The sequence below is a fragment of the Xiphophorus hellerii genome, chromosome 16 (genome assembly GCF_003331165.1).
Source record: "Xiphophorus hellerii strain 12219 chromosome 16, Xiphophorus_hellerii-4.1, whole genome shotgun sequence".
NCBI classification, from domain to species: Eukaryota; Metazoa; Chordata; class Actinopteri; order Cyprinodontiformes; family Poeciliidae; genus Xiphophorus; species Xiphophorus hellerii.
Window position 1 is genome coordinate 23,367,034 of NC_045687.1, and position 57,390 is coordinate 23,424,423.

The 57,390-nt window shown below is 37.8% G+C and overlaps 1 protein-coding gene across 2 annotated transcripts; it reads right to left on the reverse strand.

Annotated features, from left to right (window-relative positions):
• Positions 1-24,678: 24,678 nt before the first annotated feature.
• cpt1a2b (carnitine palmitoyltransferase 1A2b) lies at positions 24,679-54,797 on the reverse strand. Of its 2 annotated transcripts, none has more exons than XM_032587165.1 (19): positions 54,693-54,797; positions 49,416-49,558; positions 47,014-47,153; positions 44,112-44,289; positions 43,861-43,962; positions 43,272-43,409; positions 42,856-42,933; positions 42,195-42,302; positions 41,101-41,188; positions 40,811-41,006; positions 39,729-39,917; positions 38,143-38,248; positions 37,743-37,859; positions 36,364-36,528; positions 34,384-34,512; positions 33,891-34,046; positions 33,389-33,502; positions 31,603-31,695; positions 24,679-29,251 (listed from the first exon to the last, which is right to left on the reverse strand). In XM_032587165.1, exons 2-19 carry the CDS (start codon positions 49,554-49,556, stop codon positions 29,123-29,125), a joined length of 2,367 nt encoding a protein of 788 aa, XP_032443056.1. In that variant the 5' UTR covers positions 49,557-49,558; positions 54,693-54,797; the 3' UTR covers positions 24,679-29,122. The 2 variants fall into 2 exon arrangements, with proteins under 2 accessions (XP_032443056.1, XP_032443057.1); XM_032587166.1 differs by lacking the exon at positions 54,693-54,797 and adding an exon at positions 54,247-54,356 and having other exon boundaries at positions 29,123-29,251.
• Positions 54,798-57,390: the final 2,593 nt, after the last annotated feature.

The window sequence follows — 57,390 nt, forward strand, 5'->3', positions numbered from 1 at the left end:
GAAGACACAAAGACGAAGAAAACTCCAGTGCAAGGCGCTACCTAAGGCTTCCTGAGTCCTGCCAGAATCCTCAACATCTAAAATGCTACATCTAGCAGCGGGATAAAGAAAAGCCCCGGTGCAAGGCGCTACCTAAGGCTTCCACAGGCTTGCTAGAAACCCATTGGCTTTAATAAAACAAACAAAAGAAACCCAGAGAAATGATGATATGTCCTAATGTGACTTCCCACATAGGTCCTCAGTTTTTACGGATCCCAATCTAATCAGAGTCACTTGAAACGTAGCGAGGTCTAAACCACATGTGTCTGGAACTCACTCTTGCTGTAGTTCCACCAGATGTTGAAGGTGTCGGTTCCTCTTCTATGTCCTTTTCAGTCTCCATCCGGAAACGGAAGTCAGGGGATGACAAAGTTGGATTTTCACGGTGTGTTGATGGTGAAGGACTGAAAACGCGGGGTGACAAAACAGGATCTTCACAGTGCGTCGATGGTGAAGGGACTGACGTCAGGGGATGAGAGAAAAGGATCCTCTTGCATCGTCCCTCGTAAGGGACTGAGGACAGGAGATGACAAAACAGGACGTTTACGTGGCATTCTATACGAGGGACTGAGGACAGGGGCTGAGAGACCAGGATCCTCACACGACGTCCTTGCTGAGGGACTGAGGACAGGAGATGACAAAACAGGACGCTTAGGTGGCATTCTATACGAGGGACTGAGGACGGGGGATGACAGACCAGGATCCTCACACGACGTCCTTGCTGAGGGACTGAGGATAGGGGATAACAGAATAGGATCTTCATGGTCTGTCTTTCGGTATGGAATGAACAGAGGGGTTGACGGAATGGGCTCGTCCTCCCATTCTTTACCATATCTCCATGCCATCCTTCTGCCGATACTTTGAAGGACCTCGTCCCAAATGGGATCTTCATTATACCACTGTGCCATCTTGGCTGGAAGCTCCTTTTCAGCAAGTGTCCTTACTCCTCTTGGCTGGGGGCTCATCTTCAGCATCACTGTCCCTGGTCCGCTTTCCGTTTATACCAGTCACAGATGTCGCATGAGTCACGTCCTCTTTCGAACCTACCTGATCACTAGGCTTTGATGGTGTATCATCCTCCTTCGCATCATCCACCTTCTTTGGAATTCTAATGGCGCGGCAAAAAGTCACTAAATTTGTCCAACCTGCCAGAGGTTGTGGTGAGGCACTGATAGGAATGGAGTCCTCTGGACGCAAAATGGGCTCGTCCGGTTTGTCAGGTCCAAATGTGAATGTAAAGCTGGAAGGAAGCACTGTACCAAAACTAAGCTTTAATGGTGGGTTGTCCTCCTTCGCAGCATCCACCTTCTTTGGAATTCTAATAGCGCGGCAAAAAGTCACTAAATTTGTCCAACCTGCCAGAGGTTGTGGTGAGGCACTGATAGGAATGGAGTCCTCTGGACGCAAAATGGGCTCTTCCGGATTGTCATGTCCAAATGTGAATGTAAAGCTGGAAGGAAGCACTGTACCAAAACTAAGTTTTAATGGTGTGTCATCCTTCTTCGCATCATCCACCTTCTTTGGAATTCTAATGGCGCGGCAAAAAGTCACTAAATTTGTCCAACCTGCCAGAGGTTGTGGTGAGGCACTGATAGGAATGGAGTCCTCTGGACGCAAAATGGGCTCTTCCGGATTGTCATGTCCAAATGTGAATTTAAAGCTGGAAGGAAGCACTGTACCAAAACTAAGTTTTAATGGTGGGTTGTCCTCCTTCGCAGCATCCACCTTCTGTGTAATGCTCCTGGCGCGGCCAGAAGTCAAAGAAGCCCCGTCCTCTTCCAAACCTACCTGATGGTGTTGCGAGGTACCAATAGGTCTGGAGTTCTCTGGACGCAAAATGGGCTCTTCCTGTTTGTCAAGTCCAGACGTGAATTCAAGTGAAGTACAAGGAGCCGTGTCTTCTTCAGGCTTCTCATCTACCCCAATGTCTTTTATGTATTTGAAATTTGGGGGAAGAATCTCAAGAATCTCAGAGTGCCAGTGCAGCGACGCAGCACTGCCACGGTCCACAGCGGAGCTCAGCTGATCAAACCTCAACCCCTCTCCGTAGTCTTCAGAAACCATGTCGGTTTCATTTGACCACACCTTACCGTGTTCCTTACCATTGTCTGGAAGTCCCTCCAACTTTGGGGATCCATCTGCTGGAAGCGCCATGGTCTGAGCTGCAAAGGAAAAAACAAAGCAAAAAAAGCTATAATTCAGGATCTAGACCTTCACAAAAGTCCAAAGCAATGTTTTGAGGGAACTGAAATACCAACAATACAATAACCCAGGTTTGTGAATGTGTTTGTTTTTCTTGAATATATTTAATTAACAATATTATTGCTATGCCATTGTATTTGATTATACAATAAAGACGGGAATTAAGAGATAAAACAAATATAGCTTATCTTTAGTCACAAAAAAACAGCAAAAAATACAATTTTACATAAAAACCAGAACACACTCTAAAACTCAATGATCAAACATGTATGGAGCATCGCCACTCAGACAAACGAACTTGCAGCTTCATCTTGGTACCAATCAATCATTAAAGACAACAAATCAAATTTAGAGTTATTGGCAATTCATCCCTAACCATAAACTATTAAACATTTGGAAACATAAATTAAAGAGCTATACACTGTGTTTAAAATGTCTTAATAGCTAATGAAACACCTGTAATCTTAGACTGTGCCATAAGCGTGAATAAAATAAGACTGCAACAAGTTACTCAGTTTGCCTTTATATAACAACCCATCCTCACAAATCTTTGACGCTCAGGTACATTTGATCATTCTTAACAATAGCCAGGGATAAGATATGTGATCCATTCATAATTATTACACTTAAATCACTGCTTACACAACTTTGATACTTTAAAAGTATCAAAATTTAGAAATATATGTTTCCAATAGCATTTGTAAATTACCAAAATGTTAATTCTAGTTAATCAAACTAAATTCCTTTGAGCTCCACAATTTTTCACAATCACAAAGACAGCAAGTCTGACACCTCATCAGTACTACCTTCATACTCCCACATATAGCCAACAGCAGAAATGTAAACCTGTAAAATTAATTAAGTTTAAAGACTGGGGATCTAAATAAACAGGCCGACATAAGTGGCCTTTCCTCCGTTTCCAGGGGCTCCCTCCTACAAAAATAAAACTGTTTATTTGGTTTAGAAATCCATATCCAGTGTTAAAATGGCCATTATATTTTGTCTGGAGATAAGCCAGACAAAACAATTAAAATAATAATCTGCATCCCTTATGTGTGCATGATGCCTCAAAGTCTTATTATCACATGTTAATATTACTCCAAATGGCTCAGTTATGGTTGAAGGTAGTGTTATGAAATTCATTACATCAGTCTGAAGATCATGGCTGCACACAACCCAGCAAGAAACTCAGATGAATGTTCACACAATTATTTTTCTCCAAATGCTTCTTTCAATATTACCATCTCCATGGAGACAAAATACATCAACAATGGATTCTCTAAAAGTAATTCTCTCAAACTAAAATAAAATGTTTTCCAATCACCACACCACTATTAATATTGCCGACTCTTTCTGAAAACGTAATCAGCGTGAAAATATATTACAGCTGCCAAATATGCAAAGGACCAACACAGCATTTCGTAAACCACTAATTATTCAAAACTCCTCTTTCTTAGAAAAATTAAATGAAACAATAATAAGTTTAAATCTAAACTACTTAGAAATAATCCAGGAGAAATACATATCTAAAAACTTTTCTAATATTCAAGTATTAAGATTTTATTTCAAGCAACGTATCCAAGGAGACCAAATGTGTTTTTGAGGCATTTTCTGAAACCTGGACCAGACACTGACTCTCATTCCAAAGATCTGAATAAATCAAAACCAATCTTCTAAAATCAGAAGTAACTTTTTAAACCAGATAAGCAGTGTTAAACCCCCACATTCTCACCAAAAAATGTTAACTAACGAATTAATCACAACCAGAGTAACTGAAACCGAGATCAATGTTTTTCTAATGAATTTTAACATTCAAGTAACTTCTGAAAATGATACGTCACATAAATGCAATGGAGCAAAACACTGTTTTTCTGGTCTTGAGTAATTACAATAAACTAAATAATTGAGTTACTTTGTGAAATCAACAGGTACACATTGATTGTTCTTTAAAGATTTTTTCTAAGAATAAAGTTGTGTGTGTCTATCATTAGATAGGAGGAGGCACATGTTTGAAAAGTGTTTCTTAATTTTTTTATTGAAGTCATTTTAAATAATATCACCAATGTATCCATGGAAACTAAATATGTTTTTCTGGGCTTTTTTTTTAATTTTTTTAAATGAACAAAGAACCATCCAGTTTACCAAATATTGGACACCAAAGTCATCAAAGCTGATTTTTTTTTTTTTTTTACAAAGAAATCATTATTTTCTTTGTTAAAATCAGCTTTAATTGATGATAACTACTGTATGTCTATACACGATTCATTGCCTACTAATGTTCTATCATTAACAAACACAAAAACACACTTATAATGCTTATTACTGGGGCAACAGTGGTAGGAGTTTGCCCTGCAATGGTCCGCCTCTGTCGTTGTGTCCTTGAGCAAGACACTTCTCCCACCTTTAGCTGGAGTTTATTGCTGGCACGATATAACATCTGTGGCTACAATCCATTAGCTTAATATCATCAGTGTGTGAACGTGTGCATGAATGGAAATTTTATGTAAAGCGTCTTCGAGTGTCCTAATAAACCGCTAGTCTGATGTGATTACCATGGAAACCAAGTATGTTTGTCAGGGCATTTTTCAAAAAAACAAAAAACAAAAGTAAAGGCCAAGAATTGGACAGAAATCTTATTGTTTGTTTTTTTTCAAACCAGCATAACAATTTTTCTCAAACACTAGTGTTCATATCCCAGACATTTATCCACAAATGTCAATAAGCTAACACATAAGTCACAAAACAATTTAAATTAACACAAATGCAAGAGACCTATTAAAGCTATATGCTTTAAAGAAGTCATCAAAATTTCAAAGAATTGGACACCAAAGTCATCAAACCTGATGCTCTTAGATTAAATATCATCATTTTTGTTTTTTCAAATCAATTCATGTTTCCTGGCTATGCTAAAAATAATAACAATAATAAAAAACAGATCAACATGTCCGTTTCTTGAAAAAATAATGAAATTAAATAATTAAAGTATAGACTATTATAAAGGTAAATACTATTTTTTTGAATGTGTTTTAAAAATAATGTTAAATATTTAAAGTATTTCACTTAGCGTATCCATGGAAACTGAGTGTTTACAAGGCATTTTTCAAAAAATAACGGTCAAAACTTAATGTTAAATATTTAAAGTATTTCACTCAGCGTATCCATGGAAACTGAGTGTTTATCATGGCATTTTTCAAAAAATAACGGTCAAAACCCATGCTAATTTTCCAGAAATTTGACGTTAATTTAACTAATTTGACTATAATTAAGGAAATACATATATTTCTTAAATCACTACACCACAGTTTAACATTCCTGACATTTCCAGCGAAATTCAGTTCAGAAAAAGCCTCATTAGTTAAGAACGATCTATGCTAGCAAAGAATGCTACTTGTCTTTTTTTTTCTACAGCAGTCAGTATTTCTTTAAAACACACACACACACAAAATAAACTAAACAAGTCACTAATGTCTTAGTAATAACTTGCTTTCGTTTATTAAAAAATAAAAGAACGATTTTAACCTTCCAGCTGGTCGCCCTGTTGGTGCTTCTCCTGGCCAGGAACCGTCTTTCGCAGGTTTCTTATCCACGGGCTTCTTCAGCAAGTGCGTATTTCAGCAAGTGCTTCTTTAACAAGTTTTGCACAGCAGACTTTTCAACAAGCTCAAACCTTCCGAGGCTGTAAAGGCTCCTTCAGGCGTCTCTCTCAAAAGTCCCGTCGCAAAGGGGAAAGAACTCAGAAGGTCAGCGTCATTTATAGGCTTGAGGACGCTAACGTCGTTTCCATGACTTTCATTGACGAACGCACGCACTGGTGCGTCAGAGAAATCGGACTACAAATAATGCAGGTAATGCAAGTATCGCGTTGTCATGTTTATCACTCCTTATGCTGCCACCTACTGGCCAACCAGTCTAAGTTCACAATGACATTTTTAAAACTTACACGACTGATGTGACATTATATTTCTGCTTTCATTATTAACTAACAATCAATCAATCAATCAAATTTTATTTGTATAGCACATTTCAGCAGCAAGACATTTCAAAGTGCTTTACATCATTACAAACACAGAAACACAATGCAACATAGAATCAATAATCAAAACACAGCATTAAGTCAAGTTACATCAATTAATTTGTAATTGATTACATTTCAAATACAATTCCAAACAGGTGGGTTTTCAGTTGAGATTTAAAAGAAGTCAGTGTTTCAGCTGTTTTACAGTTTTCTGGAAGTTTGTTCCAAATTTGTGGTGCATAGATGCTGAAAGCTGCTTCTCCTCGTTTGGTTCTGGTTCTGGGGATGCAGAGCAGAACCAGAACCGGAAGACCTGAGAGATCTGGAAGGTTGATACAATAAAAGCAGATCTTTAATGTATTGTGGTGCTAAGCCGTTCAGCGATTTATAAACTAACAACAGTATTTTAAAGTCTATTCTTTGAGCTACAGGGAGCCAGTGGAGGGACTTTAAAACTGGTGTTATGTGCTCTATCTTCCTGGTTTTAGTCAGAACGCGAGCAGCAGCATTCTGGATCAGCTGCAGCTGTTTGATTGATTTGTTGAACAGACCTGTGAAGACGCTGTTGCAATAATCAATACGACTGAAGATGAACGCATGGATGAGTTAATGTCATACAATCTTAATGTCAATTAATCTCTTAATGTCATACAAATGTGGGAGAGAAACATGGGAGACATTTTTCATAGAGCTCTCTGTCAATCTACGGACCAGAAGTCTTATTGTACAGAAACTACAAACTAGAAACCACTTCCAGTTCTTTTTTCAAATGCACATAGGTCAAATTCAAACCATGCTAGGAATCCATATTCATAGGTGCACTTATTAACCCCGGATATCTTTTGGTTGATTCTAGTACAGTTTGTTTAATGTGTAAATAATCCCCCATTAAGCTCCTTATTTGTTGTATCACCTTTTCAAAGCTTTTGCCTTTACTTTGTTTTATTTGTATAATATATGGTTAACTTCTGATGTTTGATCGCCGTACTCTAAAAAACTGAGAAAGCTCTGTTTTCTAAACAAGATTTAAACCATTCAAATACTGGGCCTCTCAGGCCAACACAATGTTTTCATCTATATAAGAGAATCTGTAATAAAACTGCAACATTGCCTGAATCAACTGCTAAAAGAAGATCGCTGTACACTCGAAGCAAAGCTGTTTCAGTGCTATGAGCAGCTTTAAACCCAGACTGAAATCTCAGTTATATTATTGTTTTTTCAAAACATTTCAAACTGAATAGAAACTGATTTTTCAAAGACCATAGATAAAAAAAAATTTGCTCGTACACTCGAGTCTAGATTGGGTTTTTTAAGAAGGGGTTTAACCACAGCATGTTCAAGAATTGATGGGACGGAACCTGACTGCAGTGAGGCATTTATCACCATGAAGATAAATAGGCCAAAAGTGAGAAAAATGTCTTTTATCAGACGAGTAGGAAGACAATCCAAAGGATAATTTGATGGCCGCAGATGCTTAATAACTGAGGTCAGTTCATTTAAAGAAACTGGCTGAAAATGCTCCAGAACAGCTGTGCATTGTGGCATTTCTTGGGAATCTAAATCTACCAGGGTATTCGAGTCTCTCAGAGCTACATTTTTCTTCTGTGAAGAACTTAAGAGAAAGCCTCACAAAGTCCAAAGAGGCTGAAGGGCCAGGTGTCACCGAGGGATTAACAATCCTTCCAGAGGCCTGTGCCTATTTTACTAATTTGACATTATTCTGATAATTAAATAAACTGTCTTTCAATATTTCAAACGAAACCCTCAGTTTATCTTTTTCCACCTCCTCTCAGCTCGCCTACATTCCCGTCTGAGTGCACCAGTGGTTTCATTAAGCCACGGCTCTAAAAGTTTCTTTTTTGTAGTTTTTATAGTTTTCAAGGGAGCTACCGTGTTTAGAGCATTTGAGCATGCGTTGTTCAAATTTAGAACAAGAGCTTCAATATCAAGGTTGCTATCAGTAGGGAACGTAGTATTAGCAAGGACTGCATTTAGTTGAAGAGCAGTATCAGAGTTTATAGTAGGAGAAAGTTTAGTGTTGTTTGTATCCACAGAAGATGAAATATTAATAGAAAATAAGATGAGCAAATGATCAGAAACATGTCTGAAGGCTTTCAATGATATCTAAACAAAGCCCATGTGATAACAGCAGATCCAGAGTTTGTCCCTTTAAATGCGTTGGCCCAACCACAGATTGTGTGAAATGGAATGAATCAATCAAGTCCAAAAAGTCCTTCACCAGAGGTTTATCTGGGCAGCATATATGTATATTAAAATCACCTGTAATTAAAATATAATTATACTCTAAAGTGATTCATGCCACAAGTTCTGAGAATTCATGAATAAAGTCCTTGTTGAACTTTGGCAGACGGTAGACCACCACACACAGAACTGGTTCAGTTCATTTCATTTCAAAACCTTGGAGCTCCAAACTGGAAAATTAATTTATAGATGATTGTTGACAGTGGAAACTGGATTTAAAAATTGTAGCCAGACCTCCACCTTTGCCAGTCAACCAGGGAGAATTTATAAAAGCACAGTTCAGAGGTGGAAGTTCAGAGAACGGGAACAAATGACCTTCTGGTAGCCATGTTTCTGTGATGAATAAAAAAATTCAAAATCCCGAGAAGTAAACAGATCGTGTAGCACAAAGGTCTTGTTAGCTAAAGACCTAGCAGTAAGCAAGGCCAAGCAGATGGTCGATGGTGCAGCAGCACAAGTAGAAGACGAAACATAGACTTAGACTTGTACTTTATTAGACTTAGACTTGTACTTTATTAGACTTAGACTTGTACTTTATTAGACTTAGACTTGTACTTTATTGATCCTTTGGGAAGACTCCCTCAGGAAATTGAACAATTGAATAGTTAAACCACTTGAGGTTTTCATAATCCACATTCCTCTGTTGATCCTGAAACCGCCGATGATAGAAAAACTCCACCGCGTCCATCAGAGAGCAGAACATCCCCGGAACAACGGGTTGAATCCAGGAAACGACGACACCATCCGAGTCCAGGAGAGCCGCCTCGACGGCGAAGAAATGAAAATAGGGTTTAATCCTCACCGCCAGGCCTCCACGTTTACCACGTCTTTGACGGAAACGCCTTTAAGGAATCGGATGTGGAAAACTCAGCAGCTCAGTAGGGATGTCAGAGAGGAACTGGAAGCCTCGGTGTCTCGGACCCAGACCACATCCAAATTGTAGATCTACAGAAGTTTTAATGCCCAGAAGTGCTCGACGGTCGTAAACAATTAAGGCAGTAGAGCTGCATCAGCATAAATGTACAAATAGAGCAAAAATGACAAAGTAGAGAGAGCGAGTCGGACGGCGTGCCGAATACACTGGCGCCATCTTCTCACTTAAAATGTCAAAGATAGCAAACATTCACATTGAGATTTTTTAACTTTAAGTTAATTAGAAGAGTTTGAAACTGGAGGGACGGGCTGAGGGATGACCGACAGCTCTGTGTTTGGGAGCCGAGAACAGATAGAAAAAACTGAAAATTATTTCTTTATTTCTCACTGTCTTCAACATAGAGCCTCTAAAAGCACAAAATAACATCTGAATATTTTTCTATATAAACCCTGATGCTTTAAATGTTAGTTATGATACTCAGCAGATATTCATTTCTATCTACTTGTTTGTTCTCCGTCATCCAGGACATGGCAAAACTAAACAAGGTTTTAAAATAAAGCAACTGATCAAGTTATAATTTAAACAGCCCATAACTTGCATTGGAAGCCATTTCAATAAATCAATATTAATGAGGAATATTTATTAAGAGCAGTTACTCATTAAAGCTTTTTTATTTAGAACCTTCATTTTTTGTAAAGGTGTAGCAGAGATTAGATCAGTCAGACTGAACAACATTTGAATTTTAGTTTTACTTCTCAACAGTTTGCTTACTGAGAAAAACACGTTTAATGTGCATTACTAGTCATTTTTGGTCCTGCAGCTTGAATGTGGTTTAAAAACTTTTTAAATTATATCTTACGTTACATTTCACTGTAATTTCACCGAACCCATCCAAAATTGCTCTTAAGAAATGTTCCTGTTTATGGTCCCCCCCCAATAATGAGATGGGATTATTGGCCCTTGGTAAGGTGACCAGATTTCTAAGACTAAATCTGGGGACATTTCTCCCTCGGCGATAAAGAAGAAGCAAATTTATCAAACTAGAACGAAGAAACTGGGACAGATAAGTTTACATATTTATTAACATTTATGCATTAAAAATCAAATATAAAAGCAGGAACGTGTCTCTCCACACAGTGGTAATATTACTATTAATAATAATCAAAGTAATAGCAGCAATAGAAAATTAAAACTGGAAATATGGGGGAAATTGTGTACATAGTTTGTAAGTGACCATGAATATACATGAATAACACAGTTGGTTCCTCTGTTAATGAACAAAAAGCCACAATGGTAACAAAAGTAACTAGAAACTGACAAAAGTAGTAAAAAAAATTGTTTACTGACAAACTGATGAAAGTCAGACACTGTTTTTAAATTGTGGCTCAATTAAAATGATCATATCTAAAATCAAACCAAATATTCCTACTGCCATGAAACCAGATTGTTCCTCATCAATAATATTATTTAGCTCTGCTTTCAATCTTTTAGCAAAGATGAGTATAAAAATCTTAACATCATTGTTTAATAGACTAACGGGTCTATATTTTCTATATTAAGTATATCTATTATTGGTTTTGGAATTAATTTAATCAAGCCTTGGCGAATAGTAAGGAGAAGCTCTTCCTTTATTATTGTTTCCTCAAACATTACTTTCATGAATGGGAAAATGAATCAGTGAAATACTTATTGAATTCGGTTGTTAACACTAGGATAGCTCAGTTTTCACAAAATATCATAAAGGAATGGTCAATAACATGGGATCCTCATTTTGGCCCCTAAGGAATAAATTCAAGCTTGCATCATTTTCTGCTGAAAACTCCTTATTCATTTGGGAGGACAGAGTTTGAATCGTTCTTGGTTGACCCCACCCCTGAAGCCATCTTTGACATTAGAGACCATTAGGTCTCTAATTTTTGCCATTAGAGATCATAAGTTCTCTAATGGCAAAAATTCAAATACAATAAAAATAATAATAGACAGCCATCAGGTTCACTGGAGTACTCAAACCCCTCCACCACGTTAAGGTGACGATTCCCCGGAGGGGTCCTCGGCGAACCCCATCAAATTGATCATGAAACCAATTTGATGACATCCCCCATCCTGAGCAAGCATATAGCGACAGTGGAGAGGAAATCTCAGTTTGAGCTGAGAGAAACCTCCAGCAGAACCAGACTCAGGACGGGCAGCCGTCTGCCTCGACTGGCCGAAGAAAAAGATGATAGAAAAGAGACACAAACACAAAGACAGGGACCTGCAGAAACACAAAACACAAAGTTAGCAAGAATATTGATACATGATGCGTGTGTAAGTCACAAGATACAAAATTAAAGAGAAAACTCAACTGTGCATGACAAGGATGGGAAGAAATCCAGCAGCAGAGCAGCACACAGTGGAGGGGTGAAGAGAGAGATGGCACAGAAAAAACAGCCAGCTCCAGATCCAAAGCATCATAACCTGTAAATAGTTAATGCAACACACACAAACACAGGACAACAAACATAACCCAGGCAACATCCTCCAGGACCCAGAACTATTAACAACCTGAGTAGACAAACAACCATGAGAAAAAACCAGGCCAAATACCCCAACTAAGACGACCAGCCACGAGAGCCCACACAACCATAGACAGTGCCCAATGGTTGCCAAGAGCATAACCCCCCCCCCACCCCCCCGGTCGCCCCCACCCCCAACCCCCCGACCCAACCCAATTATATAAAAAATATTAACATTCTGTGGAGAATGTTCAATTTAGTTGTATCCATCCATCCATCCATCCATTTTCTTTTGCTTATCTGGGTTTGCTTGCAGATAATGTCCTCTTTACTGTAGACACTGCACCAATCTGCCTATTGATCGCCTGCTCCACTTTTCCCTCAGTTATGAGCAAAATCCCACAATATTTAAACTTCTCTGACACCGGTCATACAGTGACCTAACGAGACACTGATCCTGATCCTAGCTGCTTCACACTCGGCTGTGAACTGCTCCAGCGAAGGCTGTAGGTCACGCCCTGATGAAGACAATAGGACAACATCGTCTGCAACTAGCAGAGACACAATCCTAAGGCCACCAAAACGGATACCTCAACTCCACAGAAGGACCAAGAGATTCTGTCCATAAAAGTTAGAAACAGAATATGGGCAACCTTTGCGGAGGCCAACTTTCACCAGAAGCAAGCCCGACTTACTGCCGGCAATGAAGACCAAGCTCAGACACCGGTCATACAGTGATCTAACAGGTCACCGATCCTCATCCTGGCTGCTTCACACTCGGCTGCGAACTGCTCCAGAGAAGGCTGTAGGTCACGCCCTGATGAAGACAATAGGACCACATCGTCTGCAACTAGCAGAGACACAATCCTAAGGCCACCAAAACGGATACCTCAACTCCACAGAAGGACCTAGGGATTCTGTCCAGAATCCAGGATCTGGGCAACCTTTGCGGAGGCCAACTCTCACCAGAAACAAGCCCGACTTACTGCCGGCAATGCAGACCAAGCTCTGACACCCACTGGGAGAGCCTAGCAAACCTCCCACAGGGTTCCCAGAGGAACACAGTCGAACGCCTTTTCCAAGTCCGCAAAGCAGATGTAGACTGGCTAAGCGAACTTCCATGCACCCTCTAAGAGCCTGCTGTGGGTGTAGAGCTGGTCCAGTATTCCACGACCAGGATGAAGACCTGAATCCAAAGTTTAACTATCCAACGGACCCTCCTCTCCAGAACCACTGAATAGACCTTACCAGGGAGGCATAAGAGTGTGATCCGACTGTATTTGGAATACACTCTGCAGTCCCCCTTTTTGAACAGGGGAACCACCACCCCGGACTGCCAATCCAGGGGAAATGTCCCTGATGTCCATGCAACGTTGCAGTCATGTCTACCAACACAACCCCACAATATCCAGAGCAATGGATATTGTGTTTCTGTCCCGGCGACCACATGAGGTGCATGCCTACATATCTATAATTTAGTTGTAGTTATAATACAATGCAGGCACATGTAGTCCAGATATGCAAAATATGTATGAATGAAATGGATGTCTACACCGTTGAAATTTTAAACCCCTGTTTTGTACCCTAATTCTTTCTTCTGCTTCTAATTTTTACCCATTAACAAATGATTGTTTTCTACTCACAAAGGTTTTTGTGGGTAGAAAAACTTGTCTGTCAATTAATTTAATTAATTGGCAGGCATTTTAAAAAATAAAAATTTTCCAAAAGAAATGTAATAATTTAAACCTCAAAACTTACCTCTGTCCATACTTACCCTCTATCCATCCTCTTTCTCCACCTCTTCATTATGCGATCTCTCCGTGGACTCTGACGTTGTAGAGGCAGGTGTACGTTGTGTGGCCCCAGTTACTGTTTATCTGTAGCTTTATGGAGCTAAAGGCCATTTTTTCATGGCTCTGTAATGATAAAATGATGTATTGTTTTAATATAGTACAGTAGAGCTAAGAGGGAGTTTATTAGAGGCAAAATAGTTTGAGATTTCAAAGCATTGCTAGAGCACCACCAACATTGCTTCAATGTTTTCCCATTTTGTCATACGTCCACAAATGTTCATGTATTTAATTGGTATTTTATGTAATAGTCCAACACAAAGAAGCATATAATTGTGAAGTGGAAGGTGATGAGGGTGATCTTCATCAGCTGATGGAAATAGCTATAAATACAGATCAGTCCTGGAAGAAAACCTGCAGAAGACTTAAAGTGAAACTCATCCCCAAATCAACTTTTTTTTTGCTGACAAACTGTCTAAATATGTTATTTGGCATTTTATCTAAATAGATAGAATGTTCTGTGCAAAAGGACATTTTTTGTGCAAATCTTTCAGCTGGGCATTAATTTGCCTAAAATCATCTCATTACTGGTCTCATCGTCATCGGTCAATCGGCTCTTAGGGAATTAAATTTTTCTGTTGGTTGCAGCAGTAGGGCTTGGTACAATTTTGTCATTAAGGTAACCAAAGCACAGCGCCCCTAAAACCGGTGGCACTCAGGAGTTGTTGCCAGCGTTGCCATGGCGATTGGTAAGCGTTGACCGATAGCATTATTCAGTTTTACAAATGTGTGATTTGTTTGCAATGTGGACACAGAATGGGATGGGTCTCCTCTGCTCTGAGTGTTGGTGAGGGTTTGGTGTTGAGGATGACTGTATGAGACCAGCTGAGGAAGCCGGAGAAGCTTCTGGCAGCTAATGGCCGCTCTCGTTGCTCGCTCAGGGCAGACAAGCTTTCTGCAGCCGAGCAACACAGAGTTATCGCCATTAAAGTCTCCAACAACAGAGAAAAAGACTCTCTAGATTTACCAGATTTAGAATATGATGACATTTATATTTTTAACATGAAAACACTGAAAAGTTCAATGGGTATAAATATGTTGCCAGTGATTAAGCAAAGTAGCTAAAAAAAAAGCAACTGGGATAAACATACCGGTAGCTCAAAGGTCTGAAGCGAATCTCCATCCTCCTCATAGATAAAAGTTCCCAGGTGAGTCCACTCCTGTTCAGGTTCCCTCATTCCCTGCAAAACAAAATTAGACAAATATTCTTATAAATATGTCTGAAAGTTAGACTGAGTGTTGCTGTTTAATATTCAGATACTTGTGGCTTACATAGACAGAAAACTCCTTGGGAGCACTCCAGGTGTTACCAGTCGGGGACAACATTTTAGGCAGGTGACCCAAGGTGACGTGACTGATAAGGACTCTGTGGGACAGGGCGATGGCTAAATGTCCCTGGGAACCTTCAAAAGCCCAGCACTCTCCTGGATTTAGGCGAGTCCTCCCCTGAAGAGAAAACCAGTTCAAAGTTTCAGTGGGATGTTAAAATGGTAAACAAAAAACCTTCTAACTATTACATCACATACAAACACCATTCTGCTTCGTATTCATGTTGCATTATGATTGCAGTTCAGTTCATACCTGGATGACAATGTCTGGGTGGATAAATGGCTCTTCTAGTGCAAACCCAAACCAACCGCATCTTTGTAGTTGGCCAGGATGTGCGGCTAATGGCATCCACTGTAAAACCTTTGCTCCTGTTTTCAAACACACACAGAAAGTGAATTAAAACCATCTAAGCTTAAAACATTCAGTCAGATTTATGATAGCAATGACTTACCTTGTGATTTCAGAGCAAAGTTGGGCAACAAATCTGCTGATGGAAGAAGGTAGTCCATCTTATTCTGCAGGACTATCAGAACATCCTTCACTTCCTGTATTTGTCTTCCCTCATCTTCACATCCTGGGACCGAAACCTAAACACAATTGAAGTTAGATGTTGGGTCATATCACTAAAGAGGACATTCATATATGGGTTTTGATTAACAGAAAGCTTACTGTGTTTATGGTGGGGGGTGAAGAAACCAGAGGGTCCATGGAAAGAGGAGCAATAATGCAGGCAAATCCTGACAAATGAGGAGAAATGAGAAGAAGGTGGCAGGATTAGTGACACTGTTTTCAGACTAAAAACTCTCTACAAAACTTAGAAATATCGGTGCTTGGCTGTTTGTAGAAGAAAATCATTTACCATAAAACAAGGCAAGAAATATGACGCTGACAAAACAACGTTTCAGCGTGAACTTCAATAGGTCCTCATTGCTGCTGCTGCTGCTGCAGCTGCTGCTGCTGCAGCTGATGTTTCCTGAAGACGTCTCTTTTGTTGCTGCGTGGTTATACCGACGGTATGTCCACTTCCTGTTCAGCCAAGGTAGAACAAATACAAATATGTAAACAGATTCATAGATCCTAAGATTATTGAGTAAAATATGCAAAGTCGTTTTTGCAAAAGTATTCACTTCCCTTGAACTTTTTCACATCTTGTTTTTAATTACCCTTTACTTAACCAGGAAGTCACCATTGAGAATAAGAATCTATTATTCAAGGGAGACTTGGGTTATAATTCAACGTTATCACATTACAAACACAAACTTTGTACATTTTTTATCAGTCATACTTAGTTCTACATCTCTTTTGATCTGAGTTTGCTATTTTAATTTATGTACAGTATTATTTTCCTATGCTGTAAATTAGACCTTCCTGCACAGCCTCTTATTTTTATTTTTCCCATCATATATTTTTAAGTTAGTTTGAATTTGCATTCAAACTAAGGTACTTCAGGTCCTTTTACCTGTAATTTACTGCTGTAAAGTGCATATAAAAAATACTCACTCCCCCTGTATGTTTTATCATTTTAAAGCTTTTTCACCTAAATTGGGCATTTTTGACCTAAAAAATAGACTAAAGACCTTATAATGTCAAAGTGAAAACTAACCTATATAAAAATAATAGCAACAAACAAAAATATTTTACCTAAAAAAAAGTGGCTGCATAAATATTCACGCTTTTTAAAAGTGACTGACCTAATTCAACAAAGGTCCAGCCAACATTAAAGTTTTTTTTTTTTTTTTTTTGTCACAATCCAAATTTTGTTGCACATTATTTATTTCAAAAGTAATAACACAGTAAAACATTCAAGGGGATAAATACTTTTTACAGTCACTGAACACTGAATTTCTCCACTGTGTCTATTCCTAACTGAATCCTAATTAGTGACATCAGAAGGCAGTTGTGATGTATGTATGGAACATACATCACAATCATAATTTAGAGGCATCACAATTGGAAGGCTGAAAAATAAACTGCTACAGAAATTTGTCAAAAAATTAACAATTTCTTTCTTATTTGCTAAATTGCTAAATAGTACACATGTGTTTGTGGTTTTTACATGAAAAGAAGTAAAAAGTTCAAAGGGGAAGAAATATTTTTGCCATGTCTTGAATTTAATACTTCTGTTGATTCTGTTTACCTGATGCTGGTCTCATGATAAGAGATCGTTGGTTTTCCATCAGCTCCATAGTAACCATTTAGCACCAGTCGAACACTTCTTCTCAAAATGTCTAAACCAAAACAGAGGCATGGAAAGTTGGTCAGTGACTTTAACACAAAGCAGATCAAACATATGACAAGATCACATGACTTTTGATCAGTTTCAGCGTCCTAAAACCATTCATGAAATTTAAAACTATCATTTATTTGAACTTTATTCCCCTGCAAATCAAAGCATTATTTCTGGAAATTATCACAGTCATTGATCTGCAAATGAAATAACTTTAAACAGCTTTTAAATTTTTCCAGATTTGATTCTTGTCACCATTATCAAACGTGCAAAAAAAAAAATTTTTTTACTTTTTTTAATTTTTTTTTCTTCTATCTTTGCATACGACTGAAAACAAACTGTTCCGTCTTAAATTTAAATTTAACTTTAAACAGCTTTTAAATCTACAGTTGGAGAAAATTTGTCAAGATTTGGACCTTCTGTTTTGGTCATTTCAAACAAATTGTCAAATATACAAGACTAAAAACAATCTTTTTTATATTTTTGCGTAAAATAGAAAACAAACTATTCAATTTTAAATTATAAAAACTTATTTCTCATTTATTGAATGTTTAGAGCCAAACCAGTCACGGTGTTATTTCTGACAATTATCACAGTCAGTGATCTTCACATTTTCACATGAAATCACTTTGAACAAAAAAGCTTTAAGTCAACTGTTGGGGCCAATTTTTCCAGATTTCTTCCATCTCACCTTCATCAAACATGCAAAAAAACTAAAAAACAACAGTCCTGATATCTTGAATCTTTACATAAAACAAGAAGCAAAACTATTCCATCTTAAACTGAAAAAACTTTTTTCTAACCAACAATCTTCATTAACAAATCACTAATAATTCTGTCAAACCAAAAATAATATCTTTCCAAAATTGTGATCAAGTAATCCTTGATAAATATTCAAAGAAAATACTTACGTTTCATTCTTGTATTTTTACAGTATTTCAGTTGAAATGTAGTAAAAGTCTCTTGAACTCTTGAACGTGTCTCTTCTCTGAAATCTGCAAGCAAAATGAGAAAATTCAGTTAAAAATTTCTCCTTTGATGAAAAAATTCCAAGACGCTTGTGATGTATGTTTCATACATTCATACAAGTTCCATAGGTGTGATGTCAGCATCAGCAAACACAATGGAATTTCTGTGTTGATTTAACATAATGCAGCTTTAAATACATAAAATGACTAAAATCCTGCTTATTTAATAAGTTTATTAATGTGTATGTACAAACATATGAGACAACTAGTCAATATTGAAATTACAGTAGTACTTTATATTTAGTGAAGTTCAGAATTCTTCTGAACTTCTAATTATTGAAACTTAGGTCCAAAGATACAGTAGCAGTTCATTTGTACTTCAACAATGAACCTCTAAATAAAAACTACTGAACGTGACAAGTCTAACACAATAAAGTTATTAAAATGTAATTCATAGTGAACAAACATACTGCATAAGTTTCAGAAAACTGTTGCAGCAAACAGTTGCCACACTAAATGATGTCATCAAACACCAACCAATCAGGCTCACTTCTATCTAATGACGTAAGCTAGAATGAGCTACTGTATTTTCCGGACTATAGAGCGCACCATACTATAAGCTGTACCTACAATTTTTTTATTTTTATTTTTTAAACTGGAAACGTACATATATAAACCTCACCCGGTTATAAGCCGCCGATATCTCCGGCGCTCTCAAGGACACAGCGGAGGGCAGCGTAATAAATCTGCTATTAAGGACGCAGCCCTGCCTTTAGTATAATTTAATAAACTCAATTTTCATTTAATCAGAAAATCCTTGTGTGGTCTCCTTTAATGTTACCCCACCAAACGAGCCTGGTGGACGTAACATAATCAATAGTTAATTTTGTTGTCAGTTAATTGAACGGACGGATGTAACGTCCTACATTGCAAATCTTGTGCCACAATACAAAAAATGTTTCCTAAAGAGAAAAGGATTCAGGATTTCAAGAGTAAATAAAAACTTTCTGCTCAGTCCAGTGAAGGAGAAAAAACGAAGTGCAGGAAAAACATTGTCATCCCTTATATGGCTGGAGAATATTTTCCTTGTGCAATATTTCAGTCCTTTTAAACCCAACACTCAAACTAAAACTGGTTCATACAAAGAATAAAACACCCAATCAAAGGCTCAGTGGTGATGAATTTCTCCTCTGTCAGCACAGTACCAACAAACACCACAAGAGCTGGAGTTGGAGCACAAACTAGCTTCTTCCCTCTGAGCTGAGGTTTAAAGAGGCAACGATACTAACAGAAACAGATGGAAGAACTCTTTGTAGCAATCAGGATCCTAAATTTACAAGCTTTCAAACACACTTCATTGCTAATGTAGTGTGTTTGTAATTATGAATTGGTGGTTGACGTGCTCTTATGTTGTGGTGCATGTTTGAAATGCTCAGCTGTAAGACAGATTTCCCCCTCAGTGGACAATAAAGGAAGTGAACTGAACTGATCTGCTGTTCACGCTTAACCTTAGCAACCCAAAAGACTTGAAATCCACCTTAAAGGTGGTTCATGGGGACTGGGTTAGAGATCCACTAACGGGGTCCACTCTCTAAAGAACAAGCTGCTCGTTTAGAGCGATGGCATTTATTCATTTTGCCCTGTGGAGAAAAATAAAAATAAATGTAAAGACCTTCCCACGTTTTTCTTTTCTTGTTTTGAAGTTCTGTCAGGTTTTGGTTGCTCTCTCCGGAGGAAATGCCTCTTGCATGCACTAATCTGTGTTCTGTGAGGAAACATGCACACAGCGGGGATTTCAGCCTTTTGAAACGTTTTCATTTTCTGGGTGAGATTTGAGGAAGTTTCTTAGAGAGAATCGGTTTTCTAAGTGAGCATTGCTACATTAAACTGCTGCAATTCTGAGAAGGTGGTTAGAATGGATTCGGTGGATCAAGTCACTTTGAGAGGGTTTTTTTTTTTTCACAGACGTGAATGATGATGTTGGGAACATTTTGTTTCATGTCTCAGAGGAAAGATTCTGATTTTTTTGTGTGTATCACACCATTCAATAAGAGGAGGAGCCATGTATAACCTTCCTGTGGGTTATACATTGTTCTTGTGTTCAGACTCTTGTTGTTCTGTTTGGAGGAATTTAAATTGAAAGTTTAGAGCAAACTCATTTTCCTTTTGGACCATATCGAGACCATGAATGCTCTTAAAGGGCCGGTTGAGCCAGAGTAAACTGATAAAACCCACAAACTGCTAAAATTAAATAGCGCTGTCTCTGCATTTGAGAAATATGTCTTACAATTAAATAATACTGATCAGTCCCTCCAGGATTTGGCCATTTATTTTTATAAATTTTTTAAAAAAAATTTCACAAAAACAAAGATTTAGTGGTGCTAATTTAAAAATCCTTGCAAGGAATTTTGTAATATTTGAGCTTTTGTTGAATGATGTAACTGTGGCTTTTTGTTACTCGCCGTATCGATCACAGGCTACGACCTGACATCTCCACCCGCAGAGGACTTGGACCAAACGGAGCGGAAAATTTGCAATAAACTCACAATTATGTGTTAACACAAAAATAAATAAATAAATAAAAATACGGGGCTCTAGTTAAATTTTCATGATTCAGAAATCATAAAACAAAACTGGAGGGTGACGTCATTAAGCAGCAATCTGGTAAAAACGACTTTGATGTTATTAATATTTAAAGACAAAAGTCCGTATGTGACTAGTAGGTTATCCTGCAAGTGCGTCAAAGTCGGTGAGTCGTTATGTGCATGTGTTTTTTTTCTTTCTTTTTAATAAATTTTTGAAAATTGAAAATAAAATGTACTTCTTTCATCTTGGGATAATGGTGTAAAAGTTTGAGGTCAAAGATTTATTGCATTAAGTTTAGAGAAAGAATATCTCAGTCTTACAAAGCGAAGCCTTGTGTATATTTTAGAATGTGCATCATCATCATGCACTAGTTTTAATAAAGTGGCATTCCGCATAATTAGACACGTTTTGGTCCATTGTGTACTAGAATCTAACCGTCTGTCTTGGAAATGCAAGTTAAGAACAACAAAATCAGTGTTTTCATAATATATTTAGAAGTTAACCCTAATTTTTTCAAATATGTTTTCATAACCGACATGAGTACAAAGAAGGAAAAAAGGTTGTTTGTTTTTTTTTTACTCCCCTGATTTCACGATCAGTTTTCCTTCTCTTGTTCAAAATCTCAAGTTCTACATCTCGCAAATGATCTTATGTCATCAAAAGCTCAGTGTTTGTTGACAGTCATCTCAGAAAGTTAAACTCATGTCACAGAGAATCACCACAAAGAGGGAAATGTTCTTGTTTCTTGTAATTGTGCACATTTTTCAGAAGCTATTTGTGGAAAAAAAACAAAAACAAACAACAACGTTAGTTTTTGTGCAATATTCTGTTTTTCTGAGACATGTATTTCTTTTGTCACCTGTAAGTCATAACAATTAAAAAAATTATTGTTTCACTTTCTGGGCTGACTGGCAAGAAATATTACACTTTCACACAACATTCAGATTTTTTACTAGCATATTTCCTTTAAACTTGCTTGTTTGTCTTTTTTTTTTTTCATCAGTTGTCATGGTTACTTTTGATTCCAATTTATTTGAAGCACATCGAGTTTACAATTGTTTTATACAGTAGAAGGTTCTCAATAAATCAAAGTGTCTTGACATGTAAGTACATTAGCACCACCTGCTGGCTTAGTGAGAAAGTCAGCTTGAATTTGGTTTCTAGACAAAAAGTATTTGTGTTCCTAAAATCCATGTGCACACTGTGCACAAAAAAAAAAATTCCCAGGCCTTTTTCAGTGAAAACCGCGAGAAGTTTAAAGGTGTATTAACGTAAGATTAACAGAAAACTGCAATTATTATTTCAATCTTTTAATATTTCATTTTCTCTGAGTAATGAATACTATTGTATCTATTTAATGTCTAAAAGGTCAAAGGTCATTCTTACTATTTCCTCCACATCTCCTTTGCATTCTCCATCACATGACTTAGGCAGCGATGGAGCAATGGCAGCTTGAAGTCCTCTGTGTTTGCTGAGTTCAGTGGTTTATGTTTATTGTGTCAAGTTTTTCTTGGCAAATGGCCTCAATCAGAACAATGGGAGCATCACATGATGCTCCTCGATCTGGAGACTCACACAGAGAAAAGTAGCAGTTAGAAGATTTATTGGTTCAAAGTTCTTTGGCGCTCGGACCCGGCAGAAGACCTGTGTGCTGAGGATCACCGCGAGCAGGAGTTCGGCTCGGGCGCTCAGGGTAGTCTTCCCCCCAAAAGAGGGGGCCGGGTCGAGGCCTGGCTGGGCCTGCAGTCTGACGAGACTTGTTAGGCGCGGCTGCATGGACGGGCCTGCGGTGGATGAAACGACCGCTGGCCAAGCCGAAGCGGCGAGCTGAGGGGCCTGCTGGGCCCGGCCGGATCTCCTAGGCATGAAATAGATGTTAAAGATTGCGAGGCGCTCCACCACCAGTCATTTGATGCGGATGACCAGCAGGGAAAGCAGTAGGAGGGAAGCTGTAGGAGGGAAGCTGTAGGAGGGAAGCTGTAGGAGGGAAGCTGTAGGGACGCCCTGAATGGCTGCTGACGTGACCTGTTCTAAAAGAATGGCCCGAAAAGTGAGGAGGGGGTTGATGAAAGGGAGTTATGACTGAACCTTGAGGGGCGGTTCTGGCTGCCTGGGATCTGGAAATGACCAAAGGCAAAGCCCACACATCTAGGATTTCTGAGAGCCAAGAATTTAAGGACCGGGCAGAGCTGAGGGGACTTCAGGAGAGAGGAACGTAGGTGATGTGCTCACTTTATTTAATGCTAGTTCTTAAATGGAACAGCCATCACTAGCATCTGGTAAAGAATGAGGAGAGATTTCAGGTCCTGGTTTCTCTAATAGAGCTGAGAGCGGTCTACAAAAATAAGGAAGGCAGAATAAATGAAAGCTATTATTCTCGCTCGCTATAAACAGTTATTTCTAATTTGACCATTTGCAGAAGGCAGCAATAGGCCGCAAATAAACCACAAACCACATTATCGAAATCTTAAGACTTTAATCTGCCATAAATATGTTTAAGTTGCACAGATATACGAATCCTGCTTACTTAATTTAATGAATTAATGCAACTACAGATAAATGCATGGTTGTGATTCTCAAAATCCTGGAGTGTTTTTATTTTGCACTGAGTTCAATGAGACAAAGTTTGGATTGCTAAGAGATGAGCATGACTTCATGGAATGCGGCTCACCTAGATAATAGGGGCCTTCACTTGTCCTGTAAACACCCCAAAAAGATCATTTAGAGGCATAGACAAGGGGAATGTGACAAAAGGGGAAAATCCATGAAGAAACAAGGAGACAGAACAAAAACCAAAACTACACAAGAAAGAAATCAGCAAGGAAAAACAATAGGGAGGATCGAGGAGTAGATGAAAGGTTCAGGCAGGGAGGGAGTGAGAATGAGGCTTAAATATCGGGGCTATAAAAGACCTAAAGTCATGAGCTAAATGACTGCAGGTGTGAGTGGAGGGAGTAAGAGGCAGGCTGAGGAGAGGGAGAGAGAAGTTGAGAGGCACAGGGGGTAAAGGAACGTGCACAGGGCACTAGAAAATAAATTCAACACTACAGAATTATGCACATAAGAAATAATTAAACAAGAGTAACTAAGAATAACTAGAAGAAATAAACATAACTAGAAACACTAAGGACTGAACTAAAGTAAAACCAAAACATAGCTGATCTAAATAAAAGAGGAACCGAGAAACACAGAAACAACCCAAAACCAACTAAACAACCCAATACATGACATTATACACTGCAGAACAAATATGATGGAGAAGTAGAACATGATGTATTTGCTTCTACTGCTGCTACAGTACTGACATTAAATTGAGTTGATTTCAAAATAACTGACCAGTGTGAAACTTAAAAGTTTCTGTTCCCATTTACCCTTCCGCATTGGACCTCATGAGTTTTTTTAACATGCACTTTTACAAATCTTTTTTTTCTTTTTGTGGTTTCGGGATCTGCCAGGACAGCCCCATCGCTTTCACATCGTTTGACCATGACATCCTTTGCACGCTTTCTAAGCATTGCGCTAAGACTGCGAGAGTTCAAGGGATCTGGTGGATGAGCAGGAGATAGTAGACAAACAAACCAGGATAAACTGGCATCACAGACTGCTTTCCGTTATTTTATTTACCCTTTACTTTATTACTCTATTATTGAAAGCATTACTTTGCTTTCAAACTTCTCGTTTCTTAGCAACCAAAAGTACAGTGGAGCTGGGGATTTAGAATAGGCTGCAGATATACCTCAATATATATCCATATAATCAAATAGAGAAACTTGAACAAAATACTCCCCACAAAAAAAGAAATCCCTCCAAAAAAGACAAAAGACACAGAACTTTGCCAGTAAACAATTTATTTTAACACAAAACCAAAAACCATCACAAAGTTCCAAGCTGACGTTTCAATACGGTTTAGAAATAAAGTACAAAAAATTAAACTCAACACATCTGCTTTTGTCAGGGAACACAGAGAAAAACAAAAAGAATATACTTCAGTCAGATGGTAGAAAACAAACAGCTTTTTGCACCATATGAATAAAAAATATTTGACAAAAATATGTGCTGGACTATGAGGGATAGTCCAGCACAGGTCTTGATTTAACAGAGACTGAAACCACAAAAGGTAACAATTGTGTCAGCGTTATAAGAAACTCTTACAGATGATTCTTCTTTTGAAGAGTCATCAAGTACTTGTTGAGGAAAGTTTGGAAGGTAAAGTCAAGAAAAAGTCTTTTGTGTTCTCAGCTATTCAAGCCGTCTGACACACAAATGGTGTTTTGTGTTGAGCAGAGCTGCAGCTTGGTAAAGAAGCAGTTGTACGAGTAAAAGAACGCAGGTATAGACGAAGACAACAACTAAAGGTACCCAGTGGGATTCCTCAGGGTTTTCACAGATATAATCTATTCAAACTACTGAGATTTCAACATCAGTCTTGGTGGGAAACTAAACCTGCATGGTATGGATTACAGACATTTCAACCATCTGTGGTTTTTCCCCCCCAGAATACAGAAACATTCCGTATACAAGGTATCTATGTGTCTGACACTATCTGTGTTTCCATTAACAATGAAACTGCACAAATTGAAATTATAAAAAATAAAATTGCTTAATAGAGACACAAGTTTTTCACTGAAACATTTTTTGTGCTATGATAAGGTGGGTTTTTTCCCGGCTGTATCAAAATTGGTTTATTTTGTAAAACTGCAATAGAAACAATGTTTTTGCGTCAAACTGAGTCACACGATCAACACTGGGATATTACTACTATAATAAACCACGAAGAAGACGACAGGAAGTGGTCGGAGGATGGTTTTTACTGACTCATAGCATGAACAAATTTATTCACGTGTGATTTTAATTACATTTCTTATTTAATAAAAACACCACAATTACAAAATTGTGTTTTTTGGACGTTAGCGGAATGTTGTCTAAGTTTTGCACACATTTATAGTGGAAACACAGCTAATGACGAGCTGTTTTATGACTTCCTGCAAGGATAATCTGAGACAGAAAAAAACTGTATGTGTTCAATGTTTGTTTAGTCACTAAATATTTGATGCGTCAACATGTTTTTAGCTTAAAACATTAAACAGACTTATGTAGCTTGGATAAAGTGGTTTTCCCACCACATTACAAGACAGGTTGCAAATTCTGACGGTACAAATAGCAGCAAACTGGCCAAACTGTAGCAAATTCTCATTAAAACATAACCGCTGAGCATTTCATTGTAAGAGGTTTCCCACTGGGTTTGCATTGATTCATTCATTTGCATTGATACTGTTGAGCAGAGTAAACATTTTCACACAGGCACAAGGGTTTGCCTCTGCAGGCAGCAGGTTTATAGCCAGGGCTGGAATCCCTGACATGTTTATACACCGTGTTGTGCTTAAGACTATTAAAGAGTAATAGCCTGTGGTTAATAGGAAACTGAGATTAAGCATGACAACTACTGCACTGTGAGAGCGACGACTCAGGTGGAGCTGAGGTCGGAGTCTTGTTCAAAGTTACATTTGCAAACCTAAAAGGCAGTAAGGGCATTCATGGGCTTTACGCAACACCCTCACACCTCCCAAAAAAACAAACCATTAAATGAGAGCAATAAAAATGTGTACTAAATCATCTACTTCTACTACCGACACATCTTCTACACAACTAATATACAGTATCTACATCTTTATAATACAAATCACAGACAAAACACATTTGAAAAAGTTTCTCTTTCCCTTCTTGCTAACTTCTATGCCATAAACAGCTCAGTATAAGTCACAGGTCTCAAACTCCAGTCCTCGAGGGCCGCAGACCTGCAGTTTTTAGATGTGCCACAGGTAAATCACATCTAACAGTTGCAGGACTGCAGTTCTTGAGGACTGGAGTTTGACACCCCTCATATAAATGGTAACATACTCAGACACCACCTGTATGGGATTACTGAAGGTTGGATTGCAGCACATAAAATATTTTGTTTTTTTAATATTCATTTATTTATTATGGGTTCCAACAAATTTCTCCTCATCTGTTTATGATCTGATATAGACAATATTTACATTTTGTGGATTAAGATCTCTGGATCCAAACCTGGGGGTTGAGGAGGGATTCAATCGTCTCTTCTTGAGACTTGAAGTGGAAAACTTAAATGGTGACATGCGAGTCTTCTCTTTTAACAAACTCCTCCATCATACTGTACATGAATGTGAACTCTAGCCCAGCATTCTGAACGTTTTTGGCTTTCCGTCAGACATCTGTCCCTCTTTGCTGCTGAACACTAACTTCCTAAGAGGTGGCCTCTAAATACTATCCTAAACATATTTTAGACTCTGAGAAAATATACATGAAAAGTTGTTCAAATTTCCAAGAGCCATCAAGCCGAACATCCTAATTCATTTGTGCTTTAGCTTCAGCGTTTGACGACACGCAGCAGATTGTGTCCTTAAGAAAATGGGGACAATATTCGTACCACAAAGGAGTGTTTAGGAAGCAACAGATGTTGGGTTTTATATTCAGGATTTCACTCTTTGCATCCCAGTAATATTTTCAGCTTGTTGCATAGAGTATCCACACCTGAGGGATAACACTGACCAAGAGGCAAGAGGTCACAGAGAGTGTAGAATACAGAAGAAGTATTTATCACAACTGATATCATCACTGATTGATTTTTTATCACTGTGCAGCTCTAACTGTTTACATGTCAGTGGCTTCTCACCCTGGTAGAGATCTGATCTTACTTCATAATGGAACAATGGCAGCTACAAACACCATGGTGAGGTATGCTAGCAGTGTCTATGTCATTAATATGCATTCAACTGCCGCTTTATTAGCTACATCTGTTCAAATGTGTGTTAGCAGACATGCATTTCTGTCTGATTAGTTAATTATTGAAATAATCGTCAACTAATTTAGTAAATGAACAAAACAGAATTTAAAAAAGGCTTAAAGAACAAAACTGTACAAAAATATGTATACACTTTGCATTTAAGGTAAAAAAAAAAAACAAAAACAACTTTGTCTGTAAATCTGTTCCATACAGAATTCCTCAAGGGGCAGTATTAGCTTCACCTGATTCAAATTCTGAAAAAATAAATCTCCAACTAAGCCCCTTTTGATATCCAATTATTCATCGAACAAAAAAAAAGTCAACAAATCAGTCCAACACTGCGTTGATGTTACGTCAAGCAAGCATGGCTGAGATTTTCACGTGTTGTTAGAAGGATAATTTAGCTGCAGATGCTTCCTTTACCACACATGATCAAGCATTCACTGGAGGTATGCTGTTACTGTGTTTTAGGTCATAAAAAGTTTATTTTCTTAATTACAAAAATATTTTTAATTAGTTGTTTATTTGCACCTTTTAATGTATTTCTAATATTGCATAAAAAAGACTTAAATGAAAAATGCAGGATGTGCATGTTTTCTTTTAGGCGACTGATCAATTGATCATCAGAATAACTGAAGGATTAATCTATAACTAAATTATTAGTTGCATCCCTACACAAACAGTAAATAGGCCAATCACAAGGAATATATTTATGCTTCTACAAGTGGATAGGATGACTTGTTGAAACACTATTAGAGTGTAAGAAGGAGGAAGAAAAGAGATTTCAGTAACTTTAAATGGAGCATGGCGGTTTCAAAATGAGAAAATACTCAATTAGCAGATAGACACATTGGGTCAAGATGAAATAAAACCAACAGTAGCTAAGGTAACCACTTGCTATAAAAGGTCTAAGCCGCCACAACCAAGGAACACCCAGCAAGGCAGCAGGTGAGTCTATTGTTCCCTGATTAGCTCTTGTGAAGACGTACCAGTACCGCATTCTTACTCTGATTTCTCCCTGGTGAAATTCCTCTTTGTCCATCTGACTCTTGCTTAGACGTGAGAAACTTTCAGGCTTACTTAAAAAGTCGTCATATTGTAGCTTCACCAGGTTTAGGAGTTAAAGGCAGAAAAACAAGAATCCTGAGCAGTTAGCGTAGCTAACATACGAGCTAGCATTAGCTTGATATGTTTCTAATGTTAAAGAAAGGAGAGGCCTTTCTGCTGTTACCTAGTAGTTGTCTAAAAACATGCATTAAAAAAAAACAAACAAAAAAACAGCCTGTTGGCTGTCGTTTGTCGAGTTATACGGGAGAAAAATAACCTTTTTATTAGCTGAAATCTAATGTTTTGTCAATAACAACACCTCATCTCTGTGGTATTGTTTATCATCAGGATGTGATGCCTGATATTACCTTGATCCTGTTGCATCACAGCTTTTGGACTGTCAGGTAACAAGGCTAACATGCTTTAGAGGAGCTTCTTGGACTGCGGTTGGTTGGAGCCTTTGGAGGAGGAGGAGCTTTTAGCATCAGCTGATAGCAGAACCATTATGTCCAGAAGGGCTTTTTGTATCTGAGCTCCAAACCTGTGGGAGTCCTAAAGAAGCAAAGATAAAGAAAAGAGGAAAGGGGAAAATGATAAAGAGTAAATACTGTAAATATTCATGGCCTAAAACTTTTTTTCACATTTTGTTGCATTACAACCACAGACTTCAATCTGTTTTATTCAGACTGTACTTGATGAACCAACACAGTTTAGGCCAGAACTGTCTTGGTAGACGGCAGGGCTGAGACGATGAATCGGATTAATCCTGATGAATTACTGAAATAATTGTCAACTGACTTAGTAATCGATTAATCGTTAACTACAGTAGACAGACTCAGAAAAGGCCACTTGCTGAAAGAACAACATTCTCAAAACAGTAATTAAGCCAAAACTAGACGAAAAATCGATACATTTTGCATTTAAAATAATAATAAAAAAAATCTTTGTAAATCTGTTCTACCCAGAACTCCTCGAGTGGCAGTTTTGGTTTCACCTGGATCAAATTCTGTAAAAAAAGAAATAAAAATCTCCCATTAAGCACATTTTGCTATGCAATTATTAATTGGTTAACCCAAAAAGAATCAGATCGTTCAACACCAGACTCTACTGATGTTATATCAATCAGACGTATATTAGAAGTATTTCTGAGCTGCAAATGCATCCTTTATTACAAATGATCAAGCGTTCACAAACGGAATTATGTTGTTGCAATTAAACGTTTATTTTTCTTACCTAAAAAGTAAATTATTTGTTTATTTGTATATTTTAATGTATTTCTAATTTTGTATAAAAAGGCTTAAATGAACAATCTGCAGAATGTGCAAATTTTCTAATCTGAATTAATTGTCAGAATAATTGATAGGTTAATCAATAAGTAAAACAATTGTTAGTTGCAGATCTGGTTTACAGTTGTTCCAAACTCATTCTACACTGATGGAATGATCCGAGCTCGGTCAGATGTTCAGAAGGTAGAATGTAGTTTTAGAACCAGGTCCTGCTGGAAATGTCCAACTCTCCTGACCTATTTTTGTTCCAAAAAAATACTAAATGATTTACCCTTGACTGACGGCATTAAAAAAAATATGTCATGTACTATTTTTACCCATCAAATTATAATCATATTAACATATTCAGCCACAATTTTTATGCAGTTTAGTTCATTTTCACCTAGTTGAACTGAATCCGGATCCCATCACACATAAAGCAGATGAGCCATCTACCTTTTTCTCCGTAGTGTCAAAAACCACTGACTGCGACCACAATACCTTATAATAAATGAAATGAAACCACTTAAATTACGAGCTCTTCACCTGCTGGGGTCTGAAAGCACAGCCTCACAAATTCTTTCTGGTTCACATCTGCAGAGAAATCTGCTCTAGTTCATCAGTCTGATCTGTTTGATCCAAACTGATTAATTGAACTCTGCAAGCTTTTTACCTTGTGTGAGGTCCGGGCGTGCGCTTTCACCAGGATTTTTTTGTGGTTTTGCTCTCCTTCTGGGCGCGGGAGGGTAATGTCTTCCAGCTCCATTTGTTAAAACCGCAGGGTGAGTCAAGTTTCATTCTTCACAGTGGTGGAGCTGCATCCTCATTGTTTGTGTAGCGCACTGCACATGTTACAGTCTAATTCATTTCTGCACCTTTGTTTATTTTCTCAAGATAAACTGCTGGCTCCTCTGTTTAGACTATAAGTGGATCAACACAACACTGCATTCTCTTTGGTTTTCTCTGTTCTGTAGGTTTGACAGAAATTAAACCAAAGGTTTGGAATGCATTTCTGAACCAGACGCTCCAAAGTGTCCTGTTCATAACTCTTCAAAACGCTGTCAGCTCCCGGTCAGCAAGACGCATTTAGTTCAGTTTCCATGAGATGATATTCAGAAAGGATTTTTTATTGATTGGTTTTAGTTGCCTTTGTGATGAATTCTTTGTGTAAAGTCTATAATGTCTGCCCATGTGCACCAGTCAAGGGTGTGAATTATAACCTGTCAAATGAAGGACTGGCTTCAAATCTGTTCGTCATTATAAAAAAAAATAAAAAATTAAAAAACTGTCAAATACAGAAAATATTCTGTTAACGCGACCCCTGTTGCTGGCAGTAATTTATTAAACCCACTTTTCAGACTGGAAAAATAACCTTTATCAGTCTTATTACCATGACTACAGAATAGCAAATAAAGTGGGAATGAGGAAGTGAAAACAGGGAAGGAGTCCTGGCTGTTCTGCTTGGGTTTTGTGGTTGAGGATTAAATAGAGGCTTGGGATGCTGAAATGACAGAATGAAGAGTGCTCTAATTCTCCTAACTGTGAAGTAAATGAGGAAACAACACTTCCACCTAAATGCTGCCATGTGTATGAGGACCAAACCTGAACACCAGCCGGAAGTGAAGAGGCTTTACTTACAGTCTGACTGCAGGAGTGCTTTGACGACACGTGGAAGTTTATGAGGTCCTCTCCGACAATGATGTATGAAACCCCATAACCATCATCTGCAACCTGGCGGGATACAAATCCTGCATTAGTGTGTTTTTGTTTCACAGTTTTTCAGTGTTTTTCACTCTTCCTACTAGTCTGGAAGCACAAAGCACAGTGTTGTCTTTATGCAGTTTATTCTTTTTTGCTGCTTCTTAGACACAAACAGGATGAATCCACAGTGGAGGTAGAAAAGATGCCTGAGATGGATTCAGGCATTTTTAAAGAAGATAATTGCTCTTTGTTATGTACAAGTGCAGATTTTGCTACTTTTATATCCTTGTCGTTGCTCTGCGCCATTTCTGAGCTGTTGAACCTTATGGGTGAAGTCTATTTTTGTATCACATTTCAGCAACCTAATGTATTTCAGCATACATTATGACGTATGATGTTTTACGTCATAAAAACATCATACAAAATATTTGTCAAAAGGAGTCATCAACTGATCAAAATGATCATTTTGTTGAACATATGGTGGTCCATGTTTTGTTCATAAGCAGCTCTAAACAGGTTGGTTTTTAGTCTAGATTTAAAGAAGCTCAATGTTTCAGCTGTTTTTCAGTTTTCTGGAAGTTTGTTCCAGATTCGTGGTGCATAGAAGCTGAATGCTGCTTCTCCATGTTTGGTTTTGGTTCTGGATGCGGATCAGAACCAGAAGACCTGAGAGGTCTGGAAAGTTGATACAACAGCAGCAAATCTTTAATGTATGGTGGTGCTAAGCCTTTCAGTGATTTATAAACTAACAACAGTATTTTAAAGTCTATTTCTCTCAGTGAAGGACTGTAAAACTGGGTGATGTTCTCTGGCTTCCTGGTTTTAGTCAGAACACCAACAGCAGCATTCTGGATCAGCTGCAGCTGGAGGATTGATTATTTTAGACAGACCTGTGAAGACGCTGTTGCAGGAATTAATGCGACTAAAGACAAACACATGAATGAGTGTCTAAATCTTACTGAGACATTAGTCCTCTAATCCTGGAAAAGTTCTGCAGGTGACAGAGGGGCGACTTTGTAAATGTCTTTATGTGGCTCTGAAGGTTCAGGTCAGAGTCTTGCTAGTTTCCAGTTGTAATAACTGAAGTTGTGTGTTGACTCTGGATCATTGCTCTTTAGGTCCAAAGATAATAACTTCAGTTTTGCTTCTATTCAGCCAGAGAAAGTTATGTCACATCCATACATTTAGCTGTTCTAAGCATTTATTCAGTGATTGGATGGTTTTGAGTCACCTGCTGACATCATAATGTAGAGCTGTGTATCATCTGAGTAATCATCTAGCTAATCATATTTCCTATTATAACCAGAGCTAGTGGGAGCATATACTGTAGATATTGAATAAGAGGGGCCCTAGAATTGAACCTTGTGGTACACCACATGTGACATTTGTCCACTTCTTTGAGAAGTTACTTGTTGACACAAAGACTGTAAGACTGGAACTAACTGAGTACTGGACCAGAGAGTCCTACCCAACTCTCCAGTCGCTTCAATAATATGTCATGGTCCACAGTGTCAAATGACACTGTGGACCATGACACAGTGTCATGGTCCACATGAACCAGCGTTCTCAGCAACAGAACGCTGGTTCTGTTGCTGAGGTCCAACAGAACCAGCACTGTGGCTCTTCCACAAAGAACTGTAGTCATGTGGATCTATACTAGGGCTAAATAGAGTATCTGCAGACATTCAAAGTGACAGTTAGTTGAAGGAGTGTGTGTGCTTACAGGTCCAAATCCTCCTCCAAGTGAAATGTAATCTGGGTTGTTCTTCAGATCAAACAGCTCCAGCTGTTGGACTGGGGTCTGACTGGTGGAGAGGCGCCAAGGTTCTGACAGAACCTGGACCGTAGACAAGGTGGGAGAAATGCTTTGTTATTGTTTGGTGAGTCACACAAATATGAGAACTTAATTCTGGTTCATAGATATTTCTGGAATGTTGGAGCTTTTGCTTAAAAATTCAGTTTGAAGTAAAATAAAGAAAATCAACTTCCTTAAGGACGGTATTCTAACTGAAGAGGTCAAAGGTTTGACATGATGGAAGACTCCTTTTTTTAAATCGCACTACAACCACCAACCTCAAAGAATTTCATTGAGATTTTATGAAATAAACCAACAGAAAATGATGTTAAACTAGAAGGAGGATGATGCATAATTAATGAATAATGTCATTTAACATTTAACAAATGGTTAAAACATTCAAGAAATATTGATTGTAACAAATAAGTACCTTGTGCAAAAAAGGCGAATCTACACCTAAGTATTTGGAGACGACATAGAGGCAGAAGAGGTGTCTGTCTATCCCAGCTCCGGTCATCGCCATCCGATAAAGGTTCTGGTGTTTCTCTGAAGCCAGTCTGAAAAGACGTCTGCACTCCTCCTCCGTCTGTTCAAACATTTAGCCTTTCGTAATTAAAAGGTTAAGAAAAGTTTTACAGTAGAAAGACAATTCTAATTAGTACAGAAGAAGATTAGGGCCACTGAAAAACAAGAACTGAGACTTCTTTTTTCTCAGAATTGTGACTTTAATGTCTGAATTCTGAGGAAAAGAGTCAGAATTCTGACTTCAAATTTTTGAGATCAAAAGCCAGAATTCTAAGGAAAAAAAATCAGAATTCCATATTTTTTTTCAGTAGTCCTAATCCTCTTCCATGAATTAGCAGCTACTAATATAAACTTCTTAAACAGGTTGCGTGGAAGCTCTAGGAAGTGAAAATGCTTACTTGTCCACTCTCCAGAGCTCGGACAAAGGCACAGCTGTCTTTGGAGCAGGACCTCACAGTTTCCGTGCGGCCCTCTCTGAACAGACGGGTCATGGACGCCTCGTATGTCAGGCAGAAACCACCACGGTCCTGGAGACAAGAGTTGGGTGTGGTTTAAGAAAACAGTCCGAAACACAATCCGTATATGCATCTAAGTTATAGCTCCATTATATGTATCTGGGCCCACAGATGCAGAATTCAGGAGAATGTTTTTGTTGGGTTTTAGTTTTACCAGAGTCTCTAAGTTTCTGGGAGACACGTTGGCGTATATGGGCTCTTTGCACGTACGGCGCTGACGACACATCTGCATGAGCAAATGCGGCTTTCTTGTTTCTGCTTTGAGTTACCATGACAGCTAGAAAATACAAAGTCGGATTTCAGACGTAAATAAAGCAATTCTATGAACATTGTTGTCTTCCTAATGTATTGGGCTTTTAAGTTTTCATTTATTTTCAAGCGATCCTGAATTGGTGGTTTGTAAATATTTGTCGCTACTAGTTAAAGCTAACGCAAAGTTTGCAGCTTTCACTTCACTCCGGATCAGCTACTTCAGCCTAAGGAAGAAGGTAAATAAAGGAGCCGTCCCTGAGTTATTTCCATGAAATCACTTCTGTATTCAGCCTGAAAGAGTGAGTGTACGGGAATGAGTGAGCAGACCAGATCCAGACAGCCGAGCAACTGATCCTCCTGTACTGTTGTAAACACAATCCTATTTGAGCTCTTCACAAGAAGCATGCAAAAGTAATAAAATGAAATAACACAGAGACCTTAAGGAACACAGCCATATTTTTCTAAAAGCAACAACTTTTAGAAAAAGTTGTTGCTTTTAGAAAAATAAAAGTTGTTGACTGAACCTGAACAGTCAGCTGAACTCGAACTCTGACAATTACCAGTGCTGCCCTACTTTTAAGCTATGGTGCTTCTTGTGCTTCCTCATGCTTCGGAAGCAAAAAGCCCAGGTCTCTGACCTGGTCTCTGACACTAACGACAATAAACACACATAATATACTTGAAAATAAGTACAAAATAAGGTAAAAACATTGTCCATTAGAATGGATTAAAATGTTTAGATCACAGGTGTCAAACTCCAGTCCTCGAGGGCCGCTGTCCTGCAGTCTTTAGATGTGCCACAGGTACAAAACACTGAAATGAAATGGCTTAATTACCTCCTCCTTGTGTAGATCAGTTCTCCAGAGCCTTAATGACCTAATTACTCTATTCAGGTGTAGTGCAGCAGAGGCACATGTAAAAGTTGCAGGACACCGGCCCTTGAGGACTGGAGTTTGAGACCCCTGGTTTAGATACTTAAATAGCACATTTTTACAAGAAAAATGTCAGAGAATATTGCCTACTATCCATCCATCCATCCATCCATCCATCCATCCATCCATCCATCCATCCATCCATCCATCCATTTTCTTACACCCTTGTCCCTAGCGGGGTCAGGAGGGGTGCTGGTGCCTATCTCCAGCAAACGTTTCGGGCAAGAGGCAAGGTACACCCTGGACAGGTCGCCAGTCTGTCGCAGGGCATATTGCCTACTAGCATAAGCTAAAGTTAATGTTAGCCACAAAGTTTAAAGAAAGTAAAACTCACCTTCGTATCTGTGAATGTATAATGAGGCGTACATCTTAAAACCTTTCTCCAGCTTACTTGTTAGAGCTTCAGATCGATGTTCATCATTAATTGTTACCTTAGGCAAGCCCTGCAAGCACCTAGTGTAAAATGTCATTTTCAATAGACCAGAAACGACCGAGCCGGTTTTCCCCAAACGGAAGCACGGAAGCTGGCGTGCAAAGAGCCCATTAGTGAAGGATCTGCGTATTAGTGTTGGGTCTCCCACTTCTATTTTAATTTCCATACCACTCAGGAAATGTCTGACTAAATTCCTGGATTTAGCTGGAGAACATGAATTTCAAATAAAGTGTTTTTGACGGTTACCCTGTAGTAGGCCAGCTGCAGGCTGATCTGGATGAACGCATCGGGGCTGATCCGGCACTTCTTGATGCGACCTTTTCCAAAATCCCTGAAGGGGAAGACGTGGCAGTCCACATCGTCAGCCAAAACCTGGGCCACCGCCAGGGAGCTGCAGACCTGAGCCTGGACCTGACAGATGGAGGGAGAATGATCAAGATGGGTCTAAATGGAATCAAGTCCTCAATTGTGAGAGCACAGAGATGTGAGTGTAAGCTTGTATTGCTGGAGAATTAAACAGGAGAAGCAGTATTTCTCTGCTTTTTCTATGAAAACATTAATGTCCTGTTAAAACCAAAGTAAATACATGTCAATTCTCTTCATGCACACTAAGTTTAAAGGACTTTCTTAAACTTGTTCTTGGACTTTAGAAGCAGAACCTTGGATTGAAACTGACAGGGATTTTTTTGTCAGACCGACAAAGTCTGGAACAGGATTCCATCCACTGCCAGACTTGAAGTGCTACATGTTCTTTCTACATTTTCACTGCAAAAACACACAAAGTCTTAACAAGTAGTTTTGGTCTAGTTTCTAGTGCAAATATCTCAGTACACTTGAAATATGACAAAACTAACTTATAAATAACTTTTCGGCAAGCTTAGAATAAGCTCCCAAATCTTAAAATAAAATTAGGAGCTTGTTCCACTGGCAGATTATTTGACTTATAACAAGACACTTTTCCCACAAGTGAAATAACCTGCCAATGGAACTAGAAAGTTTTAATCAGATTTAAGGAATTATTGATTTAAAACAAGCTTCTAAATCTTGCTGATAAATTCCTTGTAAGTTAGTTTTGTCTAAATTCAAGTGTACTGAGATATTTTCACTAGAAACTACCCCAAAAATACTCAGTAAGATTTTGTGCTTTTGCAGTATTATCCTGGAAACCAAAAATCCAGTTGCTTAGAGATCAGTTAGTAAAATGTTTCTGTTTTGAATTTCTGAATGAGTTTGCTTTTAATCAGTAAGTAGAAAGGTAAAAAAAATTTGATACAAATCATGACCACCTGGAAAATCAAGATTGTTTTACATTCCCAATTCACTTTTCATTAATACTTATCTAAAGTTATGGATAAAACCAAAGTTTGTACTTTTTAAGAGACATTTAAAAAATTTTTAAAGTCAAAAGCTGAAAATTGCACTTTAGGGAAATGTGGTAAGTCCTGTTTTTAGTTTGCCATAAGCCATGCAGAGGGCATAAGCAGCACACATGTATGATGCTTTGCATGTTTTATATCCACATCACAACTATGTGCTGCTTTGTGTTTCTGTGTCGCATAAAATCAGAATAAAATAAATAGAAATTTGTGGTATGTAACATTAGGTCTGACACAAAGAGGAGATACCTCTGGAGAGATTTCCCACACCAGCCTCTGAGGCGGCGGCAGCGACAGATCCACCTCTCCTTTACAGTGTCCTTCTTCAGTGTAGCCCAGCTGGAAGGCGTCTGTAGCCAGAGTGTACTGGGAAAGAGAAACACAAAAACAGTGACATCTAGATGAGCGAAGTAGCTTTCATCTGGAGACACAACAATTTTGACTCTGAGCATCAAACTACATCCTACATAACCAACACACTGCAGATGTGTTTATTCTAAACAAAACACACAATGACAATGTTACAAATGTAGCTTCTTGTTGCCTTGTTATGTTGAAGACATTTACAGTACATAGCTGCAATCATCTTAAGCCACTCCCATAAAGAAAAACCTTCCCAGCATGCCACAGCTGTGACAGACGTGCGTACCTCCCACAGATGGGCCACTGTCGGCGCATCAGCCCAGGAGTGCTCTGCGTTCAGGCCGCTTTTCCCGTTTTTGTAGATCACAATGGAGAAGGATTTATCGAACCACCTAACAGAGGAAATGAAAAAGTAACAGGAGAAAAATGATACAATAAGAGACGAGTCTGGAAGACTAACAGTGACATGGACGACTGGAGTAATCAATAAAGACTTTGCTGTAACGTATAGAACGGATCACACTATACAACAAACTGCTGTGGAATATCTGTCTTAAAATCAGATTTTTTTAGACGTTGAACTGGAACTTTTTCAACTTCAGCATAGAAAACTGCATTGTGAAATGGACTACTAGTTTTCTCAGCTGTTAAAATAGGAGCAGAGGTTAAAGAAAAAACTCCAACTCGTCCATAGAATCTATCTCTAAGACAATTATATCTATGCTTAAATGGAAGAACTTGGTGCACAGAAGTGAAGAGAATGGAAAGCTTGGCTCAGACTGTTGCGGTGTGAGCAGGGAATTGTGAGATTTGTAGTTTTTTCTGGTTTGTGTTATACAATAAACAAAGGTGGAATAATATAGATCAAATCTAATCATGCGGAACAAATAAAGTTAAATTAAGAACGCTGACATTTTACATGGCTGCCCCCAAAAAACTACAGTGAACCGGTATAAACAATAAATCATTCACATTAGTAAAATTAAAACAATAATCAATAATTTCTATTTGCATGATTTATCATTTTTCTCTTTTCTCTCTTTCTAACAAAACTGGATGATTAAAGTCTCCAGTCTGGTGCTTTGGTCTCAACAAGCTCTTTTTTTGTTTACAGAGACTTCATAATTCATTTTATTTGTTGTTTCTGTTGTTTTGTTTACTTATTTTGGATATTTAAAATGCCGACGTTAAATGTTCGTGAGAAATTAAGGTTTATTGATCTTTGAGAATGTGTTCTTGCATTACTATGCCATTACCATTATATTTCTGAAAAACAAGCTCAAAACAACAATATTATTGTTTATCACAACAACTTCAGAGGCATCTAACAATAATTAACAACATTTTTTCAACGTGACAGGTCTATGCCCCCCGTCTGGGTCTGGGATGTTCCAGGCTGATCAACCTGGACGTATTTAAGACTTGAAATATTTCAGATTAACCTGATAAAATACTTTTTTAGATTTCACAGAAACCCTGTAAAGGGCTCCAGAACTCTGAGTCTTAATCTATAATCAGACATAAAGACAATAATTTGATGATTAGATTCGACTGGTCACTGCAGTACAGTGACAGCAAAGAAATTATCCAATGAAATTCAATAAAACTACAGATTTCTTGACCAAGTCATTGTAATAAAAAAAATGTCATCATTCACGGAAATGATTTGACTTAGAAAATCTGTAAGATTCACCTAAAAATGTTGAGCTGTAACCTAAGTATTATTCTGAATGTTGATAGAAATTCAAGTATCCACTTTATGAGAAATATGGACAAACCTAAGTTCATTAATGTGAACCACTATTATTATTGTTACTGGGAATGCTTTAAAAAGAATGTTGGCTCGATGGTTATTTTCCCGTTGGGTCTCACCTGTCGTAACATTTGCCATGGAGCAAAGACTTGGCGTAGCGATCCAGATTCCCCGCAGGGTCGTCTCCCTTCATGCCCTGCTCTTCATCGTCCAGCGTGATGAAGAACGCCGCCTTCTCGATGGCGTCCAGAGACTTCTTATTGAGGCCCGATCTGAAGAACTGCTGCCGCATCTGAGCCCAGGGGATCCTTGGAGTGGAGACACACCTTATAATCACTGAGATGTTGTTTAAATCCCCGGTTCACACGCATTACACTCATAAATACAAAGGGTACAAATAGGGCTGACAAGATTAATTGTGAGGAATTGATTATTGAAATAATCGCCTACTAGTTTAGTAATTGATTAATTGTTAACTGGATTGCACGACCTTAAAATAGGTCACTTGCTAAAAGAACAACATGCTCAGAGTAATCATTAAGCCAAAACAGTGCAAAAAATATAAATTTTGTCTTTAAGACAAAAATTCTGTTCAAATTCTGTAAACAAATCTTTTATTAAAAACTTTTTGATATTCAATTATTAATCTGTTAATCCAAAACTAGTCAACATATCAGCTACACCGTACTGATGATTTTCTCATGTTGATGTTAGAAGGATTTTTTTTAGCTGAAGATTCCTCCTCTGTTACAAATAATCAAGCGTTCACTAAAGGACTGCTGTTATTAAATATTAGGCAATAAAATGTTCATTTTCTTATTTAAAATGAATTTATTTGTCGCTTTGCAACTCTTAATGCATTTCTAATATTGTATAAAGAAGGCTTAAATGAAAAAGCTGAAGAACGTGCAATTTCTTTTATCTGATTAAACAATTAATCGTAAAAATAATCGATAACTAAAATAATTGTCTGTTGCAGCACTATGTGCAAGAATTCAATGCAGTCACAGAAGTGCAATTGAGTTCTAAAAAAAAAAAAAAAGTTCCCGAATGCATTGTCAAAACATGAAGAAAAAACAAAAGGAAGTATTCCGTGTATTCTTTGTAACTTGATAGTGGAATCAGTTAAACCCAGATTAATAAAACTGGGTTTAATTGTTTTAGTGGTTAAACTCAGACAGATGTTGCAGATAGCGGCTACCTCTCTCCAGCTGTCAGAGCTCCCAGTTTCTCCTCTCCAGGAAACGGTGGTGAAGAGTCGTCCAGGATTCTCTGTATCTGATATTCGATCTCTCTGGGAGACAGCAGCCGGCCCGCCCGGTACACCCACAGCCGGAAATAACGCCCCCCGTGGTACACCGCCACAAACTCGCTGTCCTGCCAATGTTGGAGCACATCTGGAAGAGATAAGAAAATGATTCAGTTCCTGATTTTTTTCCTGATTTTGTTTGTTTGTCTGTAGAAGGGAGGGCTCAGCATGCAGTTTCTTACCAGTCTCGACTCCTGGTGTTCGCGTGGTGTTGAACATCCGCTCACACTGAGCTGCACACAGAGGGATCACGGTGCCCGGAACACGACTCTGAAACAGAATCACACAAACATCCTTTATTATTTATAACTCTCTATGGTTATCTCGCTTTAAGTCTTTAAGTGACATTTCTTGAAACCCGCGATAAGAGTAAGTGCACAATAAAATCGCACATCTTAAAAGTCTCAAGTAAACTCAAATGTTGGAAGCGATCAACTGTCACACTTGTAACCACACCTGAGTACTGACAACACTCTTCATTGTGGAAGTTGTTACTGCTAGAGGGAGACCAAAGGTAAGCTACTTTCAGTAGGAGTAAGTTTTAAAAAATGAAGTCTCAGAAAAAAACAAAGATATCAGAAGATATTTAAAGGAAACAGTATTTTCTCCAGATGATGACTGTTCATTTAGGCTGAAACACAGAGCCAGATTTTGGAGGATGATTGTTATTTCAACCTTTATTTCATTCTTTTGAGGTTTTGGTACTTAACCTTTTTGAGATTTGACGTCAATTGGGCATCACTGTTGGAGACATTTTGTTAAAAATGATGACTGACCTGGAGTTGAGTTAAATTGTATTACAGCACAGTTGCTCTGTTTTAACCTTTTGAGCTTTCAGTGTCTGTCTGTTAAAGAAAACACTGGATTTGGAAATGTTAGCATCCTTTCAGAAGTCTAACAGTTAAGATGAGGGTTTCCATTCTCTGAGAAAAAACACACCGAGGCTACTGTGTGTTAAAGCTGGTAATGCTACCTACCAGCTTTAACTTTAATGCTACACGGATGATGTTGAAAACGGATCTTTTTTTATGTGTTAAATGAGTAAAGTCCTATTTTATAGCACCTCCTCTCTTACAAGCCGTGACAAATCCTAAACCTCTAATAGAAACAATGATCTCAAAATCTCATCCCTTTGATGGCAGCTTGAGGGCTTAAATAAACCTTCTTATATTAAAATACACAAAAAGAAATCCGATTTGCCAAACCTCTGACATATGAAAGCTGTAGATAAATCCCACAAATAAGCCACTTCCTGCAGCAGTGTGTAGGTCCTCACCGGTGTGAGCTCCTCTCTGTTTACTTTGCGTCGGTAGAGCATGAGAGCAGTGATGGTGTTTCCGGCTCGCGCCGCCTGAACTGATGTTGGCGTCACATACAGGAAGTCCTGCAGCGAACAAGCAAGAAAGATTATGATTTATTTAATTCATTTACAATTTAAAATAAACATGTCACATGTGGATATGAAGAATGGTTTTGAATGAAAAAGCATTGTATTTTGTCTTCGCTATAACATAAGCATCTAAGCATAAACAACCATCCATATAAATAAACTTTTAAGACACAAAACAGACAATGTAGAAAAAATAAAATAACAAAAAGAAGGTTATATATTATCTTTGTAATGATTCAACACTCCATTTTCTCAATATACTTCATCCAACCTTGACAATATATGAAATATTACTTTTGTAAAAGGAAAAATTTATCTAAATTTTCTTTAGACAGATTGTTCCAAAAACAGAAACATAATGTTCCATTTCTTTAGTTCTGACTTCAGCTGTTTGTTTTTTGTTTTTGTTTTTATCTCTGATCCTCTCAAATTAGAAATGCCATATCTTTGGAAATGTGCTGGTGATATACTGCTATTATAAACATACCTTGCAGATCATAGTAGTTTTAAGTGGAAACAGAAACAGAGTGATGGAGGCGTTTCTTACCATGCCATAGTAATTGCTGTTGACCATTATTGGCCCTCGGCTCCTCAAGTAGACGTATTCCTCCCACCAGTCGCTCACCTGGAACCCAAACAGAACAGCTGCTAATTTTCTTCTTCTTTCCAGTTCCCACAGAACAGAACAAAATAAACCAAGCAAGCTCTTTGTTTATCTTAGCCAACTACTTCCAATGCTTTTCATATATTTACTTATGATTTATTAGTAAACTTAGTAATAAAAAATGAAATAGACAGAGTTTAAATTGGTGCAAAAAAGTCTGGATCAGGACAAACAGATTGTGAGAAATGTCTCAAACTGTCACGCACACAGAAAAAAAATGAGCAAGAAACAGCCAGCAAATAAAACAAATTCATTAATCTTTATTTTTTATATTTAATCAGTGAAAAAAATCCTCTTACATAGTTGGTGGCCCACAGAGCTTTGAGTTTTAGGTAGCGCTGCAGCCGGTGTCCAAGGGTCGACTCAAACTCATTGGCCAATGTAGTCATTTGCTGGAACTCTGAGTCCGTCAGCAGAGGGCGCACTGACTCTAAATACTAGAGACAAACAGGGAGTGACAGAAGGGAAGCAAGGAAGGGTAATCAAGAGGTGTCTGTGTGTATTAGAGCTGTTTTATTTTACATATATCTATCCCTTAAACCTTTTCAGGTTTTTAATAGTTTCAATGTATTTGAGATTTTTAGTCGTACAGAAACAAAAAGTGAAAGGAATGTGATGAGACTTTTTTCAAAATTTTCAATATATTAAAGAATTCAAACATATAAAAAGCGTGGATTTCCTTCAGAAGTTACCTAATATGTAAATATAATGTGACTCAGATGTTCTGTGAAGGTTTGTCAGAGAACAGTAATAAACAAGCAGCTTGATGAAGACTCAACGGTAGGACGAATGCAACAAATGCAAAACCTACACAGACATGGCTGTTCATAGAAACTCACAGGAGAGCACTAATCAGAGAAGAAGAGAGAACAGATGAAGAAGAATTACCCTGCTCAGAGTGTCTTGTATGGCAGGAACAGGGAGGTGAGGAAGGGAGGTTTGATAGCTGTACAGCAAAGGCTTCTTTCTTGAAAATAACCTCATCAGAGTCTGAGAAAAACAAAAAAATGATCTTTGTGTCACTTTCAGAAAGTTAACAGATGATATTTTTTAAAAAAACAGATTTTAAATGAAAATCCACTCAGATTTAGTAATAAATGACAATCACTGGTAAGCACAGGAAACAGCCTGGCTCTTACCACCCAGACTTTGGTGGTGTTGGAGACTCTCCCATGCTGCTCGAACATCCAGTGGTGGTAGGAGAGCAGCAGCTTGAGGCAGAAGCGCAGGGCGAGGATGAGGGAGAGCCACAGCAGGGTGCTGAAGACCAGAGCTGACACCATGGTTTGACCCTGACTGCTCAGAGAAACATGCAGACTGCGCAGAAAGATGGGAACAAACGTTATCACAAAGGAAACTACAAATATTAACACAATCTTCAATTAATTCTGACGAACAAAATGGGAAAAAGTATTTATCTTTACAGGTAAAATGTGTCTGTGGAGAACTAAGACTACAAAAGGGCAACAGCACCATCTACTGGTAAAAAGAAACAGTCGACTTTCAATGTTCTAGAATCTAGAATCATACATGGTTAAAATGAACGTGCATGGAAAAATATATTATATAAGATAATATCCAGAGTAAAAAGCAACATCAGCACTGATTTTTTAAATTTAAATAGCTTAAAATAAATTAATAAATTAGGGAAGAAAGAACTTCAGAAAGATTTACTAACAAACAATACTCTTGCTAACAAACAAAAAAACACCTTCTAAAGATCTTTTAAAATTCCAGAAATTATTCATTATTATTCTGTGACTAAATTACATAGTTGGTCAAAAATCTTGTTAACATTAAAAAAACAAAATGGACTTAGACTTGACTCTGGACTTAATGAGAAAGTCTTGAAACTTATTGTGACTTACAAACAAACAAACAAAAAACAAGTTTAAAAGTAGCAGCTTCCTTCCAAATCTATTCTGTTTCGGTTTGTTTCAAAGCAAACTCATTTAAACATTTAAAACAAAGACTGTGAATATATTTTCACACAGGATCAGGTAGGCTTGAATAAATACCTGCCTGACTAAATAAGAACATTTAAAAAAAAATTTCTCATATGAACATTTAAAAAAAGGTTTGCATTTACCGTACTTATCTCTGCTTAAAATATGACTGACAATCGAAAACACAAGTACTTTTTTCTTTAATAATCTAGTACAGGGGTGGCCAACCAGACAAAGACCAAGAGCCACATTTTTTACCAAGTTACCGCAAAGAGCCACATCATATGCATGGGCACACATGGACATCAACCCATCCCTTCCTCATACTCACACTTTTGCTCAGCCAGATTTATTGTAAATTTCACACACTATTTTAACACTACAAAGACCACAGGCCAGACATTTTCAACAATGAACACTGTGCACTTTCTCATGCAAACAAACTCTGTTTAACCAAATAAACAATAATAGAACAATTTACAATACATTTTTCCTTTTATTATGTGCATTACATGTGTTATTTAATGGGACTTCTGGCATTCCTTGTCTTGAACAATCCTGTTCAGATCTGGCTTGTACTCCGTTGTTGTCACTCGAAGCAATTCTTTGACATGGATGTCGGTCAGAACAGACCAATGCTTCGATTTCACATGTTTCAGGGTAGAAAACACAGACTCGCAGACATATGTTGACCCAAACATTGACAGTATCTTAAGTGCAGCTCGTTTGACATTGGGATATTTTTCCATTGGCACATGTTTCCAGAACTCAATGGTCCCTTCCTTTAAAGCAGGTTTCAGTTGGTCCTCCTCACGAAGATCAATCATCTCCAACTCAGCCGCACGCTCATCTTTGACTAGCGGGGCTTTCAAACAGTCTGTCTCAGCATTAAATGGGTCGACAAGGAATGTAATCCGTGGCCTTTTCAGTTGTAGATCACGGAACCGGGCCACAAAGCTTTCGTGCAGGTTTTCAACCAGTGTTGCATATCAGGCTCTTTGCTTGTTCAGGGTGTCGCTGGTGACCTGCCCACTGGCTTTTAGTAGAGTGGGAAATGTATTAATTTCCCTTTTGAATGTGCACCTTGAACAAATTCAGTTTGTTGACAAATGCAAACACACTTTGCACCAGGTCAGGCAGCCCGTGCAATGTTCCAAGCCAGTTGATATGATGCAAGCGTTACAGTCTCTGAGTGCTTTGTAAATTTTTGGAAAAACTTTGCCTGCTTTTCTGTCTGACTTTTCAAGGTAACCAACTTGTGCTTGCGAAGTTCAGTCCCTTTTGGAAATTCCTGGTCGATGTTAGCATGGAGTGAGCTGAAGTGGCGCTGAAGGTTTGAAGCCTTAAAATGCGACAAGGACACCTGACATATAAGGCAGAATGGCTTTCCACTACGTTCAACAAAAAAATATAAATTCTCCCACTCTGTCAAAAACGTCCTGTGTTCATCTTCATATTTTTGTTTTCCTGTGCATTTTTTCCCTGCCATTTTGAGCGCAAAAGGTTTACTCAAATGATTTTACTCTTACTGAAAAACTGCGCACATGCGCATTTGACGAAAATACCGTATTGCACTCAAGCGAAGCGAAACTTGGATATTATAGCGACCCTACAGTATGTGCTAAATGTTACTGGATGTTACGCTGTTTAGAGATTAAAATTAGAGTGTATGATTTCCCATTGTCCGTGAATGCATCAGGATGGATGAGAGAGCGAGGGGGCAGGGGAGTGAGAGTGAGGGGTGAGCGGAGGTTTGTATGAGAGCAGATGGCGAACGACTGGAAAGAGTAAGGCTGCAAGAGAAACAAAGACTGTTTTTTGTTTGTGTTGTTTTTGCGTGGTTACGGCCAACAGTAATGGCGTGCTGCTGTTGTCAATAATTGACAGTTCATTTGACTACTTTTCGTCATTATTGCACGTCTGGCAGAATGCGACTATATGAACGTAAGAGCCGCATGGAACCGGTCAAGGAGCAGCATGCGGCTCTCGAGCCGCGGGTTGGCCATCCCTGATCTAGTATATATTTCCACATCAACAATTAATATTGTTTCCTTTCTCTTATGTCTTTATTGGTGGTTTACAAAGCTCTGTTTACCTCAGAGGAAGATGCTGCTGTATCTTTGCGATGAGCCCCATGCTGGGATCAGACTGCATATACATGGTAGCCAGGATCCCTATGGCAACAAAGAGCCACGACGACGGGCTCGCAGGATACACTCCCTTTATCACTCTGTTCTGTAACAGCAGAAGAAGAAAACAAAGTATGATTTTAAAATCAGTATTTTTCTTTGCTTTTGGACCAAATTTACATGAATATTTGTTTCTTCATTTAAAATTGATTCTTGGGAGACTAGATTTCCTCCAGATCGAGGGCTTTTAATGTTAATGTAGTCTGTAAACCATTTCAGCTTCTAGTAGTTTTTTAATGAAATACTTTTTTTTTTTACAATGAATAAAAATAATAATTCATTTTTTACTGACTCACCTAATTCATATTTCTCAATCTTTTTTAGATCAGTTCTCAGATGAATAAATCCAAGTGATTTCACTCAGCTTTCTAAAGTAAAATATCAGAAATTAATCATTTGTTTCCTGTTTTTCACTATTGCTTCAGATCTGACTGAGCCTGAACTATTTTGCAGATAGAAAATGGAGAAATATTTTTAGACTGGCAAAAATGTTAGAGTCACTGGCCCACAAGACTTTCAGCTGTAACTGCAGCAAAAGGTGGTTTTAATCGACTCATGGGGCTGAAGAGAATTACATGCTACACTCTTTAGATTTTAATTTGTGAAATGAATATGTAGAAAACCCCCAAACATTTTTTTACTGCACTGTTTGGGTCTATTTAATATATCAAATCCTATTAAAACTCCTGGAAGTTTGTGAATGTGAAGTGACAAAATGTGGAGGAGTTAAAGGAATGTCATTTGCAAGGAAGAAAACAAACACACACAACTCTCTGGGCAATTCCACTCCCTGAACCGGTGTGCGTGTGTGTGTGTGTGTGTGTGTGTGTGGGGGTGGGTGTGTGTGTGTGTGTGGGTGTGTGTGTGTGTGTGTGTGTGTGTGTGTGTGGTGGCAGTTGAAGAGATACTCATGTTTTCAACGAATGATTAATGGATTGTAGACTAAGGTGCAACTAAAACTGTTGAACCTTATAAAACAGCTTTCCAACAGACTAGTCAGTATAAATGTGTTGCATAACAAAGTACATAACACCTGCTTTTTGTGACTTCTATATAATTATGATTGTACTCTGACGCCGTTTATTAGAGGCCTCTGGATTCTTTTTCTTCCTGGTCATAAACGACATTCCAGCATACCATCGCAACACTTGACACACCCGCACATGTAGTAGCAAGTTGCGATTACGTCTTGGCAACAAGAAAATTTTTATCTACTGAGGTATGAAAACTTACTGGAGTACAAACTCACAATAAGTTACACAGGTTTGTACTGTCTCTGTCAGTTTCTAATTGATTTCTAGAGATATTTGTAAATCCAGTCACCAGGGTAGTAGCGATCAATATTTTCCGTGTATCATCATCACGTTAGAGGGCCTGTGTTGCTCTAAACTCTACAGAGTTTAGAGACATAATAAAGCTGTTTGAAATTTTATCTAAAGCAATATATTACTTTAACTCAACATTATGCAAGCAAGTCAAGACTCTTGTAAAAGGAGAGACAGTGATCAAACACTTTGATCTACTTCAGGTTGTATAGCTGGAAAACAATGTAGTAAAACTGCAAGTGAAAGAATTTTAGAGACGTAATTTGATGTGAACTGATTGAGGTTTTTGGACTGATCACTGATCTTTAAAAAGCCTTTTAAAGGTTTTTTGGTATGAAAAATCGTTAAATAGAACAACAAAGTCGTTAAATTGGCAACAGTAAGGTGGCAATCGTTAACTGGGCATGTGCGGACGTGATCGGGTGGGCGGGTCTGTCTGTCATTTCTGTCTCACTGAAGAGCAAAAAGGGGACAGTGGCTGATGTTCAGAACAAAAACACAACCTCAAACTAATGTTCTCAGCATGAGTTTAGCAAGGAACACAATTAACTCTGTCCAAAGCATGTTCCCTGATGGGTTACACTAAATATATAGTCAATGTTTATCAAAACGTCATCACTACAAAGGTGTTTTCAGCTTCTTTCAATTCTTTTAAAATGAATGTAAACCATAGGAACAGCATGAGAGAAAATTGTAGCTTATAGTGTTGATGGCATAACGTTAAAACCTTAATATGCTGTAACACTGGCATGTGTTTCAGATATGTTGCCTTCAATATGTTGCTTTTTTTTTTATATCTTGTCCCAACTCCAAACGTAAAATTAGTTGATCCAGTTATCCAATGGGGTATTGATGCCAAACTGAAAGACATTTAATGAAAGGCATTGAGGAGGAATTTTGGCTCATCAGAATGATGTGGACAAGCATGAGAGGCATAATGAAGCTGATGTGACAGATGAACTCTATCTCTTCTCCATGCTGACCTTCATGCGGCTGACTCGCTTCTTCCAGGACCGGACCCCCGACAGGTAGATCTGGTTCAGGGCCTGGTAGGACAGCTGCAGGTCGATGCCTTCTGGTGTGATGGTGAACTGGAACGCTACCGCCTGATGAGCCTCCGCCATCGCTGTCACATGCAAGGAGATAAATGTAGTATGAACCTCTGCTAATACAAAATAGGACCGTAAATACTTAATCCATTTAATAAAATGATTTCTTAGCAAATGTTGCTAAGACGATGATAATTTTTTTGTGGTTCTACACCTAAAAATTATTAGGTACACTTTGTATCACCTTCCCAGCAATTCTCATCCTATTTTACACCAATTCCCAGATTATAACGATGACATGAAGGAAAATTGACAGATTTATGATGATATTAGAGTTAAAAATGATACTTTGTGATTATTTATTTGAAGTCATATTCTGGAAACATTATATTTGTTTGCAGTCTTTTATAAATAAATAAATAAAAAACAACAACAAACAAAAATACATAATAATAACAACAGAAAAAAATCACAAAATTATTTAGGGGGCTTAAGAATATTTTAGGGAGACTTCAGCCCCTATAAAATCAGGGTTAACTCATATTCTGGCCACACTATGGTGATGTTGTTAGCAGTCTTTTGTAAAACAAAAAATAATTTAAAAAAATAATTTTAAAAAACTGAACAGGGAGGTTTGAGTCCCCTTAAAATAGATCTAGTGACGTCACTATGAGCGATATGGACTACAATTTTTGTCACAGTATTTTCTGGTAATATCGTGATAATAATAAAAGTGATGATAAGAACGATTTATTGTTTTGTTTTGGTAATTGTATGGTAGTCAACCATGACCTCACAAAGACAAGTACTGCTATTGAGAAACATTTCCATTTAAAATACACCTCATTAGGTCATAAAAAGAAGTGTGATTTGTATCACTAGACTGCACACAGTAATTACATTTAGTCATATTGTCAAATTAATTGAAAAAATACGTTTCGGAGAAAATAGTAAGACTAAGAATCCCGTCAACAAAGACAGTTTGGGGGGGATTAAACAATATTAGGAATTTATCATGACAACAATAAATCAGAATTTGTATTATACTAAGGAATTTATCACAGTAAACGATAAACGATACAATAAATGCCCACTCCTAGTTTCAGGAACTGGCTGACAATCGCAGAAAATCAATTGAAAAAGTTTTAGTCTCATGTTAGGAAGGTTTTCTGAAAGCCAGAAGGCATCACAGTGTGCAAATCAATGTGAAAACACTCGAGTTATTCAGTGTGGAAGGAATGTTGTTTTTACATGTGCAGCACCAACAGCACAGCGTATTCCGCTGCTAGCTCACTCTGGTTATTTCATGCAGTTTATTAAAAAAAATTATTAATCGCTGAAAATCCAGACAACTATTCCTGAAGTGTTTGGTGAGTAGAGGGCTAATTTGACAGTGCATCAGATCAAAATGTAAAAACTTTATACTGCATTAACTTTTTACATTTTGTCACATTACAGCCACAATCAGCAATGGCTTTTTTGGGGCGGGGATTTCCTGTGATAAACCAACACAAGCTAGTGCAAAGTGGTTGTGAAGTGGAACAAACACGATGACTGACTTTTTAAACGTTGTTCCAAATAAACAGAAGCAGATACATTTGTAATGCAGATTTTTCTTCACTGCTTCTCAATGATAACCTGATAGAAGGAATGGCCTGTTCCTTCTTCCTGTGTAGCAATGAGACTGATTGCCACCCGTCTCCCACGCATCACAGTCACTGCACTGTGGGTATGTGAATGTGGGAGGGGCACAGTGCCCAAGTTTAGTCTGGCAGATTTTAGAAGTGCTCAGCCTTTAGAGCAATGAGATGCACAATGATCTCAGGAAGACTGGATAGGGAGTTACTTTAGTATCTTAGATGAGCCTTTCCTTCAGGAACTGAATAAACTTGTCACTGTCAAGTTTATTTATGTAGCATATTAAAAAATAACATCACTTGACTAAAGTGTTTCACAATTATGTAGAGGTAAGCTAATCCACTGTCTTCTACCGGCTCAATCAATCACATTTAACTAGAGAAGCACCGATCCGTTATTCATATCTGTATCAGTGCAAATATTGAAAATAATTCTGTGACAATGTGTCTGATCCATAAAGGCAGATTTATTCGGTCTAATTCTATGTTTTGTGCTCTGAGCAACATCATGCTTTATTATTATTTATTTTACATTACATTTAGAATTCCTAGTTGCACTTTCTGAACCATTTGAAAGAAGGTTTGCCAGAGTTTGTTTTTTTATGTTTGACGAAGTTAGTCAACCTATTGTTTTATCACTCTCAGTTTACATTGGCTGTTCTACTCCTAATTGCATTGACTGAACAAATTAAAGCTGTGTTGTTTTTACATGTGTGACCAAGATTGTGAAGTTATTGGTGTATTTAACTTCACGTTTAATAACTCTTTATTTAAAGAGTTATTAAATAAAGTTGCAATTTTGTACATTTATGGCCATATTTAAAAAAACAACAACTTTGAAGTCCCTTTGGCACTATTTTTTTGTATCAGATCGGTCGAAACTAAACCTCAGACATCTATATCGGTATTGGAAATGAAAAAGTGGGTCGTGCATCCCTGGTTTTAACCCAAACTTTGGATTAGGTTTAGGTTGACAGCCATCTACTGGTGGGTTTGAACTAGTGAACTGAACAACACTCTATGAGTTCCCAAAGCTCAGAGAACTGATATCCCAGTTCATAGAACTTGGATAACTTCTTCCCTTCTACTGTTATTTTGAACTTTTTCTCGGTCGACCACGTAAAGTGCCAGTAAACTACATTAAAGTTTGTTCTAGCAGAATGTGAAAAGGCACTGCTGTTAGCTAGCATGCTAGTGCTAACACCACTACATAACCCCTCTGTTGTGAGCGCAGCTATAATTGTCCCTATTGTCTCTGGTCATGTGTCCAACATCCAGTCTGTCCACCTACACTTGAACCCTGTGCGACTTCTGTTATAAGGCTGCAACAAGAAAGAATGTTCTACACCTCTGTGCTAGAATAACTTCTCTACAAGTCTTTTAATGTAGTGTTTGTGTGCACCAGGCCTGTAGCACCAGGCACTACACTAATCTCAATATGATACGCAATATTCTGCTCAGGATACAATATGAATCACTTGGATTGAATTAATTGAACTGATGGTGTAATACTGGTGTAATGAATGTTGTTTTTGTAATACATTTGCTTTGCTTAAATGTTAATTGTGTGGTTTTTGTATTTGGTTATGCAGAAAAGGAAATGTTTTTGTCTTATTCACTTATATTAGATAATGTAATTGATCTATTTCATTTCATTATTTAATTAATTGTAATTGGTTGTTTCATTACATGTAATTTTTTGATGTACATGTGTAAGTGGGTAGAAAATGTCATGTGTCATTTAATTCATGTGGATTTGACATAAAACTCAAAGAAGGATTTAATGTATCGATACTTGTGGATGAAAAATCGATACTTTCTGAAGAAAAAAATATCAATAAATATTGTAGAATTGCTAAAATTACACAACCCTAGTGTGCACCAATTATGGAACAACAAAAAACGTGTGGTTTTCATGCACTGTCTAATACAGGGTTTTTCCAAAGAAAATTGAACATGAAATTCCCACTCATTGAAATTTGTCAACTTCTATCATGTTGCAAATCACAATTTTCAAAATAGAAATCTGACAAGTTTAGAACAAATGGTTATACTTTGCTTTTATCAGACCAGACCTCTGTCTCCAACATGTCATATGGCAGAAATTAAACAACATTTTTTAGTCATTTCTGCTAAGACTCTTAAGTTTTTTTTTTATTATTGCTCTCCTTGAGTTAGTTGACTATGTTTTCTTTCACAGTTGTGCTTTGCTACATATATTCAAGTCTTGTCAAGTCTTCTTAATCCTGTTCGTCCACTTTGCTTTCTAACAAACCTAGGAGGAAATCACAGAACAGTGTGGAAACTACTCAGTGGCAGTCAATTTACTAGTGCTAATACTAGGTGACTTTTGAAGGTGATCTTTTTTTTGTACTAGTTTTAATTTCCGGGATCAGAGTAAACAAAGCCTAATACTTATTTCAGATATTATTTTGTGAATTTGTTTGCAAACATCATAGAATTTTCCATTTTAAGTTTGTCTACCACATAAAAACCCAAAACATTATTGGGAAGTTTGCAGTTTAGAAAGTCGTGATATGTAACAGTTCAATTTTGTTCACTGTGCTTTTTCTCCCCCTTTCTCATTGTGTTTAAAAGAAAACGTAATTGTTCTGGAAAAATACACTAATATCTCTACATAAATGATTTGAGCAGCAGAATGAAAATGGCAAAAAAAGGAACTAATTGCACCGATGCATTCTGGAGTAACTTAGCTAAATATTAATTAACCCTACGCTCCAAATCAGTCATCCACGCGTGTTATTGTTAAAGCTATGACGCCAAACCAGTTTAACTGGCTCGAGCAAAAAAGAGGGTCCGACTAGCTTAGCGCGTTCCATATTGATGGGAGGGAACTCGCGTGCTAGTGAGCGTCCCCACTTTGCAATGCTAACAAATTAATAGAGGATTTATTTAAGCTGGGCCATAAAAAGAGTAAAGTGGCTTTATTAGTATCCGAAAGGCACTTCAATAATTCACTCTGTCTTCCTGTCACCTCGTTGCCATGTTCTAAAGTTATTGCGCGAGTTTGTAGCTAACTCCCACCCCTTAAATATATATAAGTCATTTGTCTTTGCATTCAGACTGACGAAACGGACAATAAATTGCCACAAACGACACTTGCTTACCTTCAATACTTCCCTTCAGGAGCAACGGCGACACAAAGAGACCGTTTATTTTTCGAAGCCACGCGCGTACTTTGAATACAACAGTCTTTCACGAGAAGACAGAGGATCTCCATTGTCAACTGACATCATTTGTGGGTGGACAGACATACAAAACCTGTACAACACCTCCACACAGGCGAGCTTCCATGTAATCAAAGCAAAAACAATTCAGGGAGTATCTTGCGCTCCGACGGCAAAGCAAGAATCACCGTCTGTCGCGGTAATATAATTTAGTAGTAACGTCGTAAAAGTGCTATACAACACGCACAGAACCACCCAGCACCAACCGCTCGCGGAGCGACGCACAACTGACAACAACGAAAAGGAAAAAGGCCTGCAAATACACAATTAGGTAAAAAAACCACGAGTGGTTTCGACGAGAGAAGACAAAACAAGGATAAAATTACCTGCTTCGTGTTTTTTCAGAGGATCTTGAACGATGGAAACAGATGTAGCAAACGTCTGCTGGCGCCCCTCCTTTCACGAGCCAGTTACACGTGAGCGCCCCTTTAGAAGCATCTGTAGCCAATGGCTGAGAAGCTGCTGTACGTCATTTGCTTCCTTATTTTTTGGGAGGTTCACACCCATTTTTGATTGGGTGTCAAAAATGGGTTTGACACCCAAATGGGTTTGACGCCTGGGTTTTCTCGCCTGGGTTTTCTCTGTAAACTAGAAGTTAAAGACGGCAGTTGTTTCGTATTTTGTATTTCAAACAAATATGTATTATTATTATTATTATTATTATTATTATTATTATTATTTTTTATTTTTTATTTTTTTAATATTTTTATTTTATTTTTTTAATTATTATTAAATGTCAATTTCATTACAAAATGGCTGGAGATATTTGTTGCAAGTTTACACTGTAGTACATACAGTCGCTATAAAAAGTTTTCACATTTCTGTTGAAATTAATTCATCAGGGGTTTTTTTAACCTCACAAAACTTGGCATTAGTATATAAACTTTTTCCACCTGTGTAAATACTCATTTTACATAATAAAAACAAAAGAAAGGTTATTTTTTTGTCATTTGTTAGTGCTGCAAAACTAAAATGTATGCATTTAGGAGGAAATGCCATTTTCAGTACTGCCCCAAATTGCCCTGTGTTGTCACATAAGAGTTCATTTTAGATGCAGCACCTGAGCATTATAATGGTGTTAAAAAATGGAGGGCAAGTGACAATCAAATTTTTACTGTTTTGTGGTAACTGTATTATTTACATAGTTTTATTTAACAGAGTGAATGCAAACCCTGTATTGACATGGGACATATTTTTTATAATTTGCATGATTATGATCATAACTAGCATATTATTTCTAAACAGTCCTTATCCAGGTTCCACGATTTTGAATTACAAATCATTTCAACCAATTTCAGTCACTCTGGAAATTTTAGTATTACAAAAGTTTGACAATAATGAAGTTTTAAACAGAAATGTTTCTGAAAAGTGTGTTCAGAGACACAATTTTGGATTTATTTTCTGAAATAAGTAAATGAATCCTAATTCTTTTAGTTGTACTGCAAAAACAGTCTAAGAAGGAATTGTATGCAAGTCCACTGCTGTGATGAAGTATGAAATTATAGTAAAGTATGATAAAGTTGAGTCTAAATACAGCTAGCAGATTTAGGGTTAAAATTATTTTCATTTAGTCATAAATTTTGTTTCTAAAAGAAAAGATGATCAGAATCTCTCTCAAAGAGTATCAGTTTAAAAACATGTATTATTTTTACCTCTAGATAAAATGTTTGTCAAACAATATTTATGCTTTTCTCAACAACAGTCGTTGCAAAAACCAATATATGTATCACAGTCAAAACCATCTAATCATTTCTAACCTCCTTTTTTAATGTTTTCATTGGTATTCTGATGATTCATCTTTGTTGAAGAGGTCCAAGTCTTTGTCTCCACCTCAGGTTTTTAGTTATCATTTTTAGGAATACTATGTTGGTGCATGAGGCCTTGTAAGTATCATTTTAGATAGATTGTTGACATAACAACTGGCTTAACCACTCGGTTAATCACACACAATGTTCTGGGTCAGATAATTTGCGAGTTCTGGGTCAAACACACATAATATTCTGCATCAGTCACAGCTATGACATATCTCAACAGTATTCACCTCCCCCTAAAAAGATCATTTTGTCTTCTTACTAACACGTCCTTCTCAAGATTTTAATCTTTACCTCCCTAAACAGATTCTTTGTCAGACTTTAGTTGGGACTGGTTGCAAAGTGGTAATATTACTTGAATTCAGATGTTGGTAAAATTCAAAGATTAGTTGAAATGTAAATCTGCCGGACCTAGCAATCATTTTGACATTAACTCCAAGTTTTGCAGACCATTAAACTACTTTTAATTTGACAAATATAACTGACTGCATGGTGGTACAGTTGTTAGCGCTGTTGTTTTGTAACAAGACGATCGTAGGTTCAAATCCCAGCCTGGAGCCTGGTTCTTTGCAGTTACTCTGCTGTCCACAGTCCAAAATTCAACAATTTTGAACTTTGGGCTGATACTTTAGCAAGATATTTTAACTGGTCTCTCCCTCTTAACTGAAAATACATTTGCCCCTATTGTAAAGCCATCACCTGATCTCAATATTACATTGACTTAAATTAAATAGAACCTGTCTGACAACATAAAGTAAAAGATTTAAGAGAGAACCACAACATTCCTCTATCCAAATTAATTTAAGAACAGATGAGAAACAAAGTGATTCATCAGTCTGCAACACATGAGATATTACAGTAGTGAACCTTCCTGGGACGGATCAGCCTTACCAGAATTCTCCAAAGGTGCATCGACGACTTATCAAAGACATCATAAAGCAACCCGACACAACATCTAACAGCCAAGGTCAGTATTAAAGATTAAACAAAACCAAAATGATGTAAAAGTTGTTTCAGTGGGAGTGATTCAAGGCCAAAATTAAAGACTAAACATCTTTTCAGAAACAAGACATTGTATGAACACTCAGCAGAGGTGGCGGTAGGATGGTGGGCTGGGGCTTCTTCGGGACCCGGACCATTTGATGCAATTGATACAATCAGTTGGCAATCATTTCGGTTAAACTCAACAACATTCTGGTTACGAGGCAAGATA

Excerpts from the sequence above, each read along its gene's own strand:
- cpt1a2b (XM_032587165.1), bottom strand. The coding sequence starts at position 49,556 with ATGGCGGAGGCTCATCAGGCGGTAGCGTTCCAGTTCACCATCACACCA. Across the intron at positions 39,918-40,810 it reads GCTCTGACAGCTGGAGAGAG|GATCCCCTGGGCTCAGATGC; the intron begins GTAGCCGCTATC and ends CTCCACTCCAAG. Across the intron at positions 34,047-34,383 it reads GAGCTCTGGAGAGTGGACAA|ACGGAGGAGGAGTGCAGACG; the intron begins GTAAGCATTTTC and ends ATGTTTGAACAG.